Source organism: Tasmannia lanceolata, unplaced genomic scaffold, assembly GCF_043159265.1.
Source record: "Tasmannia lanceolata isolate RefF3 unplaced genomic scaffold, GAP_Taslan_0.1 ptg000024l, whole genome shotgun sequence".
Classification (NCBI taxonomy): domain Eukaryota; kingdom Viridiplantae; phylum Streptophyta; class Magnoliopsida; order Canellales; family Winteraceae; genus Tasmannia; species Tasmannia lanceolata.
Window position 1 is genome coordinate 9,728,766 of NW_027518701.1, and position 72,089 is coordinate 9,800,854.

The window sequence follows — 72,089 nt, forward strand, 5'->3', positions numbered from 1 at the left end:
TTAATCATTATTTCATCCCTTCTAAAAACACTAATCTTCCTTTTTAGGGTTCTTTAATGATCAAAATCAACTTCGGGTATGGATCTTAGCTTGATCCATGATCTCCGATTACAAAACTTGATCTTTTCTTCCGTTCCAACGAAACACTTCTCTTATGGGCAGAACAAAATGTCTTTAGGGCTGTTTTAGTTCTCACAAATACACAGAAGATGTATTTATAGGCTTTCTTAAAGAATCCCTAACAAAATAGACTTACTCTAAGACAAATATGCCCCTTTTTAAAGAGGGGGACGAATTCGCAAGTAGGGGTAATTTCGGGTATTTACAATTCTGCAACACTTAAAGGAGAATTTAGCTGCCACACAAGATCATATAAAGAGTTACACCGATAAGAAACGTAGAGAGCGAGAATTTCCCCTTGGTGATTATGTAGTCTTATGTTTACAACCCTATCACTGTTGTTTTTCTGAGTTCAATGAAATTAGCAGCAAAGTGTTTCGGTCCATATCAAGTGTTGGAACGCATCGGGCAAGAAGCATACCGATTGGATCTTCCACACGGTAGCAATATGCGTCCCGTTTTTCACGTTTTATGTCACAAAAAGAAAATTGGTGACAAAGTTTCATCATCAACTACTCTACCTCCAATTTCAGATTAGAGTATTTTTCAAATTCAGCCCTACAAAATTTTGGACCGTCGATCGGTAAAGCGTCATAACAAGGCCGGCACTTAAGTATTAATTCAATGGTCCAACACAGCACCTGAAGATTCTACATGGGAAAATTGGTCAAGTTCCAGCAACGATTTCATGATTTTGCACTATGACGACAAGGTGCTCTTAAGGGGGACAGATTGTGAGGTTCCCTCCGAAATATCCTGCTGATTTTTTGTAAACACCCAAAAACCCCCTTCTCATAATTTTGTTCCTCTTTGTGTGTGTGAAGAGCGTTTTTGTCCTTTGGTTAGAATTAAGAATAGGGCTTCTTAAGTATGCCTATAAATACTCGGAGGGTTTGTGCAGAACATTAATCAACCCTAATCATTTTCTACATCCCCAAGAGAGGATTATCGTGGAGGAAGAGAGTTTTGGAGTCCGAGAACGCGAGTTAAGGTAAGACTGGTGTGTTAAATATGATTTGTGTCTGTGAAAGAACCCCTAAAACAAGGATTATGTCTTGGAAAAAGAACTCTCTGGCTGATCTCGGATTCTTGGGGTTTGTTTCGTTCTCAGATCCCTGATGAACCCAAGATCAGATTGTTGTGGCCTTATAAACTAAGACCATGGGGATTTTGACCTAGAAACTTGATTATTTTACAATAATTATTAGTATTGATTCGGAGTGTGAAATTTAGTTTGGTGGATTCCTCTCGTTGCAAGGAGTCATCAAATCCGTCCACGCGCGATTTGGAGTTCAAATGAAAAATAAATGAATTTTTGAAGTTTTGGAGAAATCGGGTGAAAATATGGAAGTCTCGCGGAAAACCCAGTCCACGCTTCGGATGCCCGAATAAAGGTCTTTGAATGCCCAGTTCAGACGTCTAATTCGGGCACCAAAAATCATGTGAACCCGGAACCCGATAGTTCGATTTTCCTTCAAAAGTTCTCAGAGACGTCTGAAGAGGCTTCCGAAGGGGGCGTTCGAAAGTCCGAAGTGGCTTCCGAAGATATTCGGACGTCCGAAGATCCGGTTCGGGCGTCCGAACTAGTTGGAATTATTGAATAAAATTGGAGATTCTGGATTTTGGAATATTTGTTCTGGCTCACTGTAAGCCCAAGGGTGCAATTCATTCATATTTTGATGATTAACAAAACCAAATTGATGGTAGAATGTTAATGGTTCTAGTGTAGTGATTTAGACAGGAGATATTAAAGTCAACACTTAAAGCAAAGAGAAGAAGGGCACAACTTGGAGAAAGTCAAGCTTTGGTGGTCACCCTACAATCATTGAAGAATCAAGAAAACCACAAGCACAAGAGCAAGATAGAAGACTCTTCCAAGTCAAGAACGTTCCATTCAAGTACCTACAAGTTGAAGACTCAAGAAGACTCAAGGTCAATTACACATTAGATTGTATTAAAGTCCTCTTGACATTAAGTTATTTGCATGAATTCATGTTTTCAAATCCTTTTCAAATGTATTTCAACAAACTCAAAAAGGTATTTGAAAACTTAGGACAAAACCCCAAAGACTATAGCCCAAAGTCGCAAAGCCTTAATGTATAAAACCCAGATTTCAAAACAGGGACGGTCGACCGGGGTCTCCTGGGCGACCGCGGGATGGATGCTGGAACTCCAGCATCTACCCGACAAAACTGGGCTGGTCAACCGAGGCAAGGCCGATCGACCATGGATGAGCTCCTGGAAATCAAGGAGCCATCCAGAAAGGTCTCGACGATCGACCTACATAGGGTCGGCTGACTGCAGTTAGGTTTCTTGACAAAAACATAAAAAGTCTAGAGAGCCCTCAGCGGGCGACCGCGACATCCCAGTAGACCGCGAGGGTCTAAAATTTTAAAATAAAAAAGAGGCACCCGATAAGGACGAACGACCGCGGCACCTCGGTCGACCGCCCCCGTCTGGCAAAGTAGCCGTTGGGGCTTGCGCGACTTGCTTTTTCTTGGCCCATTTTTTACGGTTTTGTCCCCAAACGGTAATAACTTTGCTTCGGCTATATATACCTTATCCAAGACCTTCTAAAGAACCTTTTGAATCATTATTTTACAAACCCTAGAACTTTACTCTTGAAAATCAAATGGATTTATCTTCTTCCTCTTGAGCATTTATTCTTGCATTTACTTCTTATCAAGAGGCACTCCATAGAGCATTGTTTTGTAATCATTAGGAGTGATTGTGCGCCTTGAGTATTTTGTATTCGCCTATCAAGAGGCTTGAGAGCTTTCATCTTTTTCTTTCTTCATTGCCTTTGCAAAGAGAAGTTGTTCCCTTTGAGGAAGTGTGCGAAGAGGGTTGACTTCTTAGAGACGGTTATTGCGAAGAGCATTTGTTCCCTTGGAGGCGGCGTACTTTGTAAAGCCTGGAGATTCGGCATATGGAATCTCACAATAGTAAAGGAAAATCCCAAGGAAAGACCAAGTACTTGGGTAGTTGAGTAGGTCTGTTTGTGACTGAACCATTCTAAATCGTTATGTGGTCTCCTCACTCTTCATCCCCCTCCTTGTGGTGTTTGGCAATCTCTTTCTTTTATTTACAATATTAATTGAACAAGGGTTAGAATAATCTAGGATTAATCTCACACTCCCTTGTAGTTTAAGAAAAATTTAAATTACCTAATTCACCCCCTTGTTGGGTTGCCCTTTGGGATTTCACTCACTTCTTAGGACCCTTAATTGATGAATAAGGTATGTTTATATTAGATAATTGAATCTTAAGGCAAAATCAAGGAAGAGCTTTTCGTCATAGGTGTGATGATTTACCATTCGACAAAGTGCGTTTAATTATAACTTCCTCACCCCTTTGAATATGTGCGATCTTCGGTAACCTTAGACTTTAATTTGAGTCTTATATGCTTATTCTTTTATTAAATAAAATTTATTGAATCTCATACCCATTGACAACATATGACTTTCGTATTGAATATGAACCTTTCGACTACTGTGTACCCAACCATATTGAAAACCTTTGTGGAACCCATGTGAACACTATCTTTGGACCCTTGTACATCTTTTTGGACCTTGTGTACACGTGATCACATTTTGTGGAGGCTTAGGTATATATGTGAACTATAAGGTCCTGTACCAATGGGGTTAGTACATTGGCTTTTGGGTCTCATCAGTGGGTGCTATACGCTGACCCTGTCACAGGTAGTGGATTGGGAACTAGTTTTGACACAGTGGACAGTCGGTGTTAGCAATAGCATGCTTTTTGGACTAAGCCGATGACCTTGGCGTGGTATCGTACCTATTTGATTGCTTTCAGCTATCTTTTGTGATTTGTGACTCCCCTTTTATTGAGATTCTCTCTAATATTGTGACTCTCTCTCTCTCTCTCTCTCTCTCTCTCTCACCTTCGAGATATGGTCTTGTGGACCTTGCTTTTCATTTATCTATTGTGCTTATGTTAGCCATTTCATGGTAGCTTTGTACTCTTTTTGTTCACTTATTGATTTCTTATTTGTAGCATGCTTGACCTCACTTTTGTAGTGCAATTTAATGTACCGAGCTTCGGCTGATTGTGGTTTAACATTTTCATATTTTGACCCTCGTAGTGCGAACGAGGGAGCGGAGGCGTGACCTTTCAATTTCCAACTTTAGTTGATTCATTTAGTTTAATTAGACAGCAAGTATGGTTTAGACATCATTGAGACTATGTTATTTTATTCATTATTGGTTTATTGGGGAGAGTGTAAATACACCCAAAGCCAAATTCAATTTTTCTCTTTCTAGGATCAAACAAATCCCTGCAATCTCTCATGAGATCAGAACGATTCACTCTCCTAAGAGTTGGGAAAATTTTCCAAAGACTTCTTTAATTGGCAAAACATCCCTGCTAATGCATTTTCAACCAGTAGGATCTTTTTTTCCAGCGTTCATTTCATAGAAGAGTGGCAAAGTTTACGGCCGGCTGCCAACCCGACAACAACCCTCCTCCTCTATCCTGGCTTGGGACAGGCTATGAAAAACACATGTTGTGAATTACTTTGGAATCAAAAGGTTTTAGACTAAGTAGGACTAAGACAGAGTATATGGAGTGCAACTTCAGTAATGTAAGGAGGCAGGGCCAAGATGTAGTATATATGACTGGACAGGAGGTACCTAAGAGGGATATCTTTCGCTATCTTGGTTCATTGTAGATAAGGAAGGAGAGACTGCAGAGGATGTACCACATAATAAGAGCAGGATTGTTGAAGTGGAAGCTTGCTTCAACAGTTCTGTGCGACTGTAAAATCCCAACTAAGTTGAAGGGAAAGTTTTATTAGACAGTTGTGAGGCCAGCCATGCTGTACGGCTCAGAATGTTTGGCCACCAAGAAGCAGCATGTGCATAAGATGAGTGTAGCGAAGATTCGAATGCTTAGATGGATGTGTGGCCACACAAGGTGATGCAGTCCAAAAATCTGGACGCTCTTCGTGGCACAGCAGCGGATGCAAGATTGATAAAATAAATGAAAAAGGGGCCCTTTGAACACCGTCGTAGGGAATAGGATACTTTGATCACCGTCGAAGGGGAAGTGATTTACTTCGATCACGTCGAAGTCGAGTTTCTCAGAGCGAACCAAGAAAATACTCCTACAGGTGCTAATCCAAGCAACCAAAAGTTCTCAAAAGCCTAAAGGCAAATTTCATTCAATAATCAAAGTCCATTACAATGCTTGCATAACATATATTTATAAGAAATGAAACACTAAAAACTAACTTAATATCCAAGCAACTAATCATAACCGTCCATCTAAAATAACAAAAATAAAACCTAAAACTTGACTAAAAGTTACCTAAAATAGTAATCCCGCAATAGACACTTACTATATCCTAAAAACGCCTATAACTTTCTCAAATCATGTCCAAATCTCATAATCTTGGGCTCTTTAGATAGGTAATCGAAAAACCTTTCTAAAAACACCAAAATGATGCCAAAAGAACAATATTTGATACCCTTAAAAAATATTAGAAATAAAACGACGAAAATACAAATTAAAGAATAAGAACGTTGTTCCATGCCAACGAACCGAACTATTCTTGGTGATTTCAATCCACGTCATACTCCTCTAGTTAAAAAAAACTCGTTCTCGAGTTTTAAAGTGTCGAAGAACATTCATCAATTGAATCCCTCGAGGATCAAACCTAACTTCATAATCTTCAAGACGAATAGATAATCTACCACGATCTTGAATAGGCTTGAAGTGACAAATACCCACGGTAAGCTTGAGCGTGTGATCTAGTAAAACGGATCAATATAAATTGATGAAAAAATTGATTTATAGTTTTTTCCGTTCACCCATCTTTTCAACCTCCATTAGTTCAGCTAATATGTTGTCAGATCCAATTTCCTTTGGTTCTTCGTCCATGATTTGACGCGGCACAACAATCATCGCTTCAAGTGATTCGACGATCACTTAGTCACCATCAAAAGATAATAACTCCTGATATGAACTTTTAACAATAATCAAATATCCATCTTCCGAATATTCATCATAAATTGGTGGTGAGTCCCAATTTATGATTTCTTCCTCTAGATAATAATAAAACGATTTTAATTGTGGTGTTACCTCCTAATCTTGGCATTCAGAAACTCTCCTTTGAAGTGATCGAAGATAATCTGTAGCATCACAAATCCACGCAAATATCGATACCAAATTTCTTCTTCAACCCAAGGAAAGATATTGTGCTCTGATACCAACTGATGCAGTCCGAAAATCTGGACGCTCTTCGTGGCGCAGCAGCGGATGCAAAATTGATAAAATAAATGAAAAAGGGGCCCTTCGAACACTGTCTTAGGGAATAGGATACTTCGATCACCGTCGAAGGGGATGTAATTTACTTCGATCCCGTCGAAGTCGAGTTTCTCAGAGCGAAACTAGAAAATACTCCTTAAGGTGCTAATCCAAGCAACCAAAAGTTCTCAAAAGAACTCAAAAGCCTAAAGGCAAATTTCATTCAATAATCAAAGTCCATTACAATGCGCATAACATATATTTATAAGAAAAGAAACCCTAAGACTAACCTAATATCCAAGCAACTAATCATAATCGTCCATCTAAAATAACAAAAATAAAAGCTAAAACTTGACTAAAACTTACTTAAAATAGTAATCCCGTACTAAACACTTCCCATATCCTAAAAATGCCTATAACTTTCTCAAATCAAGTCCAAATCGCATAATCTTGGGCTCTTTAGATAGGAAATCGAAAAACCTTTCTAAAAACACCAAAATAATGCCACAAGAACAATATTTGATGCCCTAAAAAAGTACTACAAATAAAATGAAGAAAATACAAATTAAAAAATAAGAACGTTGTTCCGCGCCAACAAATTGAACTATTCTTGGTGATTTCCGTCCGCATCACAACGTTAAATAGAATTAAAAATGAAGACATTCATAAAAGGTGGGGGTGGCCCCAATTGAGGAGAAGATGTGAGTGCACCACTTAAGATAGTTTGGACATATCCAACGTAAGCCTTTGGATGCTCCAGTGAGAAAAAGCGACTCGTGCCAAGTTGATGGAGTAAAAAGAGGTAGGGGCAGACCGAAAACAACTTGGGTAGAAACAGTGAGGTAAGACTTGGTAGCTAGGAACATAACAGAGAGCATGACCTTAGATAAAAGAGAATGGAAGAAAATGATCCATGTAGATGAACCCAACTAGTATCAGGATTAAACTTAGTCAATTTGAGCTGGGGAGATTCTTTCACCTTCTTCATGAAAATTTTCTAAAGGATTCATTAGCCGACCCCAACTAGTTTGGGACAAAGGCTTAGTTGAGTTGAGTTTGAGGATCTCTTTTTTCCAATTACCTCCCAAGCTATTTCATAATGACACCCATGCAAGTTTTCAAAAAGAGATTTATCTTAAATTTCGATAATGGCACTCCCTACAAACTTTAAAAATTTTATAAGCAATTTTTGATAAAGGCACACATATAGAACAAGAAACATCGTCCTGGTGGGACTGGGTATTACACCTATAGTATTGTTACCTGCCAGGGGGACTGTGGCACTGGTTGTGACCACATTAGACCAATCGCCTTTACCTATTAGTTGGGACTGTAGCAGCATCTGTGGTGTAGGCTAATGGACACAATTGATTGTTGCATGGTTTTTGGTGTGAAATGCATCGTGGTTAAACTTTACCATTAAAAAGTTGTTCATTTTTCCATGATAAATATTTTGGACATGTTTGTGATAAAATTATCATTCTTTATACCGTGTTTTGAATGCATGCTTGATCCACATCCACCTGTTATAGTGGTTTGGTAATGATGTGGATCTGGCATAGGAATTTCTGTTTCTTATGATGTGGAACTGATATGCTTAGATCTGTGATAAAAAAATGAAAACAATGTTCTTTTACAGAGGAACACTACGGAAACTGTCACACCCCAAACCCCACCCTGGACATCGGACATGACAGCACCGTACACCTGCAAGATAAATACCACAAACATACAAGGCTACAAAGCAATAACAGAATTACACTTGGCGTTCTATAACTAAATTATCAAAGTCTTAATATCTTAATTTAATTTAATCCAATCCACATTTCGGCACTTCCCAAGGTCTTATACAACTCAACCATACTACTCACTTCCTACTCAATTAAAGAAATAAGCTAATTCTCAAGCTAAACTAGTCCAAAAGCTAAGCGTCCAATTCCTCGTTCTTCGCACGAGGGTCAAAATCTAAAAAAAATATAAACCATAGTCAGCTGAAAAGCTCAGTACATAATAAAATACTACTCTAAGTGTAGTAAGCATGCCAAGGCTCAATATGGGTCAAACAAATAAGGTCAGAATTCAATGCTTAAGTCTCAAATAGAGATAATGGGCACAACAATAATCAAAGGTGCAAATCAAATAGAATACTGAATATAAGATGTAGTAGAAAAATAATGGTCAAAGCCAAAAGTTGTCGAGAATACAATTCCACTTCAGAATCATCGGCATGGTCCAGAAGACGCGTTATTGCTTACACCGACCGTCCATGGTGTTGGAACTAGTTCCTTAAAGTTCAGATACAAGTCGACAGGGCCAGCATTTTGTCCCACTGATGGGATAGAACTTTCAGTGTACTACCCTCACGGCGGGTTTAGAAATAACCCAAGCCTACACAGAAGTGTCCAGATAATATGTCCAATGTCCATAACAGATAGTTTCAAAGGTTCGGATTTCAAAACAGAGGTTCATAACAGTTATTATCAAAGGTTCAGAGTCGTAGCGATATCATAATTAAATATGTTAAACATAAATAGGCATGCTAGACACAAGAGGGTCTCAAAGGTTCAAAGATACAAAACAAATGCGTAGTCTCAACATCAAATTCAGAATGTGTAGGGTTTACGAAGCACCCAAAGTAGTACGTTATTACATACGTCGAGTATCATAATTAAATATGTTAAATAGAAATAGGCATGCTAGACCCAAGAGAGTCTCAAAGGTTCAAAGATACAAAACAAATACATAGTCTCGACATCAATGTTAATTCGTAATGTGTAGGGTTTATGAAGCACCCAAAGTAATACGTTATTACGTACCTCGAGTATCATAATTAAATATGTTAAACATAAATAGGCATGCTAGACCCAAGAGGGTCTCAAAGGTTTCAAAGATACAAAACAAATACATAGTCTCAACATCAATGTCAATTCAGAATGTGTAGGGTTTACGAAGCACCCAAAGTAGTACGTTATTACGTACATCGATGACGGATGTTTCGTACTCCAATCTCGTCGAACGGTTCAATATCTTAAATCTAAATAGTGCAATAACATCACATAAGGGTCCTAGGAAGTAAGCCATAAACCATTAATTCGAAATCCATATCCCAAAACAAATTCGAAATTCCGAGCGGATTCGGACGCCTAAGCCTAACCTTCGGACGTCCGAACACTACCTTCGGAAGCTACTTCAGACGTCCCTGAGAATTTCCGAAGGGAAACCCAACTTCTTCATATTCAAACGCCTGAACCGGATGTCCGAATAGCCCTTTGGGTGCCAAAACACCCTTAATCGGGCGTCTGAAGTGCGGGTGTTGGATTTTTCCGCGAGAATTCCAGATTTTATTCTGATTTTCCCAAAACATAAAAAATTCATATCTCCTTCGTTCGGACTCCAAACTGCGCGAGCTTGGATCCGATGGGAATCCACCATACATGATTTCACGCTCCGAATTCACACAAACCATTTTCGTAAAATAATTCAAGAATCTAGGTCAAAATCCCCAAAACTCCAAGTTCTAATGTCATAACAATCTGATCTGGAGTTCATTGGGATCGTAGAGCGATACTAACCCCAAGGAATTCAAGATCAGTTCCGGTGTTCTTTAATAAATGAAATCGACCATCAAATCATATCTTTTAGGTCACCAAAATCTTGTTTTAGAGTTCTTAAACATACCAAATCTTACTTAGAACGTAGATCTTACCTTGATTCTTGTTTGCAAATTCCAATTTGCGATCTTCTTCTCCTTCTCCACGAAATTCTTCCTCTAAGGCTGAACAAAACGTTTAGAGCTTGTTTTAGTCTTCGCAAACCTCTCAATGGATATATTTATAGGCTTTCTTAAAAAGCCCTAATCTAAGCCAATTCTTAAAAACAATAACGCCCCTCTTTAATGAGGGGGACGAATTTTCATAAGGGGGGCATTTTCGGGTATTTACTGAAGTATTGTCAAACTAACAGCTGAATTGGATAAAGCTCGGATCTATGCTTTGAATTAGTTTGGCATGTCTTTGTTGTACTAGCTATGGTTAGAAAGAAAAGGTAGGATGTAAAACATTTGCTCCGCATGATACTTCAATGGACAGGCAGAGATTTGCCAGGGGCCATTGCACAAGGCATTTCATGCTCGGGCTGTTGCATAAGAGAGCAGCCGCCTCAGATGAATTGAATGCATAAGATAAAAAGTAAGCCTGTGTGGCTGCTCACTTATGCAACAGCTAGGGCGCAAGATGCCTTGCCCGATGGTCCCTAGCAAAGTTTTGCAAATATACAACTTAATTCAGTATAGGAGCAATTTGGAAAGGGATTTGCTATCGTCCATCCCAGAAGGCATTTTGCGGATGGGGTGTTGCATGTGAGAGCAGCCACACCTGCTCACTTTTCAGCAGATTTTGTCTTCTTTCATGAGGTGGCTGCTCTCACATGCCACAGCCCATCCGTGAAATGCCTTCTGCAATGGACGCTAGCAAATCCTATTTGGAAATTGTGAATATTTTCATGAACTATCCGATTTCATAGTAAAATCTCAACCCAAATTCCCAAAAATCGACTATGTAGCGTTTTGGTAGCATTCCTCGGGTATCTTTTGTTAATATATTTCTCCTTGGTATTTATATCTCTAATTCAATGGACCCACATGTATGTGATTTGTGACCATTCATCGGGGCAGCCCCATCTTAAACCATCCATTGCTAAAAATAAAGAAAAAGGAACTACTGTAACACAGACTGTTTTTCTTTCACCCTCGTCAATTATATTTATGACCACTCTTTTTACACTACAAGGGGTGACACTGGGAAGAAAAGCGGGTGAATATATCATTTTCCTTTTATTGTGGCCTCATCATCCATCTTATATACCTCCACATAACAAGATGAATGGTCCAGATCGTATACATGCGCAACTCGATACTTATTCTAGAGATGGCAATTAACAAAAAAAAAGAAATTATGTCAGCACAACCTTGATTTAATAATTGCACTAACCCATCTTTTCAAAAAACTTTCACTAGCCAATTAGAAAAGAAAAGGCAAGGTGAGTTAGTGCAATTATTAAAACATGGTTGTGCTGATATCATTTCCCTAAAAAAAGAGAAGAAATTCCTTCACACCAGCTACCACAGCCTTATTTTTACCTAACTTTTTTCTTTTTCCAGGTAACTATTTCTCATAGAACAATCACTATCCAATTAAAGATGTGCCCCACTGGAAATCCCAAAATCCTTTACTTGAATAGGCCTATTGAACTATGCTAAGTTCAATATCAGTGATCAATCTACAATGCATAGAGTCCACAAGCCCATAGACTACGTAGAAGCCTTTCTTATCTTACTTTTCCTATTAAATAAAGGGTTCAATTACAGTTATAACTAACAACTGGGTGACAAAAATAACCACAAACTTGAGAGCATTTTCAGAAATAGAATGAAATCCTTGTCTATTAACCAAATTTAGAGTTTTGATTTCGGTTCTGGATTTTGTGTTTTAGCCTTCCTGATTACTCCCTCTTGAGTCAATGATACAATAAGCTGTTCAATCAACAGAAAAAAAAATTCAGCATCCAACATAAATTTTGGCATGGAAGAAAAGAGAAGAATGAACTGAATGCTTCTAATTAGGTGTTGAGTGGTTCATACCTCTCCCTTTCTGTTTAACATGCGGCCAGAGCAGAACCCACGAGCATTACTGGCAGATGGGCTCTCTATCTGTGAACCCAAGCACCAGAAGTTAGAGTCTAAGAAACCATAGATGAGGAATCTCAAGTGTTCAAGATATTATCTGATACATACCACAAATAACAACCATTCATCAGCTTTGAAGGGTCTGTGAAACCACATCCTGAAAAATAAAGTAAAAAGGAGTGGATATATTATTTTCTACACAAGTGTAATCCTGCTAGGAAATATTTTTCCTAGAACATATACGAAAGTGAGGAGTCATCTGTTTTGGCATGTAAGCAGGGATTGTGATGCAACCCTAGGCTTTTATACCAAATTGGTGCAAACCTAGCATTCTTAGTTTACTTTCTGAGAATTTAGGATCATAAAATGGGGTATAGATCATAGTTGCCAGCGTGGGAAGCGAAAGCAAGAAGCGAAGGCTCTTGGGAAGCTGGGAAGCGGGAAGCGGGAAGGAAAGCATGAAGGGAAGCGCCGGGGTAAAGTGAAGGAAAGCGAAAGGGGAGTGTGCAATAATTGAAAAAATAACAAAATATGAAAAACAAGTAAATTCCAGTTTCCAACCAACATAAGCAATTTGAATCCAACCATCATAAATGACATGCAACACGTACTTAAAGGATGCTTCTGTTGACAAATGCCTAACTAGATGAAAATTTATTTTAGAGACCAAATGAGATTTTTTTACCAGACTTTTGGGAATTAATAATGTTTGGACATGATAGAATTTATGAATTATTAAAATTGGCAAAATATCCTGTCATTTGGAAGTTAAGATTTTGACCCGGCTCGGAATGAGTGAAAAATATCGAATTTTATATTAGAACTGAAAAAGTTGACTTTTTATCCTTTAAGATTTGAGTCTTCAAACTATTTTAATAAATCCTATCGAGGGTAATTCCCTATTTACATGTAAATCTTATGTAAATGGACACTAAAATAGACACTAAAGACATTTACTAATACCCTACGCATATATTTCCCTGTATTTCCATTTTCATGAAATTTTGTAATTGATATAATGTTAAGGTCGAGAAATGCACGGGGAAACACACTTCCCAAATTGGGGAAACGCACTACCGAATTTGGGGAAACACTTCACGATTTGGGGAGACGTGCTTCCCCAATATTGGGAAGAGTGACGTTTCCTGCTTCTAAAACGCGTTTCCAAGAAGCACGCTTCCCACTTTCCAGGGACTTTTCCGGTAACTTTGGTATAGATCAATAACAACAGCAACATATATTCCCAAAACAGGTTAACTCAATTCAACTCAACTGAACTAAGCCTTTGTCCTAAACTAGTTGGGGTCGACTAATGAATCCTTTAGAAAATTTTCATGAAGAAGGTGAAAGTGTCTACCCACTCAAATTGACTAAGTCTAATCCTGACACGTTGGGTTCATCTACATAGAGCATTTTCTTCTATTCTCTCCTATCCAAGGTCATGTTCTCTGTTATGCTCCTAGCCATCACGTCTTTCCTCACTGTTTCTACCCAAGTTGTTTTCGGTTTGCCCCTTCCTCTTTTTACTCCATCAACTTGGCACGGGTCACTTCTTTTCACTGGAGCATCCAAAGGCCTGCATTGGATATGCCCAAACCATCTTATGTGGTGCTTTCTCATCTTCTCCTCAATTGGTGCTACTTCCACCTTTTTTCGAATGTCTTCATTTTTAATTCTATCTTACCTTGTGTGGCGCACATCCATCTAAGCATTCGCATATCCGCTACACTCATCTAATGCACATGCTGCTTCTTAGTGGCCAAACATTCTGAGCCGTACATCATGGCTGCCTCACATCTGTCTTATAAAACTTTCCCCTCAACTTGGTAGGTATTTTGCGGTCGCACATAACTCCTGAAGCATGCTTCCACTTCAATCAACCTGCTCTTATTCTGTGTTAACATCCTCTTCAATCCTTCCTTCCTTATGTAGGGTTGAACCAAGATAGCGAAAGATATCCCTCTTAGGTACCTCTTATCCAGTCATATTTACTACATCCTCGCACCGCCTCCTTACATTACTAAAGTTGCACTTCATATACTCTTAGTCCCACTCAGTTTAAAACCTTTGGATTCCAAAGTAGTTCTCCGTAACTCTAACTTAGCATTAATTCCTGCTTTGGTTTTGTCAATTAACATTATGTCATCTGCAAATAACATACACCACGGCACCTCATCATGGATGCCCTCCGTGAGTTCATCCATAACTAGTGCAAAAAGATAAGGGCTTAGAGCTGATCCTTGGTGCAGCCCTATTGTTTTTGGAAACTCAAACTCACTAGAAGTTCCATCTGTAGTTCTGATACTAGTTATTGCTCAATCGTACATATCCTTAATCACATCAACATATTTAGTAGGCACTATTTTCCTTTCTAAGGACCCACCACATAACACTCTTAGGAACCCTATCATACGCTTTCTCCAGATCAATGAAAGCCATATAAAGGTCCTTTTTATTTTCTCTAAATCTCTCAATTATCCGCCTAATCAAGAAGATAGCTTCCATAGTCAATCGTCCGAGCATGAAGCCAAACTGATTCTCTGACATCTCTTTTCTTAGTCTATGCTCAATTACCCTCTCCTAAAGCTTCATGGTGTGACTCATTAGCTTAATTCCCTGGTATTAGCTTAAACAATGCATAATAATCAAATAGGTTAAACAAAGCATAATTATCAAATTCAGCAACGGTATTCATAGAAATTTTAAATTATAGAGTTAATTCATCAAATAGAAATTAATTTAGCCCAATGTCTGTTCAAGTCCATAAAAAAATAACCAGTTTATGGAAAAATAAACAAACCTCAAATAAGGTATCACAACATCAGATCTATGATGTAAACCTAACTATGACGCAATCAACATTTTAGTTGAGGTAAGAGAATGATGGTGGATGATGTGGTCAAGGTAGGGTGATACGAGTAGGGCTAATTAGGAAAAATAAGTGTAAATCTGATGGAAACGGATTGGGGGTAGGGAATATAGGGGTAAGCTGCTAAAATGAATAGAAAATGTTCCATAGTTGGGAGTGACTTGTTGGGCTTCGTGCCTTGATCCTCCATTGCAGGTAATGGTTGAGAAGAAGAGAGAGAAAGCTAAAGCGAGGGAAAGAAGGGCTTATCTCAACCAAGACAATGAGAGATGAAGGAATAAGGATCAACATCAAGTAAATGGGATCAAGCAAGAGAAAGATAAGGGGGAAAAGGAAAACAGTTCTAAACCTAACCGAAGGGTGAAATGGAAAAGGAAGAAAAATAAATGTAGGATATAAGACGGGAGAAAAAGAGAAGTGATACAATAAAAAACAAATCCTACATAAAAGAAAAAACAACACATGTCCAATATAGAAAAGCCAAATCTAACGACTAAGACTTCTGAATCACATAAGATTGACAAAAGAGTCCATGACCTCACGGCTATCACGGAGACCACCATCCAGTTAAATAATGGGCTTAATATTGAAAGCGAGCAATTGCTACCCTACAAAAATGCGATGATTTATTTCATACAAATTAGAAACCGGCTTCTCCATATCGTGATGTATTTTATTGTGTCCATGTATATTTAGTTGTATTGAGCTAGCCTATTTCCTTTTATTTCTTTGTTTCCCTACATTTGTATAGTTATTCTTTGTATATAGCAAAGGTGCTCACTCATTTCCCCATGCTTTTCACCATAAACTCCTCATCCATCTCTTATTCTGTCTTCTACTTCTCATTTCTTGCATTGATTCCATCTAGCATCATGGTATTAGAGCTAATACAAAACTAAAGATTTATGTTTCTACTTTGTGTTTATCAAACCAAAGAAGAGAGTTTTGATTTTGTTTGTGAGAAATGCAAGAGATGTTTCTAATATGATCATTATGATCCTTTGAGCATAATCAGCTGATTTGTGCTCCATTTCATAGATCTTACAAGGGTTAGTTATAGTTTTTCCCTTTTTTCCAATCTTTCGGGCATATATATGCAATTTCTTGCATATTTCTTGTTTTTAACCAAAAGTTTTGAGGATTTCTAGTTCTTCATCGGTGTAGTCTCTTCAAGCCTCCCTCTATTTTGTTTCAAAGTCCAAGCTATTTTTGACAGGTAAATCTTCCTTTTTGGGTAAAAAATGGGTCACCTTGAAGATGCGACAATACAAGATGTGAATGCTTGTTTTTTCTTATTCGTTTTTTAAGTAAACGAATTATTTGGAGACATTTTTAGCTTGTTTGTTGGGGTGCTCTCTCTCTCTCTCTCTCTCTCTCTCAGGTTGGCTAATTTCAATTGTCATAATTTTTCCCATATGAGGACAATCTCCTTTGTATTTTTGGCCACCTTTTGTCACCTTTTATAAATAAAAACCTAGATTGTGAACATCATATCTTTCCATATATCTATTGAGCTATTTTTGTGATTATCAGCTATTATCTCTTGTTATACTTGGAAATCAGTTATTTTTTCTTCATTTGAGCTTCGTCATCATCTTTCTGTGCCATTTGTTTTGGTCATGTATCAAATTCTTTTTTATGGATTCTCCCACTCTAGAATCCTAGAAGTCCCAATAGCTTTTGAGAATAATCCTACCTTCATTACCGCCACCAAGCTATCTTACACTACTTAGTTTCCATAGTCCAAGGCATTGTTTTGAAAATCTTACGATTTACGAGCCGATTTTACGATTAAAAACAAATCTTATGCATAACGATTTGAACCCCATGATTGAAACTTAATTTGTATGAATCTTACAATTTGATCGTAAATCCTACGATTCATGCGATTTAACCAAATTAGAGTTTGTATAAAAGAAAATTAACTTTCTTTTGAAATACCTCATTTTCTTTCTACAATACAAGAAGCCTTCGAAATCACTCTAATTAGAAGGAATAAGACAGAGGACTAGGAGTTCGAACAAATCGAACTAGTCGTGCACAATGCATGTGCTTGAAGGCATTACTTACATCAAGGTGGGAGATGACTATAATGAGGACAACACCGACAGCTCTAATATTTTATGACTGATAGTTTTCATTTGATGTTTGAGACTTTGAGAATTGATATCATCTTGTGTCTTTTTTATTTTTAAGATTATTATCCAATATGTATGGGTTTGGATGAGAAATAGATGATTAGTATGTGTCAAGTTTGTTAGAAAACAATTCGTATTACGATATTCAATGACTAATCATGGTAATTTCTATTCGTATTAATGAAGTTGGACGAAGAATGAACAATTGGCTATTTTTTTTCTTTAACTTGTTTATACTTTTTTAAAAGCATAGAAAACTTTATAATTTTTTATTATATATATATATATATATATATATATACACTTGAATGAATCTTACGATTTACGATCCGATACGATTCGACAACTATTACGATTTACGATTCGATTCCGGTTTTCAAAACATTGATCCAAGGACATTTGACTATATGCCAAAGGGCGTATGAAGATAGGACTTCTTACCGATGCCACTCCAAGGCCCAAGGATGGAACCACTGAGGCCAACAAGTGGGATGCCAACAACTCCAACATCTTAGGGTGGCTCTTCAATTCTATGAAGCCCTCCACTTATCGCATCTACATGTTTTTTGAGTTGGCATCGAATTATGGAACAAGCTAGCTACGGTGTTCCTAGTGAACATGATCACGGGATATATCAGCTTTCTCAGTGCATTGCCAGGTCTATGCAGGGGAGATCGGACTGTTGGAAAGTACTATGGTGACTTGGAGCGTATCTGGACTGAGATGAGTCACAATGTGCTTCTCTAATATTTCACATCATAGAATGCGGTTATTTTAGCCAAATGAGAGGAGACAATATTCATACCTTAGTGGACTTCGCCTTGAGTTTGTGTAGACGCAAAATTACATTCTCCCCTCCCAACCTATTGCTTCCCACAGCAACATCTATGGCATCCGGTTTGCCATCGAGGCATGTCACTCCAATGCGGTTGCACCCGTGGTTATTCACAAGTCCTCTTCTGATCGTATTAATCTCTCATATTAGACGATTTGATGGCCTATCCTTGTCCTCCCAGGTTATATAGTTCCTTTGTTTTCATTTTTTTTTTGAAAGATGACATATTTTCATTGATACTAAAATAATTGCATTGGGGACCAGGAGTCCCACCTGGCAGTACATAGTATCAAAGAAAACTGGGCAGGGCGTACCCTAAGCCAGGAAATATAAAAAATATCAACAGCAAAAGTCTGGGCCCTTTTTTCCCGTGCCATTCCGTGGTCGGGCCTTACACCAAAATCAGGACAAGAGAAGCTTTTCCAAACCATGCCCATCCAACTTCCATCACAACAATCATTCCGACTATCTCCATCATCTCCCTCAAACAGCTTCCAACAACCCCATTACTTTTTAGCAGTAACACCACCCCATTATCATTTTAAAGAATCATCTTAACAACGACCAACAGAACTACCGACTTCCCCTCTGACCATCCCTTTTTTTCTTCCTCACTCTACTAATATTAACACAACAGACCAAACCATATCTATTCAATACTTCATTGGAGACAAATGTTTAAAGCCCTCAGTACCCCACCAAAAAGTGATAGGACTTACTTTTTAATATGAACATTTTTCCAACTCCAAGAGAAGCTGCTCAATCTCGGATACAACAAACTCCTCGACCGGGATCTTTTCCCCTAAGGTCTTTTTCCAACTAAGAAGCTCTTCCACCCTCTTAAACCCTGATGCCTTATCTTCTTCCCAACGAAGAAGTCTTTCTTTCTTTTCGTCTTCCAAGAACTTGATGAAGAAAGGGTGCTTGTGCAACGGCGAGTGGGATTCTTTTACATTGTGAGAATCTGTGAGGTTATAGAAGGTCTCTGGTCGATTAGCGACAGCCTCCTTAAACAGTTTCCATTGACTATTCAGAAAGGTTTTAATCTTTTCTCTTGGTGTTGGCAGAACCTTGGAGGCCTACTCTTCATTGTATTCCAAGGCACGCTTGTGAGGTTATAGAAGGCTCCTTTGTTTTCATGAAACCCAACAAAAACATAATCAAGCTCCATATAATCAAGGTTTAAAATTTTGGTTTCGCTTTCGGCGTCCGAAACCGAAATTTTGGCCGAAATACTGAAATTCAGATTATAAAAAAAAAAAATTCATCAATGTGCCAAAATTTCGGCCGGCTAAAATTTCAGTAATTTCAGCCGAACTTTTTTGAAATTTTTTTAAAAAATTACATTTTCCCAAAATTACTGAAATTTCTGAAATTTTGGACTCTGGCCGAAATTTCGGATTTTCGTGGTTTCGGTTTCAGCCCCGAAATTTCGGTATTTCGGCCGAAATTTAAAACCATGCATATAATACGACCCTTCCACCCAAATATCAGGATTGCTCTTTTGAAGAAAATGCAGATAAGATCGAGGGAAACCCATGAATGCAAAACCAATTGACAATGCCTCTCCACAGCCCCCTATCCATTGAACAATGGATTAGTTAGTGACTAAAAGAGTTTACATCCTTACACAACATGCGACGATTTGCCATCTGACATCTTTTTTTTAGCACATCTATGGTGAATGGTGATGACCATTATCCAAATGATCTTCTTACAAAAGCTTTGAGTATTTGGGCCGATGTGAAATCTCCAAATGCACATCCAATGAAAATGACTTACAAGAGAACGGAAGAAATTTCACTCTATAAATATGCCATTGTGATTGGGAGTCCAAATTCTCTGATCCATGGCAGGGGACACATTTTCAAGACAACTCAATAACTCAAGGAGTGTATCAATCTCTTCATCTTTGACAATATGCCAAGTAACCCAGCCGCACACTACTCTATCCCCCCCCACTATCGGACAACACTCGACACTACAAACCCCGTTCTCACAAGCTAACCTATATACACATAACACAAGGGAAAGATACCAAACCAAAAAATTTATCATACTCGAATTCCCCCTCCCCCCACGTAGCCTCAAAAAAAAATCCCACACTAAAGTTGGCAAAAGAGAGGAGTCATTTGTAACACTGTTACCGGGGTCTACATTCCACCCTCCGATCGGTGATCCGAGGTCGCACGATCCTAAACGTGGTTTGTTTGTGACCAAGATCGCCAAAAAATGGTGACCTGCGGCGACCCCCAAAAAAGAGAGATGCACATAGAGAGAGAGAGAGCGAAGAAGGTGAGACACGTATACGAATGATCCTTTTAAGAAGACATTGATCAAGAATATACTAATATAGATGATACTATTGTTCGACTGGAGGATTTGAGATGGAGATCACTTGATGATATAACATCATCCATGCATCCTTTGATACTTGTTTCTAGCACAAGACCCGCTTCTTCAAATTCAAGAAGGCCATCAATTCATCGACAGGGACTACAACAAACTTGCATATCTAGCTTTGCAAGAGGGAACACTTCAATGGACATGGGAAAGAGAGCTACACAATAGTTTATTAGTTTAATCATTTGTCATATATTTAATTTAGAATTGGGTAGTTGTTTTCTGTTTGCTTTTAGTTAGGATTGCCAATGCAATATATGTTGGTACTTTTAGTAATATTTGAAGATCTTTAAACTTTATATATTTCGGGTTGGATTGGAACTGGAATTTTCATTTTGAGTAAATATGAATGGCATGCATGAGATTTTTATTTTGTTTATTAAATGTATGTAGTATGGACCAAGGTTTTAAATGTCGGTTTCGGTGTTGGTTTTGGCCATGACCGAAATATTTCAGTTTCGGTGGAAATTTAGGTTGAAATCATGTAAAAAAAAACATAAAAGTTTGTTTTTATAAAATTTTCACTGATGTCTCAAATTTTAGTTGAAATTTTTCAAATTTTTGTGGACAATTCTAAAATTTTGGTGGAAATTTTGTAAAAAGGGTAAAAAGAAAATGTTACTCTAAATTTCGGCAAAATTTTGCCGAAATATTGTAAAATGGAAATTCTATGTTTTCATTTCGGCCTTACTTGAAATCAGAAATGTCGGTGATTTCGTTTCGGTTTCAGCTATGGACTATTGAATGATATTCTGGTAAAAAGGAATGCTAAACTCAGGGGCACCCTTACAGAAATTGGAGAAAAGGGCACCCCCATTGGTTGCAACATCACAAAGTGCAATAGATGCTCTTTCACTTTTACATATTATAAATGCACTTTATGAAGTTGCATGGGGGCGCCCTTTCCTCCAATATATCCAGGGGCACCCTTCAGTCTAGCAATACTCCTTGTAAAACTATAAAAAATTATATATATATATATATATATATATATATATATATATATAGAGAGAGAGAGAGAGAGAGAGAGAGAAGTGTGGCTACACATACGTGTAGCTACAGTGGGCCCCACATTGTTTGGGTGATGCAAACCATTCATTTGATGGGCCCTCATATAGATAGGGTGTGCCCAAAAAATCAGCTCTATAGGATCATCCCAACCCTACGATTTGTGGAGGCAAAAATGGACGCGTAAAAACCTTCACAAATCTATCCATTTTTGCCTCCACGGTTTGAAGGGTGGGGATGATCCTATGGAGCTGATTTTTTGGGCACACCCTATCAATGTGAGGGTCTATCAAATGAATGGTTTGGATCACCCAAACAATGTAGGCCCATTGTATTTTAAGCCGGCGGTGTAGCTAAGTTAGCTACACGTATGTGTAGCTTCACTTAACTCATATATATATATATGGGATTTGCTAGGGTCCATCGCAAAAGGCATTTCGCCGCTGGCAGCACTATTCACGGTATTGTTCACGGGTACTATTCACGATAATGTTCACGGCACTGTTCATGGGTACTGTTCACGGGCACCGTTCACAGTGAGTGAGTGAGAGAGAGAGAGAGAGAGAGAGAGAGAGAGAGAGAGAGTTCCTACTCCCTAGAGTAGATAACTTATCTACTCCTTAAGCTTAAAATACAGTAGGGGCCACGTTGTTTGGGTGATGCAAACAATTCATTTGATGGGCCCTCACATAGATAGGGTGTGCCCAAAAAATCAGCTCCATATGATCATCCCAACTGTTTGAACTGTGGAGGCAAAAACTAGACATTATATATATATATATATATATATGTATATATATAGAGAGAGAGAGAGAGAGAACTGTTGGTGAGCTTAAGCGCACCATTTTTTTGGTGCGCTTAAGTTGTTATAACGCCTCCCATTGGTGTGCTTAAGCGGGACCCAAACATTTAAACGAATGGGAGACGTTATAACAACTTAAGCGCACCAAAAAACTGGTGAGCTTAAGCGCACCAACAGTTTTCTCATATATATATATATATATATATATATATATATATATATATATTTAACTAGTAAAAAACCCTGTGCGATGCACGGGCCGACAAAGAACTGTACGGACCACATCATAGGTTGATCCAAACCGTCCATGTGATGGAACACAACATCAATACGGTGTGCCCGTAAAATCATTTCCATAGGCTGATCCTAGCCCTCCAATCTATAGAGGCTTCCATAATCTGTTGTTCCTCTTCAGGTGCCCGGAATTCATAAATATGTTTACAGGTGTCCGGAATTCATAATATCTTCAAAAAATTCATAAGGCAAAGTAGTTTTTTCGTAATTGTCATATATCGATACCTCATCGTTGTAGTTTTTCCCGTAATTGTCATATACAGGTACCTATTTCGGTACTTTTTCCGTAATTTTGCGACTTTCAAGCACTCTTTCCGTAATTTCCCTCCAAAACTTTAGTACGTAGTGATTATTATTGCCTTTGTCCACTTTTTTTATTCAAAAAACATAAAGGAGGGGGTTAGGATTATGTGGCTTTAATGGGTGCCTTTGTTACAAAGCAGAAAGGAGGGGGTAGGATTGAAAATATGTGGGTTGAATGGGTGCCTTTGTTAAAAAAAGTCAAAAAAAGTGATGTGTAATTCTATTAGAATTTTGGGAGAAATTCAAATAATTCCCTTCTTTTCTCTTCTGCTATATATATATATATATATATATATATATATATATATATATATATATATATATGTGAGGAATAAGCTTAGGTGCGGTCGAGGGCCCAAACACATAGGTCCCACATTTTTTGTGCTGATCAAAACCATTCATTTGCAAGGCCCCATCATAGATAGGGTGTGTACAAACAATCAGGTCCATTGGATCATCCTAACCCCTCCAAAAATGGAGGGCAAAAATGGGCAGATTTGTGGCAAACGGTCTGTCCATTTTGACCTCCACAAATGGATGGGTTAGGATGATCCTAAGGAGCTGATTTTTTGTACATACCCCATCTATGTAAGGGCCTTTCAAATGAATGCTTTGGGTCATCCTAACAAAGTGGGCCCGCATGAGTTTGGGGCCCTCGACCGCACCTAAGCTTGGTGCAGTCGACCGCACAATCATTTTTCTCATATATATATATATATATATATATATATAGGTGAAAGGTGGGGGCATGGAGTTTTAACCATGGTTTTAAATTTTCACTGAAACCATCCCGAAATGACCAAAATGTTTCTGTTTCCATCCTAACGAAACATACTGAAACCAAAACCATAAGTATATTAGTGGTATACCATATCAATATGTGTTACATTATTATATTTATATGAATAACATGTGAACTATATAGTATGGACTGAATTATCAGACATGCACGACAATTCATGTAACCAAGTTGCTAAACATTGTGGATGATTGTTTTGCTTATGTGATAGTTTCCAAGTGTGTATTTGTTATATATATATATATATATATATATATATATATATATATAGGTGAAAGGTGGGGGCAAGGAGCTTTAACCATGGTTTTAAATTTTCACTGAAACCATCCCGAAACGACCAAAATGTTTCTGTTTCCATCCTAACGAAACATACTGAAACCAAAACCATAAGTATATTAGTGGTATCCCATATTGTTACGACAGAGTTTAGAGAGAAAAAATGAAATGAGTTAGGGTTCTCTCCCCCTTACTCATATCTATATATTAAAGCAAAGGATGTACAAAGTCCTAAATGCCCTTAGGCAAGTTACATATTCCAACACTCCCCCTCAAGCTGGAATGTAGATATCATACATTCCCAGCTTGTTACATATATCACTCAATTTGGATTTATTCAAGGACTTTGTAAACATATCAGCTAATTGGTCCCCTGACCGAGTAAACACAGTATAGATTTCTCCTTTCTGGATTCTTTGGTGGATAAAATGGCAATCCACTTCAATATGCTTGGTGCGCTCATGGAAAACTGGATTGTTAGCAATGTATATAGCAGCTTTGTTATTACATTAAAGCTGCGAAGGTGAAGATGGAATGAACCCAATCTCAGAAAGAAGTGAGCGTAGCAAAATAAGTTCGGTGCTCGTCTGTGCCATTGCCCTGTATTCAGCCTCTGCACTGGACTTAGCTATAACATCTTGCTTCTTACTTTTCCACGAAACAAGATTACCCCCTACATATGTGCAATACCCAGTGGTAGATCACCTATCTGCTGGGAATCCAGCCCAATCTGCATCAGAGAATCCTTCAACTTTCAAATGACCATGCCTCTTGAACATCAATCCCTCACCTGGAGCCCCTTTCAAATACTTGAGAATCTGAACTACTGCAGCCCAATGAGAAGTACGTGGAGAGCTCATATACTGACTGACGACTCCAACAACATATGAAATGTCTGGTCGGGTAACTGTGAGATAGATAAGCTTACCAACCAGCCTTCGATATCTACGAGGATCCTCTAACAATTCTCCTTCTTCTGGGACAAGTTTCACATTAGGATACATAGAAGCAGAAGCTGGTTTAACTCCAAGATTACCTGTCTCTTTAAGCAAGTCCAAGACATACTTTCTCTGTGATAGGAAAAGACCTCTAGAAGAACGAGAAACCTCTATCCCCAAGAAATACCTGAGCTGCCCCAAATCCTTAGTAGAAAACTCCTTTTGTATAAACGTTGTATACCTTGTGAATTGCTCCCTGTGATGATTATATCATCAACATACATTATCAACAGAATACACCCAGCTGAAGAGTGATGACTGAAAACTGAGTGATCCACTGCACATTGTTTCATGCCAAAGCGCATAACTGCCTCATTGAATCTCCCAAACCACGCACTGGGAGATTGTTTGAGGCCATAAAGTGACTTGCGTAGGCGACAGACGTAGGAGGATGTCTCCCCCTGAGCAACAAACCCAGGTGGTTGCTCCATATATACCTCCTCAGTCAGATCGCCATGGAGGAAGGCATTCTTAACATCCAATTGATGAAGAGGCCAGCTAAGATTAACAGCGAGAGAGAGGATGACACGGACAGATGGAATCTTGGCCACGGGGCTAAAGGTCTCAGTATAGTCAATACCAAAAGTCTGTGTATACCCTTTCGCGACTAACCGTGACTTTAAGCACTCGACAGTACCATCAGGGAGATACTTGATAGAGAAAACCCAGCGACAACCAACAAGACGAGCACCATGAGGTAGAGGAACTAGATCCTATGTGTCATTACTATGTAGAGCTCACATTTCAAGGTTCATCGCATCACGCCAGTCAGGATGTTCAAGTGCCTCAGCCACAGACTGTGGTAAAGACATAGAAGACAAAGAGGAAACAAAATTGTGGAAGGAAGGGGTTAGCTTATCATAAGAAACGAAATTCGAAATAGGGTGTGCAGTAGAGCGGGAACGCGTACGAGACGCAATAGGAGAATCAGAAACAATTGGAGAACCAGAAACAATAGTTAATGGAGGAAGAGACGATACCTGAGTTTCTGGGAGAGGGATCACCGGCTCAGAGGATGATTGTGTGAGTGGAGGTAAGACAGACTTATCGTTTGCTTGACGTCACTGATACTGCTTTGTAGTTTTTGGTGGGACTGGCTTCTCCAATGGTGCAGAAGAAGGTGAAGCGGTAGGGAGTGGCTGCACAGAAACAGGTGTCACAGTACGGAGTGGCTGTACAAAAACAGGTGTCGACGGAACAGAAGGAAGTAGATCTAGTAAGGAAAGAGATACCTCGGAATCAAAAGAGGATGAGGAAGGTTCCACACCCTTATGAAAAAAAGCCTCAAACTCGAAGAACGTGACATCGGCTAAGATAAACCAGCGACGCAAACGAGGGTTATAGCAACGATAGCCTTTCTACGTACGGGGGTATCCTAGAAAGACACAACGCTCAGACCGGGGGTCAAGTTTGTCGTGCCCAGGTCCAAGGTGATGGACAAAGCAAACACAGCCAGAGACACGAGGCGTGAGAGGAAATGGTTCACCATTAGGCGTTAAAACCTCGAAGGACGACGCACCCTTCAATACAGATGAAGGGAGGCGATTAGCTAAGAAACACGCTGTGAGGAGGGCATCACTCCAATAGACCTTTGTCCATTGTTGGGGTCATTCTAGTTTCCTATTCCCTTTCTTTATGGTTTAAATCATCCCTTTCATTCTCTTTTGAATCCCCTTCTCCCCCACTCCATCCTAATCTTTATTCCCTCTCTCTATATTCATTGTGTTATATGGTGTTTGTGTTGATCTCAAAGGTGCATGCCAAGTGTTTGTTGAAATGTCTAAGAGAGATGTCATACCTATGGCCTCAACTTGAGGGGGAATGTTGAAGGCCTCATGTAGTTACAAGGATGGAGTGTTGCCTTGTCGTTGTTATGTTGTTGTCTTGTTGTCGTCTCCGGGTTGATGTAGTCCCGCCCTCTTCGTTGGTGTGTTGTTGGTGACTCAAGTTGATGTCATTTCATCATTCCTTGTTGATAGTCTTGTTGGTGGTTGTTCAACATGGAGTTCCCTGTCGGCGGTTTTTGTCGGTGGTTGTTCTTCCTCTTCTGTCTTGTTGTCTTCTCTAGTTGATGTTGTTCTCCATTCTTTATTGGTAGTCTTTTGGTTAGTTTGTTGGTCGATAGGGGTTGTTTGAATGGTGGTGGTTGGTTGTTGATTTATTGCTTGTGGTTGGTTGTTGGTTGGTTGTTTGGTTGGTTGTTGGTTTGTGATCATCATTGGTTGGGTTGGTTGTGGGTGTGGTTAGTTTGTTGGTTGGGTTGATCATGGTTTAGATCATTGTTGTTCTTTGTTGGTTAGTTCTTCACGTTGTTGGTTGGTTCTGTCCATGCTCGGTGTTGTTCGTGGACTCGCTTTGTGAGTCATGTTGTTGATGCTTCTACATAGTGAGTGTAGTTTCTTGGCGTAGTTTTATGCCTTTTGTCATTGTTGTAGTTGTTTGCGTTGCAATCCACCTTATTGGTGCTTCTACACGCGTAATTTTATGCCTTTTTTGTGATTGTAGTGGTTTGCGTAGCAATCCACATTGTTGTTGGTGGCTATTTGCCCGGTCATTAGTGTGCTTTCAGCCTCCTTGTTGGTGGTGGCTATATGCCCGGTCATTTGCGTTGCATTCGGCCTTGTTGTTGTCGGTGGCTATATGCCTTATCATTAGCTTTGCTTTCGGCCTTGTCGTTACTGGTGGCTATATTTCGGGTCGTTGGCGTTGATTTCGGCCTTGTTATCTGACAATGTGATGTTTTGCCATCGTTGGTTGGTTGTTGTGCGTCACTTTGTTGTGCCCCTATTGGTTGGTGGTTGATCCTTGTGGTTGTTGGCTGATTGTATATTTCCTTATGGGTTGCGGTTCTTCTTCTATTAGCGATGTGATGTTCACCTGATCTCTGCTCGTGGTGTATCGTCGGTGGTCATGTTGCATCGTCGTTGCTCGTGTGCGCGCCTTTGGTGCTTATTTTGCTCGATGGATCGCTGCTATTTCCCTGTCAAGGTGTCTCCGTTCGATCATTCGTGGTCTGCAGATTTATTAGTCGAGTTCTCACTCAGCGGAGGCCCTGCTGTGATCGCCTTCGCCGTAGTGCTACTTCAGGAGGGTTGTTCTTTTCTAATGTACGTTGACCTCGCTGTTGTACTCTTGTGGCCATTGCTATTTTTCGTTATGTTTTTCATTATTTATTCACCACATCATCTTGAGAGGAGTGTTGTACCAAGCTGGGCCATGTGTATGGGATGATTATCTTTTTTTGTTGTATGGGCTTTACAGTTGTTTGGATGGGTATTGTAGTTTTATTTGTACCAAGTTAGAGTTCCATAGTATATACACTATAGATTGAGGGGGGGAGTGTTGAAGAGTATGTAAGGTTAATTTAGTCATTATTTGTAGTATGAGGGGTATTGTAGTCTTTGTACACATGTTGCCCTAGTTGAGCCTATATATACATCATTTACATGGGAGGACTCCTTAGTGGAGAATCTCACCATCTTCTCCCTCGCTATTCTTCTTCTCCTCTTTCCTTATCCACTTCTAACAATCACCATACTTGATTAACCGGGTTAAGGTTTAAAAACTTTGTCTAATAACTTCCCAAAGGATTTGAGATACATTACTTGCATCACAAAACTGCATGAATTTAATGTGTGGTGAAAGTACATAACGAAAAATACGTGAAAAATGCACTAAAATTCCTAACTTTGTTGTTCAATCGCAGCTTTCTTCTTTCTATTCTCCAATGGAGCTCGGGATACGACAAACAAGGTACCAAAGCTAAAGGTTCTTATTAGGGTCTTGAAGAAGTGGAGAAAAAAACCCTAGTTGGGTTTTTGTTGTGGAGCCGCCACCCCCCTGTTTTGTGCCCAGTGGAGCTTGGGAATTAAAAATGCATGAAAAATGCACTTAAATTCCAGACTTCATAGTTCAGTCTCAGCTTACTTCTTTCTCTTCTCCAATGGAACTTGGGATACGGCCAACATGGTACCAAACATGGTTTCAAATTTCGGTTTCGGAATGCGTTTCGGTCCTCACCGAAACTGAAATTTTGGCTGAAATTTCAAAATTTCGGCCGAAATCCGACGGAATCTAATTAACGACTATTTTTTCTTGTATTGAATTTCGACAAAACGACCCTAATTGGGTTTCGGTTGCGGAGCCGCCACCCCTGCTGTATGCGCCCCCCCCCCCCCCCCCCCCCCCAATATTTCACTCTCTTTGCCGAACGACCCTAAACTCCAAATCCTAACAAGTCGTACCACCCTACCCCTGACTACAAGCCCTAGCCGCACCCATCTTCCCATCCCAACCCTTCGGATAACCCTTTTTGGGTTATTCGATCCTAGTTTTTTGTTATTTTTCAACATCCGTTTTACCATTCCCACCAACCCTTGGTTTTTCGCTCGCACAAGTTACATATCATACAAGAGCCATCAGAAACTATCTAGACACAAGCCACATAACTTGTGCGAGCGAAGTAAACAGGGTGGTGGTTCTTGTCGTTGGTTGGTGTCCTAAATCCTTTGTTGTTTGTGTTTTCATGGCTATTGCTTTTGGTTCTACTCTGATGGAGCTTCCTATGGTCCTGTTGAGCCAACTGGTACTTTGCTTATTTCCCATGCTGAATATAAGGAATTTTTGAGGTCCAAGGAGAAAGGCATACATCCTACATCCACTCTCACCAAGGAAGGTAGCACAACATCCTGTTTTCACAATAGTTCTGGCTCTTGGCTCATTGACTCTGAAGCCTCCAACCATATGAATGGTCAATCTAGTTTACTTCATTTCAGTCATATTCTTCGTCCGGTAATTTTGTAATATTGGCTGATGGGACTACCTCTTCGGTTTCTAGGGTTGGGGTCGCCTCTCCTAATTCTGGCCAATCCCTTTCCTCTCTTTTTTATGTTCCGTGTTTTCCGTTTAATTTGCTCTCTTTTAGTCAACTCACTAAAAATCTTCATTGTTCTATCACTTTCTTTCCTTGTTGTACGTTTTTGGATCTACAGTCTGGGAGGAAGATTGGTTCGGGTCATGAAGTGGACAGGCTATATTATTTTGATTAGAAGGTTACTGCTACAGCTTTACGGAGTTCTATTCACTGGCATCAATGGCATTGATATTTGGGCCACCCTCTTGTGGAAAAGCTACAGCATTCTTCGCTTGTTTATATTCCAGTAAGTCAATTTCAGTGTGAGTCTTGTCAGTTTATTAAACATCGCATCTCTTTTTATTCTAGAGTTGTTAGTCGTGTATAAGAGTCCTAGTTAGTCCATTCAGAAATATGGGGTCCAAGTTGGACTACATCTTTGTTTGGCTTTAAATATTTCGTTGTCTTTGTTGATGACTTTTCGAGAATGGCATGGCTATTCTTAATAAAAGATTGTTCTAAGGTATTTAGAGCATTTTGTTTTTTTATTCTGAAATTTCTAATCAATATAATTGATCAATTAAATGTTTGCGTGGCGATAATTATCGTGAATACTTCTCTACATCTAATGGCTTTCAACAATTCTTAGAAAATTGTGGTATTATTCATCAATCCTCTTGTGCCTACACTTCTCGGCAGAATGGGGTTGCCGAGAGGAAACTTAGGTATCTTCTGGATATTGCATGAACCACTGTGTTACAGATGCAGGTCTCGAAGCCTTATTGGGCTGATGTTGTCCTCACTACACGTTTCTTAGCAAATCTTCTTCCATCTTCTGCTTAGAATCATCCGACCCCTTTCTCTATTTTGCACCCATCTGGCGAGCCATTTCCTCTTCTTCTTCGAGTTTTTGCTTGTGTTTGCTTTGTACATAATCTATCTCCTGTCTGGATAAGCTCGATCCCCATGCAGAGAAGTGCATATTCCTTAGCTACTCCAGGACCCAAATGGGCTACCTCTGTTACAGTCCTAAGTTGTCTATGTGTCTGTCGATGTCACCTTTTTTTAGGATACCACATATTTCGCGGACTCTCCTAACATGTCTACTGGTGATCCTCCACTTCCTCTTCCTTTACCATCCTCGGCTTTGTCTTATTCACCTTCTCCAGTGCAGGTTTACTCCTGTGGTACTCGACTAATTGTTCTCCCTACTTGTGTGGACCGCCCTTCATGCGACCCACGTCCTTCTCAGCCTAACAGATCTGACTCCAACCCTCAAGTACATGTTCCCTCTGTTATAGTTGATGATGCACAAGTTTTTTCTCGCACACGTTCTCATTCTGTTGTACATTTGATTTCTAATGTTGTTTCTTATTCTCGTCTTTTGCCTGTTTACCGTTCTATTCTATCTATCATGTCCTCTGTTTCTCTTCCTCATTCTATTGTAGAAGCATTAGCTCATCCAGGTTGGCATGCCGCAATGGATTCTGAGATGGGTGCACTTCACTGTAATGATACTTGGCAGTTGGTCCTCTTTGTTGTCGTTAGGTATTTTCCGTGAAATACTTACCAGATGGGACAGTTGAAAGATTGAAAGCACAGCTGGTTGCCAAAGAGTACATACAGACCTTTTGCATTGATTACACATAAACCTCTTCAGTTTCCAAAATTCCTTCCACTCGTATTCTGATTTATATGGCAGTGATCATGGGCTGGACGCTTTATCAATTGGATATAAAAAATGCCTTTCCACATAATAACCTATAGGAAGAAGTCTTTATGGAGCAACCTCCAGGGTATGTTGCACAGGGGGAGATGAAGCATGCAATATGCCGTCTGCGTAAAGCTTTTATGACCTTAAACAATCTCCTCAAGCTTAGCAAGCCAGTTATGCAATTTGGCATGGAACAATGTGTTGTTGACAATTCTGATTTTAGCTCTCAGTTTGACGAAGGATACATCTAGCCCTCCCCAGACCTCGCAATGGCGGGAGCCTCGTGCACTGGGCCGCCCTTTTGACGAAGGATACACCATCCTAATCATTTATGTGGATGACATTATTATTACTTGGAGTAATAGATAAGGCATACAAGGACTGAATGATTTTCATGAGAAGGAATTTTACACAAAAGATCTTGGTCACCTTAGGTACTTTCTAGGAGTGGAGGTAGCCTATTCACGTGGTGGATTGTCTCTGTCACAAAGAAAATGTGCAATAGATATATTGGAAGAAACAGTACTCTTGAGAGTGAGACCTGCTAAAGTACCCATGGATCCTAATATCAAACTCTATCATGATCAAGAGGATTTACTAGAGGATCAAGGTAGATACAAAAGACTAAATGGAAAATTGATTTATCTCACTTTGACCCGTCCAGATATCTCATTTGCAGTCGGCGTGGTAAGTCACTTCATGAGCTCACCATCTCATTGTGATAAAGTTGCCTATGTTTGTGACTTATGTCAATGAACCTTATTTATCTCTTATTTTTTGCGCAAAAATAAAAAAGAGAAGTCCATGGGTGGGGTTTTCTCCAACCACTCAAACACCTCCCTTCCTCATCTCTTATTCCTTTGTCTACTCATTATCTCTTTGTCTCTTCTTCTCTTCCGGTTTCTTATTTTTTCTCCTGTAGTTTTTCAACCTTGATTTACTAATCTAGAAGAGAGGAAATACCACATCCACAATCCACAATAATCTAAATAACATCTGACCAATGAATGTGTTTTTACTTTTTAGAGATTTCTAATTTGAACTGTGATAGAAAGAACTTGTAAATGTCAAACCTTTCAGCAAACACTTTTCTATAGAAGATATCAAACAGAAAAACAAGAAAGAAATCCCATTCTTGACATACATGGTTTTCCCGTCTCAAAAAAAAAAAGAAAAACATGAAAGAAAAGACAGAAAACTTTTTTATTAAAGAAAAAGGAGCACACAGTAGGCCACTAAAGTGATTAAAATTTAAACCATTTAAAGCCTATAATTAATATTTCTAAACATGTTACTAAATCTAGAGAGAAAATGATTGAATGGATAGAATGCATTACCTGAAAAGAAGCAAGCAAAGTGAACATGACATTTCCTTGTTGTGTTGCATCAACTCGTCGGGTAGCAAAGCTATTCCCATCACGTGCACGATGAACCTGATATATAATCGGTACTGCAAAAATATATTGATGAATCAAGGAAGAAAATAAAAGCTTGTATCAAGCGTCAAAATGCTATGTGAAAATAGAAAAAAAATGGACCTGATATGTCACTCCATTAAAATAAAAAAAAGATGCATTACATTAAGTTAGAAAGATCCACACAATCAAGAAGCTATATGAAATCTTATAATGAAAACTTCAAACACTAAAATCATGGATGAATGGAATAGAGGCATCACGATCGTCTTCGAAAAAAATTTAATGTTCCAACTCAAAATTAAACCTCACATAGACGGCTTATAGGCACCATTACTGGGGTGTATATAAGTCGTATGGAGATGCTTTTTTAAACAAGTATACATAACACATTTTACATATATAAGTAGAGAGGATATTACCACTATACCCCTTAGTTTATGTACTATATAAAAGGCACATTATTGTCATTGACTAAAGTGACTACTATAAATACAATGGGAGAAAAGCTGTCAGAGAGTCAAAGCAAAGAAATCCCAGTGAATGTATCGATCTACCCCGTGCGTACCACAAACATTGAAAGGAGTTCGTCTAATCTGATGAAGGCCTTATGACTTGATTGATGGAATCACAGGCTCTCTTCCTTCTCAGACCAGGAACCCCTTTGGATGGAATTCTTTATCTCTTAATATCTCTTTCTCGTCCCATCAAGAAGAGAGAGATATTTATAGAATCTAATTTGATTAGAACTAGGAGTTCTAATGACACCACACCACTAATTAGATATTATTAATTTATCCTGAAGATAGTATGGGATTTATCATCTAAAATTGCCTTTTAAAATAAATCACCAAGTGGGAGACTTCAAGAAGAGTTTGGAGTCCAACTCATTGTGTGGGTCCCAATGTGGGCCACACAATTAACGCCAACGGGGGCAGCAAAGGACAACAAAGAGGTAAAGTGAACTGCAGTATAGAAGAAAAGACAGCAAGAAAACATTGGGACAGAAACTATAGACAGCAGTGTGAGAAGAAGATCAGTAGAAGGAAAAGAATGGCAGACAAGGTTGCAACCAGCAGAGTTGGAAGTCGTGGGGTGTAAGAGAGAACGGAGGTGGTTGTCGGCCGCCGTATTGTACAGGGATGAAGGGTGATGTCAAGGGGAAATGATAAATTGTGGTGGGGGAGTAGCGGACAATACATAAGGGGGCTGGGACATCAAGGAACAAGACATGGGAGAAAGAAAAAGGAAGAGGAGAAAGGAGGAGGAGAGAAAGGAGAGGAAGGAGAGGGAGAAGAGTAGGAGAGAGAGAGAGAGAGAGAGAGAGAGAGAGAGAGAGAGAGAGAGAGAGAGAGAGAGAGCGAGAGATGGCTGCTGCCTTGTGGCTGCCTTTTTTATTTTGGGGTGGCGGGGGGTGTTGCTTTGATCCAATTGGCTATAAGCATCTCTTAGGTGACTTACCTTAAGTGACATTTGTTAAGTGGCTTAAGTGGGCCATGGCACGGTTAATGGGTAAAAAAAGGTGATAAGTAAAGGTAAGATGTGGGTCCTATCTGATGTGGCAGCTCCAACATCTAGGATAACAACATACCAAAAAAGAAACCAGCCAAAACTAGAAAAAAGGGCGGCCCAGTGCACGAGGCTCCCGCCATTCTGGGGTTTGGGGAGGGCTAGATGTGCACAGCGTTACCCCTGCTTAGCAGAGAGGCTGTTTCCGTGACTCGAACCAGTGACCACCAGGTCACAATGGAGCAACCTTACTGTTGCGCCAAGGCAAAAATAGAAAGTGGTCAGAAAATAGAAATTGGTCCAAAAAATAAACTATCCAAAAATGGAAACTCTCAGCGCTAAATCACATTAGAAGTGGAAGGCGATTACTTGGTGCAGAAAAGCTAATGAGAAACATTGTCCGGTGGATTCCCCCACCTCAAAATTTTATAAAGTTGAATTTCAATATCTTAATATAGGTAACCCAGGTCATGTTGGTATCAGTCACTTCACTTGCTTAGAGATGATTCTATTGACACGGGGGCATTAGTATGGATGGTTCTAGTGAGGTAAAAATTAGAGGGTTATTGAAAAGATTACAAATTAACTTTGGATCAAGAAGGTAGGCACGTTTAGTGGAAGAGGACTTTGTGAGTGCTATTAATTTGTCAGGATGGAGCACCAATGGGCGGTTGGCTTGTCTACAACAAGGACACTTGTTCGTATTGTAAGCCCAATGGTTCAACCTTTGGCAATTTTCCTAGTCATATTTTGATGATTCTGTCGAAATCCCCATCTCTTTTACTCCAATACTCCATCATGCTAACAACGTGGTTAATGAGCTTGCCCGAACTTGGACCAACATAGACTCACTTGTTTCTAATGATGTTCGCAATGTTTTCTTGCGAGTAGGTTCAAATGAAAAATTAATCTTGTTTTTTATTAGTGAAAATTTGAGATGTCAATGACTTTGATACCAAAGAAGGTAAGATCCACAATGCACAACTCTGAATCAGAGAAGGAAAGATCCTCAAGTCAATAAGAGATAAAGGAAGAGTAAAAACATTAGATCATGCTCTAGACCCTGTTATTGTTAGAAGATCCCGATCCCTACTTGGGCATACAATGGTAAAAGAAGATTGTGAAGAGAAGAGAAAAGCAGCAAAGTGGAGAAAAGAGAACTCATGTGACTTAGCTCTCAACCCAACGATCTATCATATTTAAAATATTTCACTTAAAGTAATGTCCTTACAGCTAAGATCCCCAGCTCAAAGAAAACAACCGTGCAAACTATGCACAAGCTTAAAGCAATCCACAGTCTTACAAGCTGCTGCCAAAGCCTGCAAACAATAATGGAGACGAAATAAAGCTCGTGTCATATGAGTTCCCAAATATGTTTTCTTCAAATATGCAAACTCCAATCACTTAAACAAAGAAGTAAAAAATTCTCTTATAATTAGCACAAAAGGAAAGTAAGCATGTGAATACATTACTGCAAATTATAACTAAAATAGGATGTGGGATACAAATCTGTGTAGCGGAGAAAGAAAATGAAATCATTAAGATAAGCATGAATTATGTGACATCATGTAGGTACAAAGAATAAGCATCATAGAAACTATCGCTATTTAGCCATGCTAATCTTTATTTGTTTGACATCTAAATATCATCTCAACACACACTAGTTAAAATTCCCAAACAAACATTTGGCGCTACAGAAAATCATAGGCCTCATGCAAGAGAATGAGTTCCCTGATTCTATAAGAATCCACAGACATCTGGATAAATTGGCAATTTAAAATGAGTGCCAGCAAATAGCATAGCCAGCATAATGATATGTTCAAACACTCATGTTTTTTCTTCATTTTTTATAAAAACAAAATTAAGGTAAAAATCCTAAAAACAACAAAGCTCCCTAAAAACAAATATTAGATCTTCAAATGGATGTTAGTCTTCAATCACAAATATCACCAGCATTTTCAAAAAATCACAATTTTTTGCGATTTTTTGTCAAACGACAATCCAAAAATTTACCTAAGATTTTGAAAATTCATTCAGATTCTTCATATTTTATTTTCGGTAATGATATTGGCAATACAATGTTTTAATAAATGCACAAACTCAGCGTCTCCTTTCTTTTTTAATTTGCTTCTGAGAGCTTCTTGGGAACCATAATAACCATAGACAACTTTTTAGATAATAAGACATGTTGAACGTACTAAGGGTATTATGGTCATAGTATGTAAATTATTATTATTAATATATCGAATGGGGGGAGAGAATGCTTTGAACGTATTCTAGACTCTCACGCCAATCTCTTCCTCTCACGCCTCTCTCTCTCTCTCTCTCTCTCTCTCTCTCTCTCTCTCTCTCTCTCTCTCTCTCTCTCTCTCCACCATGTAGTTATCTAACATGGTATCAAAGCTTCAAGGTTGAAGATCGGACCACCCATCCTTGAAGAAACCTAAAACCTAGAACTTCTAAAACCCTAACCCTGAAGACGCGACGAGACGAGACGAACACAATCCCTTCTCTTTCAACTCTAACCGTAAACAGAACCCTAAAACCTATTTCTAACCCACTTGCACCCCCTATTCACACCCAAAACCTAACCCTAATCCACTCACGTCCCCTTCCCTCCACCCTAAACTCTAACTCTTCCTTGTTTCTTCCCTTCACATCCTTCAAACCTAACCCTATCTTTTCAAATCAGTCCCTAACTCTTCGTTCTTCTCAAATCAGTCCATAAATCCTACTCTCTTCATGGTTTAAACTTGTTTCTTCTCCATATTTTATTCTCTTGTTGGTTCCGGGAAGTTTGTTGGTGATTCTACTCTCTTTCTTCTATGTGTTGGGGTTTTTTTTTTTTTGTCTCTTTATTTGTCCCGGAACATTGTCTTTGTGCCTGCGACCGTGATTTGTTAACAGATTTAGTTGTATGTTGGTGTTGGTGATTGTGGTGTTGGTGTGGATGTTTACTGTTGCCGACTTTATTGGTGTTTCCCTGTGGTAGATTTATTGGTGCTTGTTGGTTGCTGGTTAGAGTGATCGGTTGTGCCTCGTCGCTTGGTTGTTAGTGATGCTCGGTGGTTGTTGTCGGTGGTGGATTGGTTAACGATTGTTGATAGTGGTGTTGGTTCCTTGTGAATGTTGGGTTGTTATGATTATTGTTCGTGATTGCTGATGATTGTGGATTTATTGTAGATTGTTGGTGGTGTTGGTTGGTTGTTGGCTGCTGAGTGTGGATGATTATTGGTGTTTGTTGGATTATTGACTCTTGTGTTCCTATTGTTATCTGTGGACGAATTGTTGGTGGTTGTTTACTTGGTCCTCATTAATTATTGGTTATTTGGATTGTCGTAATTGGTGGTTATTATGGCTTCGAAAGATTCCTCATCGCAGCCTAAGGTTGTTGAAGCCACTCTTCCCTCTTCGTTCCATTCATCTAGTGCTTTTGGTCGATTTGGCCGTGGCCGTGATAGTTGTGGTCGTAGTCGTGGCCGTGATGGTGGTGTTGGACATGGTCGTGGACGTGGGCCCCGTTTTTGCACTCATTGTCGTATGGCTGGACATACCGTTGATTATTGCTATGTACACCCTGAACTTCGTCCCTACAGAACTGTGAATGCTTCTGCTGCTTCTGATGGTATTTCTTCTGATGCTCCATCTGTGACGCCTGATACTCTGGTTGTCCCTCGTGCGGAATATGAGGAAGTTCTCTGTACCCGGGACAAAGGAAAGCAGCCCACTGCCACGTTTGCGCATCAAGGTAGCCCCTCATGTTTTCTCTCTGGTAGTTCTTCTGGTTCATGGCTCATTGATTCAGGTGCTTCACACCATATGACTGGTAACCCTAACATTCTCTCTTCTTTCCACTCTATTCCGTCTATGGGTCCTCGTACTGTTACCTTGGCTGATGGGACTACATCCCCTATTTCTGGCATGGGTGTAGTCTCCATCTCGACGGGTCTTCACTTGTCTTCTGTTCTATATGTTCCGTCTTTTCCTGTTAATTTCTTATCTGTTCGTCAATTAACGCTGTCTCTTAACTGTTATGTTTCCTTCTTTTCTTCTCATTGTGTTTTTCAGGACATGAAGACTGAGACGAGGATTGGCTTGGGCCGTGAGATTGATGGCCTTTACTACCTTGATCAGGCTAGTGCTGGTGTTGCTCTTCGTACTTCGGTGGATGCCTATCAGTGGCATTGTCGTTTGGGCCATCCACCTGTGGATATGCTTAGAAAGTCTTCGTTTGTTTCAACTCCAATTCCATCTTTTCATTGCGAGTCCTATCAGTTGGGAAAACACCATCGTGTGTCCTTCCCTTCTCGAGTTAGTAGTCGAGTGTCTCGTCCATTTGAACTTATACATTCTGATGTTTGGGGTCCAGCTAGAACTACTTCGTTAAATGGACATAAATATTTTATCATATTTGTTGATGATTATTCGAGGACCACATGGTTGTTTTTACTTAAAGATAGATCTCAAGTGTTTCATGCATTTCGTACTTTTTATTTTGGGGTGGAAAATCAATTTAAATGTACCATTAATTGTTTGCGTACTGACAATGCTAAGGAATATTTTTCTGTGGATAACGGCTTTCATGATTTTCTTTCCTCTCGTGGTATTATTCATCAGTCGTCATGTGCACACACATCACAACAAAATGGTGTCGCTGAAAAGAAAATTCGTTATTTGCTGGATATGATTCGTACGATTATGTTTCAGATGAAGGATCCTAAGATTCACTGGGGAGATGCAGCTCTCACGGCATGCTTCCTAAGTAATCGTCTACCTTCTTCAGTTTTATCTGGTCAAACGTCATTTTTTGTCTTGTATCCTCTTGGAAATCCGTTTCCTTTAATGGCACGTGTCTTTAGATGTACGTGTTTTGTTCATAATTTGTCTCCATGTATTGACAAGTTAGACCCTCGCGCAGAGAAGTGTATTTTCTTGGGTTTTTCTCGAACCCAAAAAGGTTATAAATGTTATAGCCCTCGCCTTCGAAAGACATGTTTCTGCGGATGTCGCATTCTTTGAGGACCAGCCTTATTTGTCTGGCTCAGGTCCTCATTTACATGTTGACATCCCTAGCCTTCCTGTTCCTTTAGTGATGGGTCATTCTCTTCCAGGTCCTGTGGGTGCTCCAGACATTGCCACAAGTTCTCCTGTGGACCCTAAGGATTCTGTGGATTCTCTGCCAGGTCCTGTGGATTCTGAACCGAAAACTTTTACTCGGGACCTCGCCAGGTCGTTCTTTCGACGACTGAAGCACCGTCTCAGCCCACTGATCCTCTTCCACAGTCGGATTGTCAACCTTCAGGTATTTGTTCTCCTACTCATGATTCACCTATTGCATCCCGGACTAGATCACGTACTGTGGCTCATCCTATTTCTAATTTTGTTACTTATGAGCATCTCTTACCATCTTTTCGGTCCTTTGTCTCTAGCATGTCTTCAGTTACTTTGCCTAAGTCAGTTACAGATGCTCTCAATCATCCTGGATGGAAGGCTGCTATGGATGCTGAGATGGCTGCACTTCACTCCAATAAAACGTGGCAGTTGGTTTCTCTTCCTTCTGGTGCCCAACCTGTTGGCTGTCGTTGGGTCTTTGCCATCAAGTACCTACCAGATGGGTCTATTGAACGTCTCAAAGCCCGCCTTGTTGCTAAGGGGTACACTCAGACATTTGGCGTTGAATATCAGGAGACTTTCTCACCGGTAGCCAAAATTTCGTCCGTACGAGTACTGATTTCTTTAGCTGTTAATCGTGGTTGGCCTCTGTATCACCTTGATGTTAAGAATGCCTTCCTTCATGGTGATCTTTCAGAGGAAGTTTATATGGAGCAACCTCCTGGGTATGTTGCTCAGAGGGGAGATGTGCTCTTCTGTATGCCACCTTCAGAAGGCAATTTATGGTCTGAAGCAATCGCCTAGGGCTTCGTTTGGACGATTTAGTGCTGCCGTTTTGCTCTTTGGCTTGAAGTAGTGTGCTGTTGATCATTCCGTGATCAGTCACAAATCTGATTCTGGATATATTCTCTTGATAGTGTATGTTCATGACATTGTAATTGCAGGAGATGACAGGTCTGGCATCCAAAATCTAAAGTCCTCTCTTCAAGGAGAGTTTTCCACTAAAGATTTGGGCCAGCTCAGATATTTCCTTGGTATTGAGGTAGCACGGTCTCGTCATGGACTAGTTTTGTCACAAAGAAAGTATGTGCTGGACATCTAAGAGGAGACAGGCTCAATGGGGGTGAAACCTGCGACTAACCCTCTGGATCCAAATGTTAAACTTCTTCCTGATCAAGGAGAGTTGCTGAATGATCCAGGTCGATACAGAAGACTGGTTGGAAAACTAATCTATTTGACTGTCACCCGTCCAGACATATCATTTGCAGTTGGTATAGTTAGTCGTTTTATGAGTGCTCCACGCACTTCCCACTGGACTGCTGTCATTCAGATTATCAAATATTTAAAGGGTACTCCAGGTAAGGGTCTATGCTTCAGAAAGTATCGACATGAAAAGGTAGAAGGTTTTAGTGATGCAGATTGGGCAGGATCTCCTGCTGACAGGAGATCAACTACGGGATATTGCACGTTTGTAGGAGGTAATTTGGTGTCTTGGAGAAGTAAAAAGCAAGATGTTGTGTCCAAGTCAAGTGCAGAGTCTGAGTATAGAGCTATGTCATATACCAGTGGGGAGCTAATATGGCTTCGATCCTTCTTAGCAGAGATTGGTTTTTCATCTACATCTCCAGCACGGTTGTATTGTGACAATAGAGCTGCAATTCATATTGCAACAAATCCAGTCTTCCATGAACGGACCAAACATATTGAAGTTGATTGTCACTTCATTCGTCATCGAATTCAGAGTGCCGAGATCTGCATAGTGTTTACTCGATCTGCAGATCAACTTGCAGATATGTTTACCAAGCCATTGGGTAGTGCAAAACTAAAAGATTCTTGTAACAAGCTTGGAATGTATGATATATACCTTCCAGCTTGAGGAGGAGTGTTGAACGTACTAAGGGTATTATGGTCATAGTATGTTAATTATTATCATTATTATATCGAATGGGGGGAGAGAATGCTTTGAACGTATTCTAGACTCTCACGCCATTCTCTTCCTCGCACGCCTCTCTCTCTCTCTCTCTCTCTCTCTCTCTCTCTCTCTCTCTCTCTCTCTCTCTCTCTCTTTGCACCATGTAGTTATCTAACAAGACAAAATGGCTTGGTGCAATTATCATAACATGGTAGTGCCAATATCAGTACCTTTATTTTTTAGCGTGAAAATATCACAAAAATGTCGGGAGAAATTTCCCATATAAATATTCGTGACTATGAACTTAATAGACCACATGTAACCTAACTTAAACATTAGTAGGTGTTTAGAGTATAAAAAAGACGAAAAAGGGCAAAAAAACTAAATTTTGGGGAGTTAGGTCTTAAAAACGATGTAGATCAATTTTGAACATTAGTATATGATCAGTTTCACCCCTTAGATCAACCTAAGTAAAGCCTAATTTCTAGGTTTAGAAAGTGTTACATGTTGTTGTAAAGCCAAAATTAAGCACCCTACTAGACAAAAAAACTAACTATGTTAGTTTTCTTAGGGCCGACCAAAACATAGTAAAAATTTACCTAGAAATTAAATACAAATCACTGAAAATCCCTAGATATCATAATGACATAGCTTTCCACTATTGTGATGGATGGAACACTGTATGTCCTACTATTTATGTTGGCATGATGTTCTAGTCGCCTTCAGCATACTTCTGGATCTATGTTAACCCTCTTGTTCTATCATGTCATCTTTGCTGTATTATTGGCTTGTTCATGAACTTTGCTTGCATTATGAACCTTCTAGAAGCCTAGGTTTCGGAAATTTAGTTATTTTACTTCAAAATAAGTCAGAAAATTCAACCCCGTTCAGTTAATTTAGAGAATAAAGATCTTTATTTATTTTTCTCTCCGGTGAGATGTGTGGTTGTAGCATCACCCATCAAGTGTTTGGGCTTTCAGAGCGACTTCCATGGTGCATAAGAGCAGAATTACACTCCTGCCTTCTGTTGATAGATCCACATTGACAAGATACACCTTAACTAACTCTTCAATGTGTTATGTTTATTTGTAGGGCAAACCTGTTAGCATGAAATTGAGAAACAACTTCAGAATGAACTGATAAAAATACACTAGAGTACACAGTTACCAATCACCAATCTGGTGACCTAATCGGAAAGTAGAAGGGGACTATGTCCTGCTACCTTAGAACAACTCATATTCCAGTGGAAACAACTATCATTCAGCTGAGTCCTTCAAACAATTATACAATATTGTACCTTCCTGAAGAGTAGCATGAAATTTAGAGGAATGAATCCCTTTAACAAATCCAGCAACGAGTTCCAAACAATAAAGCTTATTGTTTGCTCTCAAACTCTTCGGTTTCTTGCTTCAAGTTTTGATAACATTCATACTATAGTTAGATATATTTTAGAAGAAAAAATATACCCTAATTTCTTTCTTCATCTTATCCCTTAGTTCATCTTCACCATGGCTGGAATTTTGCTTCTAAAATGCGAAAGCATAACCCTGGATTTTAATCACCATGAGATTAACCTGCTCCTTCTCCAATATTTTAAGTTATATGACTCTCCATCTCGGTCATCCAATCCAATACTTTTTCAGCATGACAATCGTCACTGAAGTATGGTGGTAAACTTTTAATTTGGATGTCCTGATCCTTATGTAACTTGAACATCTCGATTTTGTCACAATTTAACTGAATTTTTCAAGTATCAACTCTACTTATGATCACCTTATCGTGCGAAGTATGATGAAGGGCTGAATATTTCTTGTTCTGGTAAGTGGTGTGGAGATTTGGGGATGTGTTTCATGCCCTCTGATGTTCTCTAGCAACATAGTATAAGGAATAAGTGTTGTATCACTTTTCGAGTTGTGATTCTAATAAAGTCTCTAGACGTGTGAGGTCAAGTGCATGGTCCCCAGTGGTGCAGGGTTATCCCAAGGTTGCCAGAGCGGGAATCGAAGGCTTCTGGGGTGGTCGGAAGCGGGAATCCTGAAGTCGCCGCGGGATGGTCGGAAGCGGGAATCGTAAAGTCACCGGAGAGTCACCGGGGAGTCGCCTGGGAATTGTCGGGGATTCGTTGGGGAGTTAGGTATCGCCGGGGAATTTCCGAGGAATCGCCGGGAAATCGCATTTCACATAATATTAAACCGCGGTTCCCAAAAATAGGAATCGAGTTTCCAGGGAATCATAAACCACGATTCCCAAAAGTGAGAATCGGGTTTCTGGCGAATCCGAACCGGGATTTCCAGTTTTTGGGGATTCGAGAAGATTCCTATTTCGGATTTGAGAACCCGAGAATCGAGGTTCCCCACTCCCAAGGAAGAATCCTGCTTCCTTGGGTTATCCTTGGGACGCATGTCGTTTCTTTAAGGGATTAGATAAAACGTAAGCATGCGCTACATAGTTTTATTAGATAAAACGTAAGCATGGATGATAAAGAGAATGGGAGAAAAGTCGGGAGGTTGAAAGTGACAGTAAATCAACCCTCACAAAATTTCTAACTTTTAATGTTTATCGCATGCCTCTCTTTTTTTTCGTTTTATTGTTTGAATGATGAGAAATAATATTAGATGGAAGAAGTAAAGAACCCCACCCCACCCCCCTCACCCACCCAAGATGGTCAGTACAGAGAGAGAGAGAGAGAGAGAGAGAGAATACATAAAAACCCTTAACGGGAAGGAAATCGAACATCTCTATGCCTTCCCTAGCAGCACCAGCCCGAGCTAACCTATCTGCATGATCTCCTCAAACCAATGTGCAAATCTCCATGAACGGGGTTGACTCCTCTTCAGCCACCAGATAACGTTAAGGGAGTCTCCCTCTACAATCAGCCTATCTAGGACATTACTCTCTACTATCCCCATCCCCTGGAGGACTGCTCTCACCTCCACCTCATTGGAATCCGCAACTCCAGTAGATCCTGAGAAGGCCCTACTTCATAACTCCTGCCTCATCTCTTAGTACCCCACTTGCTCCTTCCGACCCAGGATTTCCTAGGATGGAACAATGAATATTAAATTTCAATTTTCCGGGATCTAGTGGCTCCCATCCAAGAGATGGGAGTAATCCCTAGCATTCCTTTCTTTCCACAAAACTATGTGTAGCCAGCAAGACCACATTCCACAGGATCTTTCCTTTTGACGTCCAACGCACTAAGAACCATCTCTCCAATAGGTCACTCAACCTTGATGGAAAGACCCACATCACTCAGCCTTAATGTATATCGCATGATGAATATTACAGAAATGCAACTTACAAATGAAAAATGTAATAAAACATAAACTGCAACAAAACTTGAGTACAAAATTTTCATGCAATATCACCATACGATGAAGATGACAGTATTCAATAACTGCAAGTCTGCAAGGTCCTAAAAACATGCAACTTGATAAAGTCACACAACTCAATGAGGAACACCCAAAGATACGTTCTAAGGGCAACAAAATATTACAACAAGTGTGTTTATATGCATGGTTTCAAATTTCGGTATAGAAATGTGTTTCGGTCCTCACTGAAATAGAAATTTCGGCCAAAATCCGACGAAAACAAATAAAATAATATTTTATCTCCAACAAATTTTCAGGAGAAATTACCGAAATTTCTAAATATTAAATAATAACTAAAATAGAGATTTTTGGGTGAAATTCCTTAAATTTTGGACGAAATTTTAGGAAAAAATGAAATTTCAAAATTTCGTTCGAAAACGTTTTGGGTGTACCCGGGTTCGATTTCAATCTCAACCGAAACCTGAAATTTCAGATTTTGGTTGAAATTTAAAACCATTTTTATATGTAAGTACGCATGTCAATAATTTATAGGCATATCTAAGCGAATTAATCTTATATAAAACATGCCATTTCAAAAGATCAAATTGAAACAAGCTAAAGCTTTCCTGTCCAATGAACTGTCCTCCAAAAACTTGTGCAAACTTTGGAGCATCTGGCAATGTAAATCCACGGAATATGTCCACCTTCAAAAGAAAAAGAAAATTGTACATGAGCATAACCTGAAACATAGAATTTTCATGATGACCTCAGACAAGGAATAAAATATGCTTTATCATGGCATGAAGATAAGAAGTGAACATGGAATTCTATGGTAAAGAAATTTGTTCAAACTTCAATTATCTAAATTTAACTAGTTAGATTCCCCAAGTTATGATCATTAAGAATCTTATTTCCACAGAAAATAAAAATGAATTGTAATAATGTTTGTGAATAACATGTAAAGGTAGTTTAGGTAATATATGTAGTGTAGAGGGTATTGTAGTCATTGTGTAGATGTTGCCCTATTTGAACCTATATACATCATTTACATGATGAGCTCCCTAGTGGAGACCCTCCATCTCTCCATTCCTCTTCTTCTTCCTCTCCCTAACCCTAGCCTCCATTTCTAACATGGTATCAGCACCAAAGGGCTGATCCTCAGTGAAAGTGAAAGAAGAAGAGTCGATCCCTTCATCTCCACACCATTATCTCTCTCTCATTCTCTCGTGTTCCTTCTCTCCCAAGGCTCTCCCACGTTTCATGTGATCTGACCGTTGGATCATCATTTTTTTTTTTGAATAGTAACCGTTGGATCATCATTATTGCGCTTTCGACCGTTGGATCATCTTTATTTGCTTTTGGCTTGTCATTTTTGCTTTTATTATTGGTCGTTGGATTTATCTATTGGTTATTTAGTATGCCTAGATGTGGGGGTTGTCCACATCATCTAGGGCCCATTTTTGCACCCACCACTCACCCTTGTTTTATTTTATTTATCCACTTTTCCATTTATGCCCCTACTTATCACCTTGTTTTATGTTATTACAGGAAGGGTATGTTGGTCCTTTCACTTGGAGAATTGCTAGCAAAAGATTATAAATAAAGGGTGGATGAAAGAGAGCCCTAGTTTTGAAAGAAGTTTTGAGAAAACCTAAAAGAGGCCAAAAGGTAGCCGTCTCCTCTCTTCTCCCTCTCCCACGTCCTCTCTTTCTCTTCTCCCTCTCCCACGTTTTCTCTTTCTCCCCCTCACGTCTTTCTCTTTCTCTCTCTCTCCCCTCTCACGATCTTTCTCTCTCTCTACCTCTCCCACGACATTCTTTCTCCCTCTCGTTCTCTCTCTCCCCCTCACCTTCCCGCTTTCTCTCTCTAGTTCTCTTGATCTCTCACTTCCTTCACTCGTTTGATCTCCTCTTTCTTTCTTTCCCTTATTTCTACCCTCACTCACTCTCTCATGGCCATTTCACCTCCATTCATGGAGGCCTTTTGCTGTCCGGTATTTAGAAATGCGATAACGGTCTTCTCCATCATCACCTTGGACCTTTGCTAGTAAGATCTACAAGTGGAAGGGCTGCTGCGTTTTCCGGGTAATATTTTTCTATATTTTCAGCCATGTTACGACCCTTTTAGCCTTTAGGAATCCTTAGGAACATCCCTAGTTAACTACCCTAGGATATTTTGAGCCTTTGCCATTCTCTCATCAAGATTTGGGCCCTAGATATTTATTTTTGTTTGTGGACAGCAACTTATCAGGGAATAAAGTTAGATATTTGAACCTTAAATCCTCTTCTTCTTACATTAATTAAGTTATTTTATGCATTTATGCTTAGTATAGAATGTTTTCCCAATCATGAGTCCTCTTTAAAGATATTTGTTGACTCTTTAAGTTGCAATTAATCATCTTTAAGTGCTTGTTCATTTAATTTGGGATGTGGATATGCCTATATGAATGTGACAGTTTGGTCCCATCAAGCTCCTAAAATCCTGGTAGTTATTCGCGAGCCTCCGGGTTTGCATCAACGTTCCTCTATTTCGTGCGTCTCTCCGTTCTTTTTTTTCGTGCGCAACTCCCCCAAAATCTGGAAAGTATCTACCAAATCCCTAAAATATCTCTTCCACAACCCTATTTTCTCTCCCCCCTTGGCCCATGCAAAAGATTTCTCTCATCTCTTGGTTTTCTTTTCTTTCTTTATGGGTTATGTAAGTGTTTTTGGGTTTGCCGAAAACCAACCCTAAAATATCTGAACAATATCTCTTGAAAATCCCTCTTCTATATGTGTTGCATCCCCTTGTGATTATTAATCGCACTCTAGGTTCAGCGATTACCCATCATGCAATTAACCTCCTCATGCGATTACTCCATGTGATTACTCCCTTAATCGCATGTGATTACTCCCCCTAATCGCACGCACTTAATCGCCCTTTTCTCTCCAAGTTCTTGCGATTACTCCGAAAACAAAAAAAAACTCAGATCTCCTAAGTTGCCGCAACCCTCTACTCCTTTGTCTTCTGTTGAGAACCTATTTTGAGTGTCTCCACCATCTATTCCCCCTTTCTTTCTCTTTTGAATCTCAAATCTCAACCCAAAATCACTTTATTTTCTCTTTTCTATATTTTTTAGCCTTCTTCTTGTTCTCCAAGGTGCACCCCAAGTCTTTGATGAAATGTCTAAGAGGGTTTTGGTGCCATGCCTTGGAAGTCTTCTTTTCAAGTTGAAGGTATTCAGATTTCAACTTGAGGGGGAGTGTTGTCATGTAGTTCTTGGTGTTGTCCTCTTTGTTGTCTTTTCTTGAGTGAGTGTTGTCTTGCTTTCTTGTCTTGTTGTCTCTCAAGTAGTCTCGCCCGAGGGGGAGTATTGTTGGCGATTCTATTCTTCGTCCTTCTTCATGTTGTCTTCTCTTTGATGTATTCCACCATTCTTGAATTGTTTGGTTTCTTCTTCTTCGCATTGTCAGTCGTTCTTCGCATTGTTCGTTGTTTCCTCTTCGTGTTCTTGGCGTAGTTTTACACATTATTGTCCAGCTATATGACCGTTTGTTAGTGTTGGTTTCGACCTTATATGCTCCAGACGATGTGCTTTCCGCCACCGTTGGTCTGTGTTCTATTCAGACGACGATTTACCCGTCGATCTTGTCTCCAGATGATGGTTTCCACATGTTAGTTAGTTATCTTCTGGCGACAATGTTCATGCCGTCGACCTTCTCCAAACGATGATTTTTCCATCGTTGGTTAGTTATCTTCAAGTGACGGTGTCCCTGTCGACCTTCTCTCCAGACGATAGTTCCCCCATCGTTGGTTGGTTATCATCAGGCGGCGATGTTCATGCTATCGTTCATGTCGTCGACCTTGTCTCCGGACGATAGTTTCGCCATCGTTGTTTGGTTATCTTCAAGCGACGGTGTCCCCGTCGACCTTCTCTCTAGACGATGGTTTCCCCATCATTGGTTGGTTATAGGGGTGGCCAGAACCGAACCAGAACCGAAGAACCGAACCGGAACCGAAGAACCGAACCGGAACCGAACTGTAAAAAAATATTTTTGGTCCGGTTCGGTTCCACTGATGAAGAACCGAAAAATTTCGGTTCGGTTCCGGGTCTAATGTTCTCGGTTCGGTTCCGGAACTGAAGAACCGAACTTTGAATATATATATATAATATTTTTATATTCTATTATATATATACTTAATAATATAAATTACTTATAATATTAATAAGTAATAGTTAATACTATTCTTATAATAAGAAAGTAACTTATATTATAACTTTAATTAAAAGTTTTTATAAATTATAATTAATAATTAATAATTAGCCATTAGAACCGAAGAACCGAACCGGACCGAACCGATTATTTTCGGTCCGGTTCGGTTCGGTCCTACTGTGTACTACGGTTCGGTTCGGTTCTTACGGTTCATGGAACCGAGAACCGAGAACCGAAAAAAAATGAACCGAGAACCGAGAACCGAACCGGTTGGCCACCCCTAGTTGGTTATCTTCTTATCTCCTACCGTCGACCTTGTCTCCGGAGTCCGGACGATGGTTTCCCCGTCGTTGGTTGGTTATCTTCAGGTGACGGTGTCCCCATCGACCTTCTCTCTAGACGATGGTTTCCCCATCATTGGTTGGTTATCTCCAGACGAAGGTGTCCCCCGTTGTTTGTTGGTTCCGATCACCTTTCCGGTGGTTGTTCTTCTCTTAGCGTTGTGCTACTCAGCTGATGTCGCTGCTAACCAGTGCTACTTTGTTGGTGCTCGTGCACGCCTTTGGTGCTTATTATGGGTGATGGATCGTTGTTATTTCCCTGTCGAGGTGTCATTGTTCGCTCCCGCCATCATGTTGATTCAAGGGGAGCTGCTCTTTTTTATAGTCGCCGATCTCATTGTTGTACTCTTGTGGCAGTTGCTATCTTTTTATTATGCTTTTCATCATGTTTTACCACACCAGCTTGAAGAGTGTTGTACCAAACTGTGTATATGAGATGATTATATTTTTCCCTGTATGGTTATGTTAGTTGGTTGTTGTAGTTTCTTTGTAGCAAGCTGGAGTTCCATAGCATATACACTCCAGCTTGTGGGAGTGTTGAATAACATGTAAGGATATTTTAGGTATTATATGTAGTTTAGAGGGCATTGTAGTCATTGTACACATGTTGCCCTATTTGGGCCTCTATATACAACATTTACATGAGGAGCTCCCTAGTGGAGACTCTCCATCCCTCCATTCATCTTCTTCTTCCTCTCTCTAACCTTAGCCTTCATTTCAACCCACCACCTCTTTAGAGAATAGAAAAGCTCCCATACAACACTACTTGGACTAGCCATCCCGGATAATGAGAATCATTCTAGAAAGGAATGACCTCATTACCCTAGAACAATGTTGATAGGTCAAATTTTTCATTTATCATATTGAAATTCACCAAGAATGAATATAAAGATAATTATTTTAGAAATCATGAAAGAAAAGACACTCACTCGAACACAACAAATGGATCATGAAACAGAATCTTCATGTCCCATTTCTATATAAATGTTCTCACGCACCTCTCTGGATGGAAGTAATGGTGATTATTTTGTTTCAATGGTTATCAGAGATTCAATTCTGAATATTAAACACAATATCTAATGTGTTGTTGAAATCACAGCATCTAGCTGGTTAAACTGTTAAACCTTAGCCATACAGCATTAAATAATAAAATAGTCAACACTGATCAACCCAAAAGAAGCAACCAAAGTTGAAAGCTTGTGGTGGAAAAAAGAGAATTAGGAATGGAATATCATTAATATTCATTAGAGAATTCACGTATTTCAATTAGTCAAAATCTAGAATATTTGAGTAAAGACTGATCAATCAACAAAGAACAATCCCAAAATTGCGAGAGGAAATAGGAAGCCACCAAGGCACCATACAAGAAAAGACATGGTACGAAGGAAAGAAGAACATGTTATCATACACCTCCTGACAAAAATGTAAACCAGATAACATTTCATGGCTTTATTTTATTTTAATCATTTTCTCAAATAGAATGTAGAAAATCAAAAGGAGAACTGTAATTATTGATTAAATCAGAGGCATAGGTGATTAAAAATTATCCATATGAAGAAAAAATAGTAAAATTCGGGCAACACTGCTCAAGGTGGAGATGATATAACTGAATTTAATAGATTGTCTGCAAAAAGGAAGAACAAGGAATTGAGGATCCATTAATATTCACTCAAAGAGCAACTAATGTTGATCAAGTATGCTTAACCAGAAAGAAAAAAATAATAGATGATTAAATTTCCACCGAAACTGACACGAAACGACCGAAATGTTTCTATTTTGCGCCCCACCAAAACCGATACTGAAACAAAAATTGTAAGTGTATTAGTGGTGAACTGATACGTATCAGTATTTTTACATATTTTCATTTATAAAAGCATTCTCATGCATGGGTGTAAAATAATGAGCTCGTGAGTAAAATAATACACCCCACCCCATCAAAACATTATGGTGGTCCCCAACCTATGCATGGGCTTGGTTGGAGATTGTGGGACCTACACCATCTAAATATAAGGAAAATGATGTGTCCCACCATTTTACACCATGTGTTTATAGGGTGGGCCCCACTCATGCTATTCATGAGGTGTAAAAAAGTTCCACCATAGAAAAAGTTCTAGTAATTTTTTTATATAGAAAAATTTTTCCATGCAAAGAAAACGAATGATAGAGGAAAGAAACATGGTTAGTATATATATATATATATATATATATATATATATATATATATATATATATATATATGAGAAAAGGGTTGTTGCGCTCGAGCACAGAAACGGGGGGTGGGGCCATTGGGGGGGGGGGGGGGTTGATCCTAACCATTCAGTTGGAAGGCCCCATCATGGATGGGGGACCTACGAAAAATCAGCTCCATTGGATCACCAATGGGTGTCCATTTGTGGTGCCAAAAATGGACAGATACTGTTTGTCCACAAATCTGTCCATTTTTTGCCCCACAAATGGACAGCCTAAGGTGATCCAATGGAGCTGATTTTTGGTGGACACCCTACCCATGAAAGGGCCCATCAAATGAATGCTTTCGATCCCACCCAAAATGTGGCCCACCCCTGTTTCTGTGCTCGAGTGCAGCTAAGCTTAGCTGCGCTCGAGCGCAGCTACTCTATCCTATATATATATATATATATATATATATATATATATATATATATATCAGAAAAGTGTAGCTACTCGGTCTTGTAGCTAAGTCATCTACTCGGTCGGGTTAAATACAGTGGGGGCCCACATTGTTTGGGTGATCCAAACCATTCATTTGAAAGCCCCTTACCTAGATAGGGTGTCCACAAAAAATCAGACCCATAGGATGATCCTAACCCATCCAACAGTGGAGGGAAAAATGGGCAAATTTGTGGACAAACTGTGTCTGTCCATTTTATCCCATTTTCCCCTCCATTGTTGGATGGGTTAGGATCATCCTATGGGTGTGATTTTTTGTGGACACCCTATCTAAGTAAGGGGCTTTCAAATGAATGGTTTGGAACTTTGGATCACCCAAACAATGTGGGCTGTATTTAACCCGACCGAGTAGATAAGCCTAGCTACAAGACCGAGTATCAAATGAATGCTTTGGATCATCCAAACATTGTGGGCCCACTGTGTTTTGGGTCGGCGGACTAGAGGAACATTGTGGGCCCACTGTCCGCCGACCCAAAACACAGTGGGCCCACAATGTTTGGATGATCCAAAGCATTCATTTGATAGGCCCTGACATAGATAGGGTGTGCCCAAAAAATCAGTTCCATAGGATCATCTTAACCCTTCGATTTGTGGAGCTAAAAATTGGACAAATTAGTGAAGTTTTATACCCATCCATTTTAACCTCCACAAATCGTAGGGTTGGGATGATCCTATGGAGCTGATTTTTTGGGCACACCCTATCCATGTCAGGGCCTATTAAATGAATGCTTCGGATCACACAAAAACTGTGGGCCCGCACTGATTTTTTGGCGGACGGACTAGAAAACTTTTCTAGTCGGCCGACTAGAAACATCAACCCCTTTATATATACATAATACATATATATATATATATATATATATATATATTATAAAAAAAATATGTATAAACATAATATATTATTAATAATACATAATAAACATAATATATATAAACATGTATAAACATAATAAACATAATATATATAAAAATATATACATAATACATTTTTATATATATATATATATAAAGATGATAGATGAATTGCATATGAAATACAAAAATATGTATTATGTATACATATATTGTGTATGCAAATGTATATAAATTACACGTGAACTTTGGTATGTAGTAAATTATCAGGCAAACGCGACAATGCATGACACTAGGTGTTCGATGTTTTTAACCTATGAGAAGCGGGATGACAGGTGGTAAGACCGTAAGTAAAGCAAACATTTTGAAATACGAAAAGAGTCCACATTTGTATTAATTGAATATGTTTCCATACATTTCTGTGATTTTACAAGATTTCTACTAAAATTTCAAACCCAAACCAAAATTTAAAACCTTGATGATAAGCAAAGTTTTTAAATTTCGATTTAGGTTTCAGTTCTGATCATCACAAAAATGGAAACATTTCAGTTTCGCTTGAAAGTTTTGGTGGAGATCCAGTAAAATCACAGAAACACAAGGAACATATGCAAATGATAGAATTTAAAAATAAAACTTCATGAAATGCTAGAATATGCACAAATACACACTTAAAAACAATCACATGTGTGTGAGACTAAGAAACCATCACATAAGCAAGACAATCATCCACAGTGATTTAAAAACATCGAACACATGGTGACATCCACCGTCGCTCATGTCTAATAATTTGCTACAAACCAAATTTCATGTGTAATTCATATAAATATGTATACATACTACATGCACAACTTTCCACATTAAAAAAAGGGCAGCCCAATGCACGAGGCTCCCGCCATTGCAGGGGGTCTTGGGAGGGATAGATTTACGTAGCCTTACCCCTACTTTGCAGAGAGGCTGTTTCCGTGACTTGAACCCGTGACCACCATGTCACAATGGAGCAATCTTACCGTTGCGCCAAGGCTCGCACAACTTTCCACATGTAAGTCATATAAATATAATAATGCAACGAATACGATATAGAAAACTAGTATTACACTTACAATTTTTGTTTATGCATTTCGATCGTTCCAATTTTGATTTCAGTGGAGATGGAAATCGGAACATTCCGGTCGTTTCGTATCAATATCAGTGGAAATTTAATACCACGATGGCAAAAACAAAGTACATTAAGGATGTTAGCATGGTATTTCGAGGATTCAACCAAGTATGGAGTCCAATTTCACTGATGAAGGCAGATTTTGAAAATGGCATGCTCTTTTTCTTGTAGGAAAACATTGGATGCGTAAAATATTTCCATCTTATGTTTTAAAGAAATGGTGAAGCTGCACAGTGTTCCACAAATGATCACTAGTTGAGACACAAAGTGATGGGGACGGTAAGCACCCGTTTTAGACTTACTCTAGGCACGGTTGCAAACCCATGGGGGCCCGATAAGTGGCATATTTGCCCTTTTGATTTTATTTTTATTTTATTTTATTTGTTGATTTTCAATTGCCAATATATATGGGGATGATGTATTGAACATTTCCAGTTTTGGAATAATATTGCGTGCAACTTTCTTCACCCTTACTTCTCGTCTTCCCTTTTCTTTCTTCCTTCTTCCTCTCTTCCCCTTCTTCCCCTACACTTTCTTCTTCCTTTTCTCGTCCCTATCCTACGTCAAGTGGTATCAGATCAGAGCATAATTTTTGGATTTGGAGTTTTATGGATTGTCGAAGTTTGCTTTGAAGATTAATATGATTGGTGCTAAACTGTTAATCACAGCTGACACGATTTTTTAGTGTTCAATCTTTAAATCGGAAGTAGTAGTTATTGTCAAGTTCACTCAGTTCTGGAAAAACCAGTCGAACAATGTTGGTTTGACATTCACGGTGAAGAACAGCAAATTGTTTTCGAGACATGGTTATAGTACGCAACTAGATCGCCGGAATACGAAACCACCGCCCGTGATTGGCTTCAATCTTCAAAGTTCATGAGTACATCGTCGCGCTCACTGTGTTACACCCACTCACATTCAGCCATGCCGCCCGGCCACCCCTCTCCCGCAAGCCAAGGAGCAAACACTGCCTTCTTTCTCATCCATGAAGCCCACCCGTTTTGTTGCTCACAACCAACGCTACACAATCTCGAGTCGTGTCCAGCCACTTGGTTACTTCCTTGTCCAACCAAGGTCATCGCAACCCCCATCCACTCATAGCAAGGATCGGGTCGTCCGTGTCTCTCCGACACACAACCGCTTGGTTGCCGTTGTGGCCACCAAGCCTACCCAATTCACACCATCCACAAGTCGTCGCAAGTCTTGCATAGCTGCTTTAGGTGGATTTCCCGTTCACCCACAAATCGCGGATAGATTTTGGCACTCGGATTAACACGTAATAGATCCGATGTAAGAGCTTCCTTTCTTTAAGTTTCTGTTGCCGTGCTCCAACGGGGAAGGAAAGCCCGTGTAGCCAGTGGTACCACCAAAAATGAAAACAGAAGCTTGAGTTTTGTGTTGTCGTGTTTGACTAAAAAGGAAAAGCCAAAAAAATAAACAAAGCAAAAGGGGGGGAATAGCAAAAAAAGGAAAAAAAAATAGAAAAAGGGAAAAAAGAAGAAAAAATACATCTCGTTTCACTCTGTCTTCTCTTTCATACTCTCTTTCTATCTCTCTCCCTTTCTCTTTTTTTGTCACGCTCTCCCTTTTCTCTGTATGTCTTCTTTCTCTTCTCTCTCATACTTTTTCTATCTGACTCCTCTCTCTCTCTCTCTCTCTCTCTCTCTCTCTCTCTCTCTCTCTCTTCCCATGCTATTTGAAGACTACACTCTTATTCGGGTCGTTTCTAGTCGGATTTCAAAGCTGCCATCAACATGAGAATTGGCTGGGACAACCTGAAGATTGCATCGAATCTAGTCTCAGCCAACAACAAGCATCAGTGCTGATTTTGGATAATTCTCGTCCGTCGGTTGTGATTCGAACACGATCAAGGCCATCCGAGAGTCTGATGCGAGATCCACGAAAGGGTTTCTGTTTCTTTTGACATCAGAAATAAATCAAACAGTGGTATGGTAGAAATTCTAGCTCAAAGATCGTGGAGTAGTGAATAAGCGCTATTGGAGGCATTTTTTTCAATACCAATTGACACTCTGCCAAAAGGATTAGGTTAACAAGTATCGGCGGACAGTGGACACCATTTCAGAATTGAGCATTGGCTCATGCGACGTTAATCCGCCCCAAAATGACTCCACTATTTGCTCCATATTTTAATGGCTACGAACTATGATACTTGTGGTGATTATGAGGTTGCATGTCTACAGTGGATTGATGCTCTTGAGGCACACCATGAATACTACGGTTATGATCACCGAGCGACCATTTACCGAGTCAGAGACATCATGAGAAGAAACGTCAAGTCGATGTGGATATACATGTTAACAAAGCGTCATGACATGGGCAGGCCTCTATTCCGTCGATGAGAGGAGGTCAATGATGAGTTTATGTGGGCTTGTGAGGCATTGGCTTATCATCAGTGTCAACAGAGGTTGATACGTGAAGCAACAACTTGTCATGAACAAGAAGCCGAATCTGAGGAAGCAATAAAAAGGCTAGAGCTTCTCATGAGTTAGTTGGATTGGCAGAGGAGCCGCTTAGCTATTTCTTCTCCTCTACCACCCGATGATGAGGTTAGTTCTCAAGAAGGGGAGGAGGAAGTTGTGAAAACTAATGAGGAGTCACGTGATAAACCGGATGCTATTGTACGTGAGGCCAATATTGATGTTGAGCTCGAGCCTATTTCAAAACATGCTCAGTCAGATCCTCCAGCATAGCCAAAGAGAGCAGATACAGAGCCAGAGTATATAGTGACGGATGAGGCATTGCCAGAGTATGGAGAGTTGAAGCATTCCATTGAGGATGCTTATTCCACATCATGACAAGAGCATAGTGCCAATGTTGATTCTGCAATACATGTTCAGATTGAGAGGATTGAGGAGGTTGAGACAGAGGGTTTCAGTACACAAGACGACAATTAGGAGAATTGTCGGTCTGATTTCAATGAGCAAGATAAGATACATGGATTGGTGTCACCCACAGCTATCACGGGATTCACGCCGGTCCAGGAGTACATTGCTATCTTCCTAGCCACTTTACTTTGCAGAAGGGGCTTGCGTTCTTACGATTCTACATGGGTGATTTCTTCCCTATCACTCCGCCGGCGCTTCATACTACTTTCACGGGTGTCGTGAGCATTATACAGCATGACTGACTTCGACGAGTTACTACTACTGCTAGAGTAGGCCATTTACATATTTGATTGGGGCGGAGTACCACAATGACAAGCCTCATGGGGGAACTTGAGGACAAGTACTTTCAAGAAGGGGAGAATGATGGGAATCGTAGGCACCCGTTTCAAACTTACTCTAGCCGCAATCGCAAACCCATGGGAGCCAAATAAGTGGCATATTTACCCTTTTAGATTTTCATTTTTATTTTATTTTATTTGTTGATTTTCAATTACCTATGTAAATTTATATATATATATATATATATATATATATATATATATATATATATATATATATATATATATAGAGAGAGAGAGAGAGAGGTGTAGCTGCACATACGTGCAGCTAACTTAGCTACACCGACGGCTTAAAATACAGTGGCCCACATTGTTTGGGTGATCCAAACCATTCATTTGATAGGCCCTCACATTGATAGGGTGTGCCCAAAAAATCAGCTCCATTGGATCATCCCAACCCTTCAAACTGTGGAGGCAAAAATGGACAGATTTGTGAAGGTTTTTACACGTCCATTTTTGCCTCCACAAATCGTAGGGTTGGGATGATCCTATGGAGCTGATTTTTTGGGCACACGCCATCTATGTGAGGGCCCATCATATGAATGGTTTGCATCACCGAAACAATGTGAGGCCCACTGTATTTTAAGCCGTCGGTGTAGCTAAGCTAGCTACACGTATGTGTAGCTACACTTTTCTCATATATATGGGGATGATGTATTAAACATTTTTAGTTTAATAATGATATTACATGTATTTCTCTTCTTCCCTTTTCTATCTTCCTTCTTTCCCTCTTCCCCTTCTTCCCTTCTCTTTCTTCTTTTCATTTTCTTCCCTTTCTTATCCGCTTCTGGAGAAGCTTTTGGCAAATACTGGCTAAAAAAATCCAGTACAATAGTGTGTACCATCCATGAACAAATGGACAGAGCACAAACTGACATTGACAACTGTTTTCGCAACTTATTGGGAAGTATCGCAAACAGTAGGAAGCGACAGTTGGACTTAGCATTACCACAACCATACTTTGCTTACAATAGTTGGAGCTGATAAAAGGAAATGAATCTATAGACTGTTTATCAGTGGAATCCTGATCATCTCCTGGATTTTGTAACACTCCCAATATGTGGGATCGTGAATTGGGACACAAAAGATAGGATGAACAACATTATCATTAGCAGGTTAGATGGAGGCTTGAAATTCCGGGTACAAGGTTCAAGTCAAAAACATAGAAGGCATCAAGAATTTCAAGGAGGATTCATGGTCTGTTTTGCAAAAATAATGATTTCCAATGGGTACATACAACAAGTTGAGCAATTGAAGGACTTGTACAAATACCGTGGCAAAGGGAAATACACCGAATACCCATTGGGAGATTGGGGCACACTACTTGAGGATATCAAATGGGCAACAGTTCCATGCAAGGTTGGCCAACACATGGGCCACAAAATCATAAGGGACCCAAAAGATAGGAGAAAATGACGGAGGTGCTAATACCCTCTCAAGACGTCTTTATTAGAATTTATCTTAGTTTCTTATCTGATATTAGATATATTTTAGTGATTCCAATTAGTCAATTAACTACTTAAGTAGGGTAATTTTGGTCTGTTACATTGTGTTTTAAGAGATTGAATATGGGTGTAGAAATTGTGGAGTGGAATAAAAATATGATTACATTTTATTTGTGGCCTGAGATAACAAGCAAGAGAATAGGATAGGGAAACTATGTCATGAGAAGTTTTTCAACAATTCTGAAGAGGAACCGGTCCCTCCATCTCCATTCTAGGTGCAGGTTCGACTTTAGTTTGGAAACACTTTTAAATCTAGATTATATATTCTCTATTTTTTTCTGCATTTTTCCTTTTTCATAACTTGGATCAAATACATTCAGATCTGTCCCTAGATCTACAAAATAAGGGAGCCAATTTTGGGCTCAGTTGTAAATAGGATAATGATATTGGCACTACCGTTTTTTAATGATTACATCAAACAAACATGAGTGTGAACTTCCTCTAGAAAAAGAATGACTACATAGACAAAACTGAGGAACATACTTCTATCGGTTCTAAATGTAATATATTCTCCACCATTGAGCATGTCTGAAGAGTTTCATCTGCATTCCAGATTGACTTTGGTTGCAACAAAGTACCATGCTGATGAGGCAGTACCAAGCAGGTCAGCTGCCACACTAAAAACAATTAGAAACTGGAAGTGCTTGCACGATAACCTATGATACATATCTATGGAGTGATAATTGAAAATTGTACATCATTAATATAAACTAGCACTACAAAAATGATAGCTGCAGCCACCTTAGACGATGAAATTACATTGACTTGATGAACAGAAGTAATAGTACCTAGAAAAAGACAAGAATCGATTAAAATCATTAGAAAGGAAAAACAAGTATTAAAGTATGCAGAGAATAACATAGGTACTTGTCAAATTATACCAACAGGTATCACAGTAATGCATTTATAAAAATGAACTTCAATTTTGCAGGAACTATATGTTGTCATTTCCTAATCACACAAACATTAGCTAGCAAAAAGAGATGGAAATGCATTTCAGAATCAGTATGACTTATTTCTGACCAAGAACATGGGTTGAGATCAATAATGTTGATTAGTCCCTATTTGACAAAATTAATTTAGCATAGTCCCGTCCTATTCTCTTTCTTCTTTTATCAAACCTTAACAAATTGTAACCCTGATTTGTCCCCTGTCCTATTCTCTTTCTTCTTTTATATTAAACCTTAACAAATTGTAACCTTGTTTTTATTCCATATCCCCCCCCCCCCCCCCCCTCCTCCGAAAGGAAAAAAAAAAGGTAAAACAGAAACTTTAACCAAATACTAATATGAGAGAAGAAATCCTAAGGAGAGGGAGCAATGCCTGAAGGGTGCTAGAGAGAGTACGTAACTTATAAACATACGGTAATCAAAAGGTTAATAAACCATTAATTAATTCATATTATGCGTGAGTTGGTGTGGTTCAAGATTCATATGGAACCAATGTGTTTTACTGTTTGCAAGCAAATTGATTCTTACTATGGTGAAAAGGTCACACAAATCTAATGTCTACACTATGTGCAGGGTAACAAGATCAATTAGTTGACATACTTATAGACGAACTTGGAAGTCAGTTTGGTGGTATGTATTCCAACCTCAGAATGGATGATATTTGTTGAAAACCTAGTATTATTTTGTATAATACATTATCAGGTTATGCCCCATCATTTATGTCACTTATGTGTGACATACTGGTAAGTTCTTGAAGTTTCGTATTATATACAATACAGAGTCAGACATTGTGGCATTTCACTTCAACCCACAGAACTTCTTTTTCTCCCATTCTTATTGTTCTCTTTATTCTCTTTAATATACGGCTTATGTATCTCCTTTCTTTTTTCATTCCCCTTCTTCCCTTCCTTTTCTTTTCAGATCTTCGAAAGTTGGGATCGATATGAACCCAAATCTAGAGTTACCTCAACATGCGCAGCCCATGTTGTTAAAATCATACGATTCATGATTTGAATCTAGGATTCAATCGAGGGTAGAACGATCCAAATCGGAAGGAAGAATCGTTTCTCCTAAAAATCGTACGTAAGATTTGGCTTTGAATCGTGCAATTTTTACGATTTTTTACAATTCTTTTTTATTCAATTTTTTTTTTTTGGGATGGGGCCTTTATGATTAGAAATAAATTGAATATGAACCCTCGCCCAAATTAACAACCTAAAAACAAGTAAAGAAAACCCTAACTTAAATACCGGTGTAGCAACCGAGAGGGGGGTGAATTGGATCCCCACTGAAGCCGGATCCCAAGCTGGTACAATCCCCACCACAACTCTTCAATAGAACAAACCCTTCTCACTACAAGTTTAGGGACACCGCCCTTCTCACCAAATCAAATGAAGAACAAAGGAAAATCTCTCTTAGCCTCTATGTAGGTTTGATCCAACAATGATAAAGATCACAAATACTATCCAAGGAATGATACAAGTAAAGCCTATGTAGATCTTCGAAAGGATATGCAAAATCAAAACTCTTTGAAAAAATCTAGAAAACTTGAAACTTTAAGCTCAAGGATGATATTCAATAGTTCCAAAAGTCCTTAAATCTATGAGAAAATATCATATTTATAGCACACAATTATTCATGATCGTTCGGGATAATTAGGGCTAGAAAAGTTCAAAAAACAGTAAAAAAATCAAGTAGACGTTATGCCCCAATGGCTAGTTCCTCGTGCAAACTCGGTCGACCGCAGGGGGCGGTCGCCCTCGCCTAGCAAGTTGGAATATTTTATTTTTGTGTCTCTGCACACGGCGATCGACTGGGCGGTCGCCCACGGCTGCAAAAAATAGCCTTTTTAGGCCGGTTTGTAAAATTCATATCTCATTTCCATTGGATTTTGATGTTCTTATACTCTAAGGACATGAGAAGAATCAGAGGAATCTAAAAAATATATTTTCAAAAATATTTGAAAATCATTTGGACCAATTAAAGTGGAATTAAGGTCTGTGGTCCACTATGCAAGTGCCGATTTGAGGTCAATTCACTATTGGCCTCAACTTGGCACTTGGGCTTTGGTTCTTGGGCTATGGCCTTTTGTTTTAACAATGTTTAGGACCTTTGAAAATGACTTTCCATGAAATACAAATAGGTCTCAAGGGTGGTTTCGAAAAAGGTTTGGAAATCACTTTGAAATGCAAAACCATCTGAATGACATCTCCAATACAATCTAAATTGTAAAATACTTGAACTCCCTTGATTGCCTTGGCTTCAAAGGTCATCCTTGGGCTCTTGGCTTGTAAGTAAACACTTAAGAATGCTTGGTCCATGTGACTCTCTCTTGAATGGATTCTTCGTTTTGAATGCATGAGTAGATCATCATCACTTGTTCAACTCCAAGCTTCACTTTGGCATTGTACAAGGCATGCTTGTGGGATCCTCAACTTGAGCTCTTGACTTGGACATCTTCCAAGGATGATGCCCCCCAATGTGTGCAAGCTCTCTTGGTTCATTTATGCACGTTGATCCTCAAAGGCTCAAACAATGTCTAGTGGTTGAATTGTGCTAAGTTGGATTGAACAATTAAAATCCTGTCTAAGGCACAACACTACAAGGCAACTCATTAGTCCATAGAGACCAATCAATTTGGGTTTTCTAGCATCAAAACAACAAGAAAAAGGTGATTAGTTGAACCCATGGGAACCCTTGGGCTTACACTAACTCTATTCTCCTCCTCATCTTTCCTACTTCTACTAATACCAGCCGCAAGTTTTGATTACTAATCATAAAATTTTATATTTAATATAATTGTTTTGAATGAAAAATAAATAATCACTAATTTTTATTATTTATTTATTTTATATTTTTAACAGTCCGATTTACGATTCGATACGATCCTAACCCTGTCGCTATTTACGATTCGATTCCAATTTTCAGAACCTTGTGTGCAGCAACCTCAATGGTTGGCAGCAGTGTTGGATGGGTTTTTTTTTTTTGTTGAATTCCCCTTTCCTTGTAATCAAGAAAAGAAAATCAAGTGGAGTCGACTTCACAAGTGATTCAACATACCATATAGAAATAATAAAGTCTACATCAAGTGCAATGAATGCCCCACAATCAGAATCAAAGAGGATGGGTCAAGGAGAGAGACGGCGAAGCCGCCGGTCCAAAAGCTTCCATCAAAGCGAAAGATCTGATCCAACAGAAATCCCGCATATTGAGCTTGAGGCAAAAGATGTGAAGTATGTGTCGACGCTAAGTGCTAAAATCAAGAATTTAGTGTCAAATTGTGGGGATTGTGATGTGAATTGAAAAGAATAGATAAGTTGAAGTGTGATTCCCACAAACCGTAAGTGATTACTCCATGTTGTTGTAAGTGATTTAATTTTCAATGATAAAAATTTTCTTTGTTGGCAGTGGAGAGCAACAATTATGGTAGATCATTGATCATAGATCAATCCGAATTTCTTAGGCTTTAAATGACCTATACTAAGTTAAATGGAAAGGATAAACTACTACCCGTTTACTCTACTCAGTAGTCTACTTTCAATGATAATAAGCTCCCTCTCAAACGAGAAGAGTATCCAAGGTTTTAAATTTCGGTTCGGTTTCGGTTTCGGTTTCCGCCACCATCGAAATCGAAAAATTTTGGTTTCGGTGGAAATTTCGGCCGAAATCATTTCGGCGAATCTCTAAAATTTCGGTGGAAATCTTGTAAATACATGTAAAAATGAAATTTCGGTTGAAATTTTGGCAAATTTAGGTAAAAACAATTGATTAAATGTGAATTTTGTTTCGGTCCAGGCTAAAACCAAAATATTTCGGTTGAAACATGTTTCGGCCGAAATTTCAAACCATGAGTATCAACAACTTAAGAAAATTCAGCAGTCTTCTACAATCCCTCAACATTTGCCAGTACATGCATTGAATTGTTTTATTTTATATCATTTGCTCCTTGGGTTATTGATTCAAAAGCTCCACATCATATCATGTGCGTCCTCTATGTTAAATAAGCCTCTTTCATCCGGCATTATTACCTTGAATATGGTATGGTATCTAGAGTCATTGGAATGTGTATTGCACATCCTAATTCTAGTATACCTCTATCTCCGTGTTGTTTGCTTTGAAATTTACTTTAACTTTTATGTGCGTAAATAAAATCACCCGTTCACTTAACTATTATGAAACCTTCTATTCATCACATTGTGTTTGTCAGGATCTAAGGGAACAAGGAAGAATGGTGGATGCCATGAATTTGGAGGGATGTACTACTTCGTAGAGGCATGTAAGGCTACATTTCAACTTGGCGATTCTCCAAAGTGGCATTGTCAATTGGGTCATCCTCCATTGAAGAGTTTGAGGGTCATGGTTCCTTCTATATCTTCTTTGTAGAAGTTAAATTGTGAAGTGTGTGAATTCGTAAGCATCATAGGGTGTCTTTTCCTCTTCTTGAAAATCATCATGATGTTTCATTCTCTTTAATTCATTTAGATATATGAGTCTGTGTCGTATTACAATTTTATTGGGAACTAGATACTTTGTTACATTTGGGGATGATTGTTCATGAATGAAATGGATTTATTCAACGAATGCTCGTTCTGAAATATTTTTTATTTTTAAAGCCTTTAATATGGAATTTAATTTTTCGTTCTAATAATGCAAAAAATACAAATATCCCATCTTTCAATCTTATTGTGATCATCGTAGTATTTTAATTTTTTCTCTTTAATGGTTAATCATCATAGTATATTGCATCAAACTTCATGTGGAAACTCCTCAACATAGTGAAGTTTTTGAATGGAAAACTTGGCATCTTAAGTGGCAAGATCACTTGTTCTATATTAATGTTCCAAAAACGTATTGGATTTATGTTGCGCTCCCAACCTGTTATTTGAACAATCACATGCTATCATCCGCGCTTATATCTTTTTTTTGAAATGGAACGCGCTTCTATCTTGTTTCTTGATGTTCCTCTCTTTTCCTCGAAGTGTGTTTGGATGTGGATGTTTTGTTCAACGTCTTGGTCCCAAGCTAGAGATACTTGATTCTCGTGCTATTAAATGCATTTTCTTGGGTTAAAGTCAATTTCTAGGAAATAATGTCTCCAGAAGTCACAATCTTTGAGCATACGCCTTATTTTCCCACTCTTACTTAGGTGGATTGACCACTTTTTCTTCCTATTATACAAGGGTCGTTTCATAGGAATAGTTATTTAACGTTGTAATGCAGGAGTCTCACTAGGTATCTTCACTATCTTCCCTCAAACTATACATTAGACTGCAGTATCTTCACTCAACCTATACATTAGAAGGCCTAAGTCTGTCTAAACACCAAATCCACTACCCACCATCAATTTTGATGCAGCCTTCTTGAAACTACATGTTGCACTTCAAAAAGATACAAACTTGTGTACAGCCCTAGAATTCCTATAGCTAGTCGTTTGAACCCCACTCTTCCTCCTAAGAGTTGTGCCACGAGACCACATATAGGTAAGACGAGGAAGGGTCATGGGCTTCTAAGACCCAAACAATACAGTACTACATTAAAAAATTTCCAACCATGGTGAAATGTGTCACATACATGGTTTTAAATTTCGGCCGAAACGTATTTCGGTTTTGGCACAAACCGAAAAGAAATTCACATGAAGTCGTTTCTTTACAAGATTTCGCCGAAATTTTACCGAAATTCCGAAATTTCGCCGAAATGTAGGCTAAATTTTCATTTTTTGACTTTTTTTACAAAATTTCCAGCGAAATTTAAAAAATGTACACCGAAATGTTATAATTTCCAACGAAATTTCCAAAATCACTGAAATTTTAGACATTTCGGTCGAAATTAAAAAAAAATAAACGAAATCATAATCATATTTTTACATGATTTCGGCCCGAAACCGAAACATTTCGGTTTCGGTGGTGGCCGAAACATTTCTGTTTCGGTGGTGGCCGAAACCGACATCGAAACCGAAATTTAAAACCTTGGTCACAGATCGTCTGATAGTCCACGCCGGACTTTCGATCATCAAAATAACCTAACAGAATCAGTAGCTGATTAGGACTGACCTTGAAAGAGAAAATGAACCACATTATAAAAGTTCACCTGGGGGGACTGAGGAGCAATCTTGTATGGGCAAGCATGATGAAACTCTACTTGATGGGATCATGTGGGGACAGTTTGTGTCACGCAGCACATGGCAAGTCAATCCATTAGAAATTAAACCCAAGACATTGTCATGTACACCCCTTGTCAAGACTGCTAGGAAATTCGATTCCATCATTGTTATTGTTGATAGGTTCTAGGAGATGTCTCATTTCATGTCGATCTGTGTAGGTAGGATAATCCAGTCATTTTAAGAGAATTTTGTGCAAAATCGGGGTTATACTTCATAGTGAATTTTATTGTACTTTATGAAATATAAAGTGACTTCAAAGAAAATAAGTCCCAATGTGAAGAGCAAAGATCAATTAGTTGAATTGTTCACTGACAAGTTCATCAATTGTTTGTCAAATGCGGATTTTTAAACATTGCTACCAAGTTGGAACTGGTTGACAATTGTACCTTGGGAGGACTCTTAGGTATTCTTGTTGTTAGAAGTGTATATGTACCTAAGGGCAAGATAGTCTTTGTACTATTGTCGTCTTAAATGTTTGCGTACTGAAATTGCTCGGGAATACTTCTATGCCTCTAATGGCTTTCAGGATTTCTTATCCACTCGTGGCATTGTCCATCAGTCCTCTTGTGCCTACACATCTTACCAAAATGGTGTAGCCGAGAGGAAACTCAGGTATTTGCTTGATATGACCCGCACACTTCTTTTTCAAATGTGGGTCCGTAAAGCCTATTGGAGCGATGCCGTGCTTAGCTCCTGTTTATTGGCTAATCGGCTTCCCTCCTCTGTCCTTGATGGTCAATCTCCCTTTTCTGTCTTGCATCCTCAGCGTTATCCCTTTCCTCTTACTCCACGGATCTTTGGTTGTGTGTGCTTTGTCCACAACGTCTCTCTGGCCACGATAAATTGGATCCTCAAGCGGAGAGATGTATCTTTCTGGGGTACTCTCGTACCTAGAAGGGTTATCAATGCGATAGCCCTCGGTTGCGTCGCCTCTTTGTTTCTACCGATGTCACTTTCTCCAAGTCTTTTATCTTTCTTTCCCTCTCCGACGGAGAGGCCAGTCACAGACTCTCAAGTTCCCCTTCCCCTTCCAGTTATCCGTGGGCCTTTGGAGTCCACCTCTTCTCCCTTATAGGTGTCGTTGGACCCTCTTCTTCAGCCCAACTCTCAGATTCCTCTACCTCTTCCTTTTTTACCTGATCCTGTAGAGTCCTCAATTTCTCCATTACAATTACCTTCGGCTCCTCCTGCTCTGAAGGTCTATCAGCAGCATTCGAGGCCCGATGACTCCCATGATATACCTGGGGCAGCATCTTCTCAGCCGGAGATACCGGCCCCTCCATCCCAGGTACCTCTCTTACCCTCTCCTGATGCTTCTGTAGATTCTCCGATTGCATCACGTACTCGTTCCCATACGACTGCACATCTATTTCCTCTGTTGTTTCTTATGATCATCTCACTCCTTCGTTTCGCAGCTTTGTCTCGCCCTTGTCTTCTATTTCTTTGCTTAGGTCTGCGCCAGAGGCTCTTGCTCACCCTGGTTGGCGTGCTGCTATGGATATTGAGTGGGCCGCTCTTCAGGCTAATCATACTCGGGATTTGGTCCCTCTCCCTCATAGTGCTCAGCCAGTTGGCTATCGTTGGGTCTTCACAATAAAATACTTGCCAGATGGGACCGAGGCGCGCTTAGTTGCCAAGGGGTACACACAAACATTCGGAGTTGACTACACCAAGACTTTCTCACCAGTTGCCAAAATATCCCGTCTGTGAGAGTTTTTATCTCCTCGCTGTCAACCGAGGGTGGCCTCTATATCAGGTTGATGTCAAGAATGCCTTTCTCCATGGTGAGTTAACTGAGGAGGTCTACATAGAGCAACTTCCTGGGTATGTTGCTCAAGGGAGAAGTCCTCCTCAATGTGCAGATTTCACAAATCTTTGTATGGGCTCAAACAGTCTCCTAGGGCATGGATTGGGAGATTTGGTGATGTTGTCATGCGATTTGGCATGAAGCAATGTGCAGTTGACCACTCTGTTTTTAGTCGTTGTTGTGATGTTGGGCATGTCCTTCTCATAGTCTATGTGGATGACATTATCATTACAGGGAGTGACACAGCTGGCATACAGGGGTTAAAAGCCTTCCTACGAAAAGAATTTTTCACGAAAGACCTTGGGCGCCTAAGATATTTTCTGGGAATTGAGGTAGCTTACTCTGGTAGTAGTCTCTCCCTCTCGCAGCGGAAGTATGTGCCAGATTTGTGAGAGGAGATAGGTTCTATGGGTATGAAACCAGTTGTTGTTCCCATGGACCCAAATACAAAGCTGCTTGCAGATGAGGGAGACTTAATGGATGACCCTGGCAAGTACCGACGACTTGTTGGAAAACTTATTTATCTCACAGTTACTCGGCCAGATATCTCAAATGGAGTGTGGGTAGTTAGCTAATTTATGAGCGCGCCACGTACCTCTCCCTGGGCAGTCGTGATTCAGATTCTTCGCTACCTGAAAAGCGAACTACAAAAAGGCCTGCTATCAAAAGGCATGGATATGAGAAGTTAGAAGGCTTTTGTGATGCAGATTGCGCAGGGTCTCTAGGAGATCCACCACCAGATATTGTACCTCTGTTGGGGGTAACCTAGTATCATGGCGAAGAAAGAAATGGGGCATAGTTTCCAAGTCAAGCGCAGAAGCGGAATATCATGCCATGTCACATACAAGTGGAGAGCTTATCTGGTAGTGCTCTCTCCTATCTGAGATTGGTTTCTCTTCATCTCTCCCAGCTCAGCTTTATTGTGACAATAAGGCTGCTATTCACTTTACTACCAATATTATCTTTCATGAGAGAACTAAACACATAGAGGTAGGTTGTCACTTCATATGTCAGTGAATGCAAAAAGGCAAGATATATGTTTCCTTCACTCAAATAGTGGATCAGCTAGCTGATATTTTTAGCAAGTCTTTGGGTAAAGCTAAGCTAAATGATATTTGTAACAAGATAGGAATGTATGATATCTACACTCCAGGTTGAGGGGGAGTGTTAGGAGTGTATATGTGCCTAAGAGCAAGATGGTCTTTGTATTATGTTATATTTTATATAAATACGGGGGAGTGTTAGGAGTGTATATGTGCCTAAGAGCAAGATGGTCTTTGTATTATGTTATATTTTATATAAATACATAAGTGAAGGGGCGCTAATCTCTAACTCACTCATTCTCTTCTCTCTTCTCTTCTAACACTTGTAATTAAATAGAATTTTATAGTGGTTTTGATACTTTTAAGTTCTGTGAAAATTTTAGCTTAGTAACCATTATGTCTTAGCAATGAAATTGAGCATCACAATAGTTTCCTTTTACCTCCAAGTAAGGAACAGCCACAAATCAACTTCCTTATATTAAGAAAGAAAAGAGACTACTCTCCAAATGGAATCGAAGTTTGTTCTTTTATTATCTAGCATAATCAAGTCAAACATGTATAACTCAAGCCCTAATATTTATACCATGCTCACATGGTTCTTATCCTTCTTATGTGTGTTTCTTTGGACTAGAGACATCATATGTTCCTGATGCAGGTTGGCACAACAGATTAGAGCCCGATACCAGATGATGCACGGAAGCCTAAGGTTGAAGGTGGTGGTATATGTGATGCCAGGAAAGGTGGAGGTTTCGGTGGGGTAATGTGAAAAGGTAGGGTTTAGGTGAGGGTGGTAGTAGGGCTAGGAGATGGTGTTGAAGTAGGTGGTAATGGTTGGCCCCAAGTTTTGGAATGGACGAGCAACTGCTATTAAGTTCAGAATTTCTAAACTAAATATGGGAGACGAGGTAAAGAGAATTAAAGGTTCAATAGATGATTTTACTTATTGGTTGTGAAAGTTTTCAGCCTTGACAAGCTGAGGACGACCAGCTGCTATGGGAATTCAGTAAGAAAATGTGATGGTTTGGTGAGAACTAAATTTCTTGGCATCTAGACTGCATGGTTTTAAATTTCGGTTTCGGTACCGGTTTCGGACCCCACCGAAATCGAAATTTTGACCGAAAGTTTGAAATTTCGGCCGAAATCCAACAAAACCAAAAAAAGACTATTTTGTTCAATATTAAATTTCGGCAGAAATTTCGGTAATTTTGGTCGAACTTTCAGTAAAATATTAATTTAATTAAAATAAAATAGATTTTTGGGTGAAATTTCGGGGAAAAACAAAATTTCGGACGAAATAAAATACCATTTCAGGTATTATTGATTTTGGCGTCGGTCTCCACCAAAATCCGAAATTTCGGATTTCGGTCGAAATTTAAAACCATGGTAGAATGGCGGAACCAAGAGCAAAAATCAGAAGAAACCATTTTGCAGAAAATTCAGAAAGCTGAATTTTACCGACATGAAAGTAGGGCTGTTGAAAGACCAAAAAACAACAGGTTTCAGCCTGCTGAAAATTCAGCAGCTGAACTCTCCTAATGTGGCTGTTTGCAACTCCAGGAAGCTCAGAAAACTCCAGAAATTCAGGGTTTACGACAACACACCAAGATAATTCACAAACTCAAAGATAGCAAACACTGAAAGAGAGAATTTAATTCAGATAAGGGATTTTATTCAAGAAAATGACCCTTTATTCACTGATAGGATGGGGTATTTATGGATGTAGAACCCCTTACATTAAGTAGAAACCTAAACCAACTAGGCTTACCTATTAGAAATGAAAGAAACTCCTTGTTCGACCATACTACCTTTTAAAATTAAAAAACCTTGTTGACTGTCCCATATGTATATGGGGAAATCTATAGGTATGCATGCTAACAGTATGTAAATACCTACATATGTGTACATGCATAAAATTACATGTATGAAACATGTACATATAACTCTCAGGAAGCATCACAGCTAAAAGTATGTTATGTTATGCTATATCACAAATGCAAACGCATGTGAATGCAAATATATCATCATGCATGTTGGCAGTACTTAAATTCAAACATACATATCAGGAACCACACCTAAAAGCAATGATTATAGGATGTAGAAATAATACACTAAAATCAAGTTCATATAATGAATTTTGCAACCTTTAATATATATGTAGAACATATAGAACAGGTAATTAATGTGACACAGGACAAAGCAGTGAAAAATTATCAAGACACATGCTCACGTTAACTAACAAAAGAAGAACCCAAGTCTAGCTGAAATGAAGGAAAGAAGAATTGAAAAAAAAAAATGTATGGTAAGAAAAGTTAAGAAAATCTTCTCCACACCAAAGCCAAAAAAATCATATTGCTTCAATTGAAGCTCTGGATGATTTCCTTCCTCAGCATGGACAGGTCCAGAAACCTCGGCCTGCAAAGAGTAGATGTTAAGATTGCATGTATTATATTTATATCATTCCCTATGAAAGATGTTCCAATTTTAAAAACAGCTAAGATATGTACCACTTCCATGACAAAAAAATGTCCATTCCTTCAATTCTGTCAAGGGTAATGACATCATAGAAAATGTGTACTTTCTCATATAACAAGAAATTTTCATTATATCCACTATGCCTATTAAAATTTTCATTATATCACTTGTTATAGTCATATTATTAGGTAAAAAAAAAAAAAAATTCAGTATTTTGGGGAATCCACTAGTCGTTCATTTTGTGGTTTGGCGAATCCGACAGTTGATACACGTGTCGGATTCCGACACTCGTATCTGTACCGATGCAACATAGAGCAGCACCCTATAATGCTTTATTGGAAATCGACCTCTTTATTTTTCCATTTAGTGTCATTATTCCATTGTGTTATGGGTTTTCTCTTAGAGTTGGATGCAACTGTACGAGTGAACATCATTATCATTATTTTAGACATGGGTTCCTTATAATTTTATTCACTTTTGGTTGTTTCATTTCTTATTACATGAGAAAGTACACATTGTCTACTCCCCTTTGTTTTTTTATTTGCCAAGATTCTGCTGTCCATTTAAGAAACTTACTACTAGGATGGGTTAAACTCAAAACTTGTGGTAATTGTAAAGTTGTGGTTATAGTATTCAGGAAAGAAAACAAATAAAAGAGGTCTAGAAGTATCATAAAGAATCCTAAAGTATTGCAATCCGAGACGTGTCTGACACAGACTCTTCGCCCATCTAGAAGAATCCATGTAACACGAGTGCTGCTAAACTGATGTGATGCCAGTTATAGAATTTATGGGAAGAATTAGGGTCAATAATAGTGGACTCTTGGCAAAGAATAAAGGAGTGTTTCGGCCATCTACATGCATAGAGAAAACATTCCCACTAATATTACATTTTTTTAATAAAGTGGGGGTACCAGTGGAAAATGATATTTCCAACCCCACCCCCACAAAAAAAAACAGAACTTCTTCATTCCCCTAATCTCTCGCATGGTTTTAAATTTCCATCAAAACCGACATGAAATGACCGAAATGTTTCCGCTTCCATCCCCACTGAAAACG